This window comes from Callionymus lyra, chromosome 1 (assembly GCF_982586985.1).
Source record: "Callionymus lyra chromosome 1, fCalLyr1.hap1.1, whole genome shotgun sequence".
NCBI classification, from domain to species: domain Eukaryota; kingdom Metazoa; phylum Chordata; class Actinopteri; order Syngnathiformes; family Callionymidae; genus Callionymus; species Callionymus lyra.
The window spans coordinates 34,245,099-34,317,187 of record NC_141818.1 but is presented as its reverse complement, the minus strand read 5'-3'; the positions used below and the strand labels follow the sequence as shown (position 1 = coordinate 34,317,187).

Below are 72,089 nucleotides of genomic sequence, written 5' to 3'. Positions count from 1 at the left end.
ACAGACATTTGGTGGCGATACCCAAATACCGCGGGATGTGAATCCATGGCAACAACTCCAGCAGCCTGTTGGAAGAAAAACAAAAAACATTCACACGTGTAACGTGGATGGTTGGATGGATGGATGGACGGACGGAAAGAAGTACTGATGTATTCATAAATAGAAGGACAGATGGACGAAGTAAGGATGGATGGGTGGATGGATGGATGGATGGATGGATGGATGGATGGATGGATGGATGGATGGATGGATGGATGGATGGATGGATGGATGGATGGATGGATGGATGGATGGATGGATGGATGGATGGATGGGTGGATGGATGATGGACGGACGGATGGATGGAAGGAAGTACTGATGTATTGATGAATAGATGGACAGATGGATTGATGGATGTAATGATTGATAATAGATGGATTGAAGTATTGATGGACATATGGATGGATGGATGTAATGATCGATAATAGATGGATTGAAGTATTGATGGACGGATGGATGGATGGAAGTAATAATCGGTAATAGATGGATTGAAGTATTGATGGACAGATGGATGGATGGATGGATGTAATGATTGATAATAGATGGATTGAAGTATTGATGGACTGACGTATGGATGGATATAATGATCGATAATAGATGGATTGAAGTATTGATGGACAGATGGATGGATGGATGGATGTAATGATCGATAATGGATGGATTGAAGTATTGATGGACATATGGATGGATGGATGTAATGATCGATAATAGATGGCTTGAAGTATTGATGGACAGATGGATGGATGGATGTAATGATCGATAATAGATGGATTGAAGTATTGATGGACAGATGGATGGATGTAAAGATCGATAATAGATGGATTGAAGTATTGATGGATGGATGTAATGATCGATAATATATGGATTGAAGTATTGATGGACAGATGGATGGATGTAAAGATCGATAATAGATGGATTGAAGTATTGATGGACAGATGGATGGATGGATGTAATGATCGATAATAGATGGATTGAAGTATTGATGGACAGATGGATGGATGGAAGTAATGATCGATAATAGATGGATTGAAGTATTGATGGACAGATGGATGGATGGATGGATGGATGTAAAGATCGATAATAGATGGATTGAAGTATTGATGGACTGACGTATGGATGGATATAATGATCGATAATAGATGGATTGAAGTATTGATGGACAGATGGATGGATGGATGGATGTAATGATCGATAATAGATGGATTGAAGTATTGATGGACATATGGATGGATGGATGTAATGATCGATAATAGATGGCTTGAAGTATTGATGGACAGATGGATGGATGGATGTAATGATCGATAATAGATGGATTGAAGTATTGATGGACAGATGGATGGATGTAAAGATCGATAATAGATGGATTGAAGTATTGATGGATGGATGTAATGATCGATAATATATGGATTGAAGTATTGATGGACAGATGGATGGATGTAAAGATCGATAATAGATGGATTGAAGTATTGATGGACAGATGGATGGATGGATGTAATGATCGATAATAGATGGATTGAAGTATTGATGGACAGATGGATGGATGGAAGTAATGATCGATAATAGATGGATTGAAGTATTGATGGACAGATGGATGGATGGATGGATGGATGTAAAGATCGATAATAGATGGATTGAAGTATAGATGGACAGATGGATGGATGGATGTAATGATCGATAATAGATGTATTGAAGTATTGATGGACAGATGGATGGATGGATGTAATGATCGATAATAGATGGATTGAAGTATTGATGGACAGATGGATGGATGGATTTAAAGATCGATAATAGATGGATTGAAGTATTGATGGACAGATGGATGGATGGATGTAAAGGTCGATAATAGATGGATTGAAGTATTGATGGACAGATGGATGGATGGATGTAATGATCGATAATAGATGGCTTGAAGTATTGATGGACAGATGGATGGATGGATGTAAAGATCGATAATAGATGGATTGAAGTATTGATGGATGGATGTAATGATCGATAATATATGGATTGAAGTATTGATGGACAGATGGATGGATGTAAAGATCGATAATAGATGGATTGAAGTATTGATGGACAGATGGATGGATGGAAGTAATGATCGATAATAGATGGATTGAAGTAATGATAGACAGATGGATGGATGGAAGTAATGATCGATAATAGATTGATTGAAGTATTGATGGACAGATGGATGGATGGAAGTAATGATCGATAATAGATGGATTGAAGTATTGATGAACAGATGGATGTAATGATTGATAATTGATGGATTGAAGTATTGATGACAGATGGATGTAATGATTGATAATTGATGGATTGAAGTATTGATGACAGATGGATGGATGGAAGTAATGATCGATAATAGATGGATTGAAGTATTGATGAACAGATGGATGTAATGATTGATAATTGATGGATTGAAGTATTGATGACAGATGGATGGATGGAAGTAATGATCGATAATAGATGGATTGAAGTATTGATAGATATCAATCAATCAATAATACATGGATGAATAGTTAAAGAGATGATTGTGTCGCTTTACGATTTGATGGATGGACAGATAGAGAGACACACAGTGGATGGAAGATGGACTGAGAGAAAACTGCCTGGGAAGTAAATAATGAGGCAGAGATGAAAGAGAAAGAACAAGGAGCAGCTGGAGCCGGAAAAGCAGAAGAATGTGGAAGATGAATAACGATGGACGGACAGAAAGGAAGACTGGAAGAGAAGCAGAGGAGAAATAAAAAAGACAATATTTACCTGGTGATGACGTAGGGAGAGAAGCAGAAGACGAAGGTACCGATGAAGATGCAAATCTTCTTGGTCGCTCGCTGTCTTCTCTTCTTCTGCTGCGCCAAACACCTCTCCTTCACACTGACACACAACCCACACGATTCACATGAGTGCACTTTCTCCAGGAACACCGTCAGTGAAGCATTCAGACTGTCCATAAAGTTTTATGTCCACCATCAAAGTATCGCAGGGACATATAGCTGAAGCTCTCTGGACTGCCTCGAGCTATCAATAAAGATCGTTTAGTCAGTCTTGGATGTTAAACTCCTACTGAGCTCTGTGAAATACTCGTCGCAAATGGCGTCACCAGTGGTGTTATCGACAGGAAGTGTTATTCGGACAATGAATAATTTAATTTAACTCGCCAATCATTTAAAATAGATGTATATTTCTTCTTTCAAGTAGAGGTCGCTAGCTTAAACAAGCTAGCCATAGCTAGAAGGTGTTCCGTGAAAGTTTAAAAGCTAGAAAAGCTGGAATATACAGTTTAACGTGACAATATTCAGAAATATATGTGGAAATTAACACGGAAAGTAAATACATATATACGTTTCGGTTTAAAGAATTGAATTTTCCTTTTATTTACATTATACATGTATTTGAGATTCCTAGCATCGATTTATTTACGTATTAATCTTTAAAAAGTATATTTTGTATAAAATATCCTTCTCATTTGTCTCTTTTATTGTGAAATACTTAAAACTATTCACTATTTTTGTTACTATGTAGTTTTATAAACTGGATTTTTGTATCTGAAATTGTATTTTTATTATTATGTTTGTTGTTGTTGTTTTACAATTTCTATTTTTAAAAGAGAAAAATAAAATAAAATAAGTTCATTTTAGGAACACAATTGACAACCTTTTTTTTTGGTGGACGTGTATTAATTTCCTTTCTTGCCCAGCAACGGTTTGTTGTTATTTATTCTACTTTTAAATTTAAAAATAAATGAAGAAACAACGTTAAAGAACACAATGTTGGGCTCATATGTCCAATAGTAGCCGTATTTCTATTGACAATATACATTTATTTGAGAATCAATCATCTTTAAACATATATTATGTATGAAATAAAAAGTTACATCTCATTTGTCTCTTTTATGGCTAAACATATGCCGCACATAACGTTTTTAAATTTATAAACAGACAACCTTTTGTTTGTTTGTGGATTTTTGTTTGTCGTTTTACACTGTAATTTTTATTTTATTTAATTTTAATTTTTATGGACTACCTTTTTTTTGTTTGTAGATTTGTATTAATTTCCTTTCTTGCCCAGCAACCATTTAAATAAATATTGTGACAAATTCTTACCGTATTTCTACTTCACTTCTACATTTATTTGAGAATCCTGAAACTATATATATATATATATAATTTTAAAGTAGAAAATGATAGTATTAAAATGACAAACCGTTGCTTGGCAAGAAATAAGATACAAAACCAAAGGTTGAAAAAGTATATTTTAATTTTAAAAAAGCAACAAATGAGAAGGAGGTTTTTAATTTCGTACAGATAAACGTTTAAAGATAAATACGTTTCTAAATCAACGCCAGGATTAGTCACGATATTTATTTAAACCGTTGTTGGGCAAGAAAGGAAATGAATACAAATCTATAAGATTTATAATATATATATATATATACTGTATATAAATATATATTTTTAATAATTATTATTATATTATATAAGGGTTTAGGAGCACAATGGTGGGGTCATGTGACAAATACTTTTTTATGTAATATTTAAAGACAAGTTGCAGTTTGAAGTACTTTAAGAATCCATATTGTGAAGCATACCTGGGGTGGATGTCGACCAGCAGCAGCAGCGTCTGCACCGTGATCACGTCGATCCTCTTGCAGTGGGACTTGGCGACCCTCAGAACTTTGAGATACGCCACGCAGAGGACCAGGAGGCTGAAGGCGAAGCTGCTGCCGTGGAAGAGCGCCGTGAAGGTGGCGAAGGCGGGCAGCTGCTCGCGTCTCTCCGCGCTCAGGTGCACCGTGCACGACGCGTAGGTGCGGCTGTACCCGCCCCAGTCCATGGTCAGCTGCGTCAGCGAGAAGGTCAGGGACTGGAGCCAGGAGTACGCCACGATCAGGAGCGCGTCCCTGCAGCGCATCTTGGAGCTGTAGCTGAGCGGGAAGACCACCGCCACCCACCGGTCCACGCTCAGCGCCGCCATGCTCAGCATCGCGTTGCTGGTCAGGAAGGTCTCCGAGAAGCTGACCGCCTGGCAGAAGAGGTCCCCCAGGGGCCGCGGCGGGGAGTCCTCGGCCACCCCGATGAAGGTGGCGGGCATGTTGAGCGCCGCCAGCAGGATGTTGGAGAAGCACAGGTTGAGGATGAAGATGCCGGGCACGTGCGACCTCAGGTCCGCGCTCTGGGTGAAGCACAGCAGGACGGACGAGTTGGTGACCAGGGACACCACCGCGACCACCACGATGGACACCTCCAGGAGGAAGTCCGGGATGCTCATCTTTAGTTTCCTTTTTTCGTTTTTTTTTAGTTTTTTAGAGAAGATGCTGAGGAGAGAGCACCATGGTCGTCCGGCACCTGAACTCTCACAGCTTTCAAACTGTGCAAGTGTGCCACTGTGCGTGATGGATCGCGCATGCGCGCTGAGCAGCGCCTCCTCTTCGTGCGCCCTGCACGTGCGATGGGGAGCAGCCGCGTGTTGAGCAATATTCATACATCAGCTGACATGACGACCCCTCAACTCCCCTCCCAACCCCCCCTAAAATAAATAAAAAATAAAATAAAGCTTGGCGGTGTCAGGACGCGCACATCAAACTTGTCAAGTATCCTCACATTCCATCACACACACACACATACACACACACAAAGAAATCAAAACAGCACGAGGGAGATTCTCAAATCACCATGGCAACACCAAAGTCTCCAGTGTCTTCTTCACTCTTTGAACTTCTGCGGAAAACTGATGCCCACCATCTGATCGCATCGTTGATGTGAAAACAGCTGTGAGGCGACAGAGGAGGAGGGAAAAAAAACGTTTGATTTTAAAAAAGAAACCTGTAAACTAGTGAAAAAAGAGAGAAAAGAATGCTGACAATAAAGCTCTTTAGGCCAAAATAAAAAGGCTGAGACTTGATATTCTTTGTGCATATTAAAAAATATGTTTTCCTAAGTTCAGACCAGAATATTCACACAGTTATTTTAATTGAGAATATTTTAAAACAATGTATTAAAAAGGATTAAACAATAAAGAATCAAATCTCAGAGTCTCATTATAAGAGCATAATCAAAACACACGTTTATGTTCTGATATGTAGGATTTTTCTTCTTTTCTTCAACAATATACCACGTTGTAATGAATCAGTTCCTGAGATTCTTTGCGTATTTTTCACAAGTTAAGTGTTAGTCATTAACCCATAAACTTTAACTTAATATATTTATATAAATAATCATTTGGAAACAAAAAATATCAAACTCTTGCTCTACGATAAATAACCCTCGATTTATTTAATGATGTGTTGTAAACTGAGCGTCTCAGCAGGACTTTAGGTATGTCACGCCAAACCTGTGGCGGGGGAGGGTCTAAAGTGAGTGGAATGTCAGAACGTTCCAGGTTCCCAGTTTCATTCGACTTCTCGTGGGATTTTTGTACAAACTTCAAAATCTGGGCTCTGATGGGTTAAAGCGTGTTGGCTTGTTGGCTAGATTTTTTTGAACTAGGGCTGACTAAACTAAACTCACTAACTAAAGCTCAAATCCTGATGCCAAAAACAGTTGTGCTAAAAAATAGGAGCGCAACCTTACGTAACATAACAGCAAATTAAAGAGATAATTAAACCAAAAGTCACAGATTTTATATACTCACCCTCATGTCAACTAAGGATCTGGAGTAATCTGTTCCTTTTTAGAGTTATAGACACATTTTTTTGTTTATTTTATTGTAGTGACAGGAGCTCAGTTGTCTTCGTCTTGATCTTCATCCAAAAAGACACTTAAGAACATCCAAATACCTCCATACTGCTCGTCTGTAACATCCGGCTCGTACTAACGCCTCGACATGAGGAATTGTTCAAGTACAACTTCAACAGATCTGTTTGTAAATCCTTCACAGACAGGAAGTACTCCAGGTAAATATCGCGCTTCCAGTGTAGACAACATACTACATACTACTCGGGCGTTACAGAGGTGTATTTAAGTACGTTAAAGTCGACATAAGGGTGAGTTGAACATGAGTGAATTTTACATTTTTGGCTGAACTAGGAAGAACTTTATTGATATTTATATTATTGATATTTATTACTATTACTAGTCCAAGAAGCACTTCATGCTAAAGGTAATCCAAACAGGATATAGACAGGAGGTAATACCAGGTGACTTATGTAACCATCTGTGGTTTTTTTCCGTGGTTTCACGACCGCAAAAAGTCCATAAAGAAAAAGCAGAAGCACGTAATACGTAACATTCTGTCGACTGAGGAAGTCATTATGCGTCTTATCACGTTGATGCCCGACGTACAGAGGGGAAGCATGTGTTCCCACTTCCCACTGACATGTGCAGGCGAACATAGAGGTGGGTAGTTGTATTTCTCAGCATGTATGTTCCTCTTTAACAAGATTTTCTTTCGTTAACGCCAGCCCCCGGTCACAGATGTCGTTCATCTCAGCAGTCCCTTTAACGCTACTTCCATTTGCAGTGAAATCTCATGCATAGCAAAAACATTCAAGGTGATGGTTCTATTCTGGCCATTGGCTGCCACTATAGACTAATAACGTGGCGTAAAAGGGAAAAACCCCTGTCTTTATTCGCGAGGCTGTCGTTACAGAGCGAGATCTGAGCCGGAGAGAAATCACCCCCCTGGCTCGTAGGAACCCTCTGAGTGGCCACGTGTTCCCTTCGGGGTCCCGGGCTGAAGCGGTGGTTATGCAAGCAACAAAACGCTGATGGCAGGAGCACTTAAGAAGTCCTGTTAGCGAGCGAGGACGCCGTCCAACTCTCCCTCGCCCCTGGATGTATGACTGTGTGTTTCTCTGCAGGAGAACGTAACGGCACTATTCCCTCAGTCCGCGGCACAATATGGAGCACGTGCATCACTTGAAACCACCCACATTTTCCCCTTTTATCTTCAAGCATCCATCTGTTCTCCCAGCTTTTCCGCCTGCTGAGCCCATCCCGGTCCTCCATCGGTTCAGGGAGGGAGCTATTCTAGCTAAAACTCTACTTACAAGTTGATTTCTACTCATGACAAAGACAGGGGCGCGATATGTGGTTACATAATGTCGATAATAATTAACCCACATTGAACTGAAACGTTATTTTATGGCCATTAATACAAGAAGTCAAACAATCGTTTACGACACTCGGGTCGGCAATTATAAGGAACCACTTTACATAAGTGTTGTAGTTGTAGTGCTCTTGGGCGGTGTTGGGAAAGATCACTTTGTAGGTGAACTACTTCACCAAAAGTTTACTGCTCCAACAATGACCTAGTTCACACATATAGTTATTTTCGATACAAACCGTATTTTCCGCACTATTAGGCGCACTGGATTATAAGGCGCACCTTCAATGAATGGCCTATTTTAGAACTGTTTTCATAAATAGGGCGCACTGGATTATAAGGCGCATAAAATAAAAGATAAAGTCAAACTTTATTAAGCGTTCTGACAACTTCGTTCACTCCCTTGGTAAAGATGTTCAAATTTTGTTTTAAAGGCTTCAAGTAGCTGCGCGTGACTCTTGTGTTGTGAGCAGACAAATGTTGAGAGAGCGGCAGTGAAGTTGAGCGCGTGTATGACAGCTAGAGCACGCGTGTATGACATGTTCAACACACGTGTATGACTGGTTGAGCGCGCAGCAGAGTGATTTTGCGCAAAAAAAAGTTTAGAGTGTATAACAACACACTCGCTTAAAACGGTGGCAGTAATATCACTCCATGGACGTCCGTCATCATGTGACGTGCGTCGTTAATCCCACCCCGTGATGATGTAATCCCGCACACGGCGTGTCGGCTCAGTTTGTGCAGAGTCATGAAAGTGTTTGAAAACAAGCCACCCACCAGGTAATGTTCATATATAAGGCGCTTCGGATTATAAGGCGTACTGTCATTTTTGAGAAATTTAAAGGCTTTTAAGTGCGCTTTATAGTGCGGAAAATACGGTACTTATTTTTCAACAAAGTATGCAGCAGATTTCATTGTGATATCAGAAACAATGAAACATTTATTGTCAGTATTGTAAGTAAAGACTGGAATTTTAGGTGGTGTTGTGGAATATACCGTAGGAAATTACGTGTGACATATACATACAGTATATATATATATATATAAATAAAATGAGTTCAGTGACTCATATATAAAAGTGTACATATATCTGTAATAATTAAATAAATGAAGTTTCCTTGGTCTGAAGGTACATTGGTAACTTACAGAAGATCATAATTATTGTCGAAAGTTGATCTAATGATGATGCTAATGTTCTAACTATTTGTGTATATTATGTTTATACCATTTGGTTTTATTTTGGTCTCAGTATGGAAACCATGGACATCGACATAAAATAGGGAAAGGATGTAATCCAGTATTGTGCTAATATTCTGAAACAAGAATATTAAATTGATTGTTAATGTCTGAAATCTGTTTAGTTTTGAAATAAATATAGTATTTTCTCTGAAGCAACATCAACTTGTGATACATCAAGGCGCTTGTTTCAGACAAGTATACTCAAAAAAAAGATATAAAATAATGAAAAAATGAAAATGTCTCGCCTTGTTTACTAAAGTGATAATCCTCCGATTTAAGCAAGTTTTCCAATCATACACAAGCCAAATTTCTATTATTTTTGCACTATTTGGTTTTATGTTCGGTCTGTCCCATAAAAGTAATTGTCTGGACTTCTCATTGGTCTTTTTCTTGATACTCCAATTGTGTTTTTTTCAATCTACTTTTTCTCGTAACACTATGAGCATTTGCTGCAAATGTAAAAAAAAGATGAATTCTTAATTCAAATGAATGCTGGTCTGATCGTGAAGCAGTGTCATTCATCTCAAAGCCCACTATTTTCTTCACTATTTTCCCTTTGTTTTGAACAACTGTTCTAATGAAACATTATTTTGAAACTGATAGACTAACTACTGACCTCTAAACAACATGGCACTTTTTCATGAAGCTTAATTCATCAGACCAACACTAATTTGGGATTATTTTCAGAGTAATCTGTTCTTTAAAGCGTTAAAGACAAAAATGTTAGTTCATATTAATGTACCAACTGGAGCTCAGTTGTCTTCATCCTCACATTCACCCAAAAAGACATTTAAAAACATCCAAATACCTCCATACTGCTCGTCTGTAACGTCCATCTTGTGTCTAAGCATCGAATTAAAACAATCCAATACCCAATAAAATATATGCTTAAAAGGTCAAGACACCACCGAGACAAACACAGAATCTCAGAGTTGCCCTAGCAACTCACCTAGCAGCTAGCATAGCAGTTAGCCTAGCAGCTCGCCTAGCAGTTAGCCTCGCAGCTTGGCTATCAGTTAGCCTAGCACCTAGCCTAGCAGTTAGCCTAGCAGCTCGTCTAGCAGTTAGCCTAGCAGCTCGGCTAGCACCGAGCCTAGCAGTTGGCCTCGCAGCTCGCCTATCAGTTAGCCTAGCACCTAGCCTAGCAGTTAGCCTAGTAGCTCGGCTAGCACCGAGCCTAGCAGTTGGCCTCGCAGCTCGCCTATCAGTTAGCCTAGCACCTAGCCTAGCACCTTGCCTAGCATTTTGCCTAGCACCTTGCCTAGCACCTAGCCTAGCACCTAGCCTAGTACCTTGCCTAGCATTTTGCTAGCAGCTCGCCTAGCACGTAGTCTTAGCAGTTGGCCTAGCAGCTCGCCTAGCATTTAACCTAGCACCTAGCCTAGCAGTTAGCCTAGCAGCTCACCTAGCCGTTAGCATAGCAGTTTTAATACAGACTTATTTAAGTTTTTCCTGGAACAATTCCTCTTGTTGAAGATATAAATTACAAATGAGAACCACAGAGGTGTTTGGATGTTTTTAAAAGCGTCATTTTGGCAGAAGATAACCCTGAGCTAAAACATTGAACAAAAAAGTATAAATCAAATTTGTATCGATGCATCAGTGACTCACGAGTGTGGCAACAGTTCTACACGAAGGTGTCGTTGGATAAACAGAGACAATGGCATTCATTTTGTTTGTTGGGACATCAGTGAGTCATGATCGGCTCTGGCTGACTCAGGCGAGGGCAAGTGAGGGGAATCACACCTTTCCAGCAGCACTGACCCTCATCCGTCCAGCCCGATCACGATAAATGAAAACCCAAACTTGTGAGGAGGTGAGCGAATCAAAGCCTCGCTGACACTGACGAGAACGGACGCCGGGATGACGAGGCTGGGAGGATGCGAGTAAATGTCACGGGTTGTTTTTTTTTCTGGAGTGTGGGAGTCGGGGTGTTATAAATAGGACTGAAGCCCTTTGAGCTACGGAGCAAGCGAACGCTAACGCTCACAGACGCTCACATGTGCAGACTCGCTTTCATCCATGCCCACTGTCACTCTCTCTCCCCATCTCCTCGCTCGCCCCTCATCGTCTCGCTCTCCGTCACGTGCTGGTAGTAGCAACCAGATGCTAAAAAAAGACACGAGCTCGCCGTCCTCCCCGATGGAGTCTATTTACAGAAATCTCCGTTTTAATGTATATTTTACCAAATTCACGACCATTTTTCCACAATCTCGTCTTTAAAAAATTAGTTTCTTTCTATGTAAATACAACACTTGAGGCTTGGTGAAGAATAAACATGGCTATTGTCATACGCCTAGTCATACCCTTGAGCTTTTCAAGGTCAAAAACAGTACATAAAAATTGAGGCATTAACTTCCATCCAGAAAAACGAAGGTTAAAAAACGGCAGTTCTACGTCAGTTCATGAGCTAATGCTAGATTTCAATGACATGCTATGAAACTAATTCATTCTAGCTAACATTAGCTGTTAAAGTTGACCTTAAAGTTTAAGGTTGATAAAATACAACCCCCGAAAGTTTGACCTTGAAGAAACATGAACGTTACCAAGTACATCCTGTTCTACTGCTGCCAGGGATGGCAGTTGTCTTCATTTCCATAATGACTTGAACCGAATACCGCATTCACTAGTGTTAATTAGCATAAGCTAATAACAAACCAGAAGCTCGCTAAAACATCAACATTTTTACTTCTATATTTTTGTATTGTTAAAAAGTCATACATATTCCAATGGAGCCTAGTAGGGTAATACTACGGTGACTGGAAAAGTAATACTGCGAGAATGGCGGGGTAATACTACAGAGCCCTGCGGCTTTACTCTTGCAAGAGTTAATATGGTGACTCAAAGAGTAATAGTACAATGAAACAGAGTAATACTACAGAGCCTTGCGGAGTAGTACTGAGGTGATTTAAAGAGTAATACTATGGTGATTCAGAGTAATAGTACAATGACACACGTAGTACTACTACAGAGCCTCACGGAGTAATACTATGGTGATTCAAAGAGTAATACTATGGTGTTTCAGAGTAATAGTACAATGACAGACGGAGTAATACTACATAGCCTTGCAGAGTAATACTGTGGTGATTCAAAGAGTAATACTATGGTTATTCAGAGTAATAGTACAATGACACACGGAGTAATACTACAGAGCCCCGCGGAGTAATACTACGGTGATTCAAAGAGTATTACAAGGGTGACTCAGGGAACAGTAGTACAGCAACAGTAGTATTACAGTTACTAGTGGTGCGGAAGTAAACCAACAGTTAAGTGAATATACAGTAAATTAAGTCATGCTATTTATCTGTTATGTATATGTATATGTTTCCTATAATTTAGTACTAATTTGAAGTGTCTCTACAACAATAAATGTTTTTTCTCTGATAACTACTGGAGAGGCTTTACTGTAATGGGATTAGGATGTGTTTAGATGAAGACAGAACCCTCTAGTGGTTATATAACGCAACTCTGTTTAACCGGTTACGCAAAGGTCACAACCTTTGGATACACAAAAAATAAAAATAAAAAATAGTAAACGTTGACACACCTTCTTTTTACTATTCTGAATAAAAACAGTCAAATCAGAGAAATTGTTAGTCACGGATAAGTTGAGTATTTGAAGTAAGATGAAAGGTTACACTGTATTTTCTTAGTGTTTCTAATCTGTCTTCGATGTAATCTGGCCTCGTGTTGGCCGAAGATTTCGCAGTATCTCTGTATTTGTGACACTTCTCCGATGCGATAAGAAGGACAAATGTCAAAGCTAATAAGATTCAGATTGATCTCCTCGCAAACGTGATCTCTAATCTGCCATTCTGTCGTCAAGGGAACGGAGGCTCGCCCAACCTGCCGGGATGCACTGGAAACGCCAGGATGATCCGCTCAGAGCAGGAGCTCCGAAAACATGCCGATAAGAAACGCTTGATCGAAAGTGTTGCCAAGACAACTAAGAGTTTATTGACAGCTCAATTTAAATAAACCTTATAACAATAATTTACACACAAAAATATTTTTCAGTTGTTGTGTCGTTGTGATATTGCATCAAGTTAGTACAACTGTAGCTGATATTTTTGTATGAATCTTACGAAACAAGGACGTGAGGGAGGATAAGGAGATCGTAGAGAGACGAGAAGAAAAAGCTTGAGTCAGCATGTCTGCCAGAGAGAAAAGACAGTTGGGAGGAAGACTCGCAGGATTTAGCTTCAGTGAGACATGTGTGTGTTTCTCTCTCTCTCTTATTATCCTCATTTCTGGTGTGTCATTTTCTCTGGCCCACAGGAAGGCTTCGGTTTGACTCGACAGTTATAAGACATCGTGTACATTATTCTGTATGAAAAATGTTCTTTCAATAGATCATCTCTTTTTATTTAACATTTTTCCTTAAGCTCCAAATGTATCTTGTCCACTATCCAACAAACTGTCATTTAAAAAAAGTAGTAATAATAAAAAAATAAAAAAAATAAATATTATTTAAATAATAAATATTATTTAAATAATAAATAATAAATGACAAGTAGACAATTAAGGGACTATGGAAACATGTATGGAAACTACAAAACAAGGAGAAAAGTAAGAAAACTAGGAAAACAAGCAAGGTACAAGTAAAGAAGGATGGAAACTAGGAAACAAAGAGAGAAGTAAGGGAATGAGGAAACAAGTATGGGAACTACAAAACAAGGAAACAAGCAAGGTAACAAGAAAAGAAGGATGGAAACTAGGAAAAAAAGAGATTAGTAAGGGAATGAGAAAACAAGTATGGAAACTACAAAACAAGGAGAAAAGTAAGAAAAAAAGGAGACCAAAAAGGGAACAAGAAAAGAAGGATGGAAACTAGGAAACAAAGAGATTAGTAAGGGAATGAGAAAACAAGTATGGAAACTACAAAACAAGGAGAAAAGTAAGAAAAAAAGGAGACCAAAAAGGGAACAAGAAAAGAAGGATGGAAACTAGGAAACAAAGAGACAAGTATGGGAATAAGGAAACAAGTATGGAAACTAGGGAACAAAGAGAAAAGTAAAAAAACATGGAGACCAATAAGGGAACAAGGATACAAGGATGGAAACTAGGAAACAAGGCGACAAGTAAGAAAATAAGGAAATGACTACAATCACAAGGAAACAAGGATGGAAACTAGGAAACCAAGAGACGAGTAAGGCAACAAGGAAATAAGGAGACAGGTAAGGGAACAAGGAAACAAGTATGGGAACTAGGAGACGAGTAAGAAAACAAGGAGACGAGTAAGGGATTAAGTAAACAAGTATGGAAACTAGTAAACAAGGAGAAAAGTTAGAAAAAGCGTAGACAGGTTAGGGAACAAGGAAACACTATGGGAACTAGGAGACGAGTAAGAAAACAAGAAAACAAGGAAACAAGGAAACAAGGAGACGAGTAAGGGAATAAGTAAACAAGTATGGAAACTAGGAAACAAGGAGAAAAGTTAGAAAATGGAGGAGACAGGTTAGGGAACAAGGAAACAAGTATGGGAACTAGAAGACGAGTAAGAAAACAAGGAAACAAGGAGACGAGTAAGTGAATAAGTAAACAAGTATGGAAACTAGGAAACAAGGAGAAAAGTTAGAAAAGGAGGAGACAGGTTAGGTAACAAGGAAACAAGGATGGAAACTAGGATATGAGTAAGAAAACAAGGAGACGAGTAAGGGAATAAGTAAACAAGTATGGAAACTAGGAAACAAGGAGAAAAGTAAGAAAAGGAGGAGACATGTTAGGGAACATGGAAACAAGTAAGGGAACTAGGAGACGAGTAAGGAAACAAGGAGACGAGTAAGGGTAAAGGAAAACAAGTATGGAAACTAGGAAACAAGGAGAAAAGTAAGAAAAGGAGGAGACAGGTTAGGGAACAAGGAAACAAGTATGGGAACTAGGAAACAAGGAGGAAAGTAAGAAAAGAAGGAGACAGGTAAGGGAACAAGAAAACAAGGATGGTAACTAGGAGACAAGTAAGAAAACAAGGAAACAAGGAGATGAGTAAGGGTAAAGGAAAACAATTATGGAAACTAGGAAACAAGGAGAAAAGTAAGAAAAGAAGGAGACAGGTTAGGGAACAAAGAAACAAATATGGGAACTAGGAAACAAGGAGGAAAGTAAGAAAAGAAAGAGACAGGTAAGGGGTTAAGGAAACAAGGATGGTAACTAGGAAACAAGGAGGAAAGTAAGAAAAGAAGGAGACAGGTTAGGGAACAAAGAAACAAGTATGGGAACTAGGAAACAAGGAGGAAAGTAAGAAAAGAAGGAGACATGTAAGGGGTCAAGGAAACAAGGATGGTAACTAGGAAAGAAGAAAGAAACCATGGGTGAAGGAAATAATAAAGGGAACTTTGAGACGTTTCAACAACAAGATGTATCAAGTACAGATACTTTGACACAGAAGTTCCTCCCGGGAACAAAAAGTGGAGCAAATGTTGATGCTTCACTTTCTATTCTCACTTCACCACATGAAGAAAAATTCATCTACATTTTGTAAAAGATAACAAAACATTTATCATCGGCCACTCACGCACAATTTAGCCCCCAAATAATACTGACAGAACTTAACATTCCTGGAAATCTTGGAACTGCTGCCCGTAAAACTTAACAATGTGCAGTAAAGTGTAGAAAAAAAATGTTTTCTACAAACATTCCAAAGGAAACATCAGCTGCTGCAGCATCAGATTCACTTGAGTCCATTATCAGTTTTCTTCCCTCCGGTAACTTCTGCTCAGTGACTCAAGCAGCAGGAGTTTGACTGAAGACACATGGAAGTGTTTAAACTACTGCACTGACGTCACACATGCCAAAAGTTTAGCCGACATTTGTTAAGAACCAATGAAATCCCAGTTTGAAAGCCAGAAAAAAACTACTAGAAAGTCAGACTTTTTTTCTGTATATTTAAAAGGGGAACAGCAAAAAGAATATGTATCTGTAAAAAAAAAAGGATGTAAAAGAAACAAGACAAGGTTCTTAAACGTATAGAAATAAATGAGGGTAAAAATATATACATTAAATAAAAATTCATAAAAAAAAAAAAGTTCTCTTTACCAGTGAATTAAACCTGGATAATCCGAGTAAATACGAAATAATTAATTAATCTATCAGAAACATTTTTAGTTACATTACTTATTTATTTTTTGAGCCCGTAAATAAAGCCGACAGTCAGCAGCTTTTATCAAAACCCGGGTTGATGGTGAGAAAACAAGAGTCTCTTTTTATGGCTTCTTCCTGTTTTGTTGGGGGAAGGGGAGCAGTGGGGGGTTCCTGCTCCTTCTCGTCTCTGACTCGTCAGTACTTGCAAGGGGGGAGACGGCAGCTGCATTCATTTCCATAAAGGCTAAAGTACTGAGAGGAAGTGATGAAGTGATGTTGTTTAGAGGTCAGTAGGTGGCGCCGTCAGTTTAAAAATGATGTTTCATTAGAACAGTTGTTCAAAACAAAGGAAAATAGTGCAGAGACCGCCATCTAGTGGACTCTGAAAAAAAATGACACTGTTTCATGAAGCTTCATCAGACCATCACTACTGAATGGAGATGTTGAAGTTTTGAGGGACAAAAACGTCCAAAGATATTTTGAAAGTTCAACGAGTGGACTGTGGAATTTCTACGATATTGCAGTGTCGAAAACAGGGGGAGCCAGAAACAAATATGTTCAATCTACTATTACATTTAGTTTTTATTTTCTTATGGGTTTTTTTAAGTTGTATTTGTTGTGTTCGCTATGGCTCTGTTGCACACAGATAACATTATTTGTTTTTTTTTTAAGTAGACAAAAAACGGACAAATTTTGTATTTAAACAACATTGACTTTAGTCGGAACAAAGTGATAACAGATACACTAAATAAAGTTACCGGGAAAATGGAGGAAAAATAAAGTTTTCACTTTAAAAATAAATAAATTGTGTTTTTAAAAAACGTTTCTGAGATTACACACTTTATTTGGAATAATATGATGTAATTTGTTATAATTCCTGGTTTTGTTTGACTTGAAAACTCATCAACAGAAACACAACTCACTGACACGTCAGAGAACGATCTCCGCACTGCCATCTCTCGGCTCATCGCGGAATTGAAGACTACACTTATAAACAGATAATAAAAGCAAAAAAACAAAAAATAATAGTTTCACTCATCCAGAACGATTAACCAGACAGTCAGATGAGATAAAAAAAAAGGGTGTTAAAATATAAATGGAAATATAGATAACAAAAGGATGGGAGCAGCCAGAAGGTTAAAAGGTCAAATGTGGAGCTGCCAATGTATCCGCAGGAGACACATGTGTCTTCCGATGAAGACGTGTGTCTGACAGACTCACACAAACACACAAACACACACTGTGTCATGTGGCAATGGTTAGTGTTTGTTGGACTCGTCGATTCTCCAGCAGCGCGACTTTATTAGCAGCAAATGATCAGCAGTGTGTTTGTGTGTTTTATCACATCTGTGGTGAATTATTATTTATTCATTCTTGATGGACCTCTTGTGCTTTTAATAAAAGTTTTTATTCAGTGTTAACAACAAAATAAAATAAGGATTTAGAGACCTCTTGGGAGTTTGTTGACTTAGAAAACTGTTCTAATTTTACATATAAAATGATTAAAAACGAATTAACAAGTCAGAGACAAAGTTAAGGAGGTAAAAACAAAATAGATACTAGAAAAAAAGAAGTGAAGGATAAAGAAAAATGTATATTAAATTTTAATACATTTTTGAAATATGCAGGTTTAAATAATTAAATCAAACAAAATGTGATATGAATTCCCCAGTTATATAAAAAAAAGAATTAATAAATGCAAATGTATTATTTATAATTATGAAAAAAAATGCAACACCGTAACTGTTACTAAATAAATATATTAAGTATCTACAATAACTTGTAACTAATATAATGTGCCTTTTTTTCATCGAAGGTCCATCACTCACCGCTTGAGGGCAGCAGACGACTCTTGAGGGTGAGGTCACGTGACGCTGGAGCCGTTCGCAACACGTTTTCTTTTTTTTTCCTTTTTTTTTTCTCTCCATCCTCCTCTCCTGCCTCTCCGGCAGATGCACCTCGACACGTCGGTGTGTGTGCGCGTGGGCGTGTTGGTCCACGTGTTTCCTCGCACGTGGCCGAGGCTGGATCTGGTCACATGACGCATAATTAATGATGAAGAAGCGTTTTTACACTTGGAATAAAAATAAACACATGACAACCTTGTGTCGAGTGTGAGATCTGAACAGCAACCAAAAGAATACATCTAAAATGGATTCGAATAAACCATTATATACATAATTCTATTGATATCTTGTATGAATAAAGATATTTTAAAATAAAATAAAAAAACAGAAGAAAAAAAACAGTTCATCTCTAGAATTATTGTTGATTGAAAAAAAAAGAGAGATATGTTAATTATTCTTAGCAGTTCTAATCCATTATTTATTTTTCTAGAATAATAGTTGATATTTGATCCAAAATATAATAAAATCATGTGAAAAACACAATAAGTCAAATAACATGATTTGCAAAAACGTTGTGTTTGAGCCAGAATATGAAAAAATAACTTCTAACTAACAAATAATCCAGAAAATAAATATGGAGGGAATTACTTGAAATAAGAATATGATTTTTTTTTCTTGATTTAACTTCTTTCTGAACTAATAATAAAATGCTTATTAAACCACTAAAATCCACTACGTTTAAAAGAATACATTTGCCACATAATTCTGTATAAATTGTTCATTTTTATTTCATTTATTTTTCAGTTTATATTTTGAATAAATTAAATCAATACTTTGTTTATTAAAAGATTGAATTCGTTTTTCAAATAATTTAATTGTTTTTAAAAAGGAAGATTTTCTAAATTAATGGTTGTTTTTTTAAAACCCAGTTTGTTATTGTGATTCAAATTTTACACATATTTAATTTACTACATTGATCTTCAAATATAATTTCATCGTGTAAAACAAAACATTCATTATGAAAATATTTGATTTTTTTAAATTTGATTATCCTTTCTTTTTAATCAACGTTTTTTTATACAAATTATTGACTCCTTTAATTATTTATTTAAATATATTACAATATAATTTAATGTATTCGTTTTAGTAACAAACTAACAAAAATCACGAAAGAATGACGTTATTCTATTTTAATCTTTGTATCCTTTACTTTGAACTATAATCTTCACTGCACATTTTAACCTTGTTCTTATATTTGCACTTTGTTCTTGTTTTTATGAAACTATGGTCTGCTGTGGACTGGAAACCCATATTTTTATTAATATATATATAATAATAATATAATTATATATTATATGATTAATAAAGTCCATATAATATAAAAGCTTTAATTTTAATTTGAAATTCAACATTTCAAATGTTGAATTGTACCATCCAATAATCTGTTGGCTCTGAAATATTTCCCATAATTCCCTGCAAAAGAAGAAGTAATCAAAGTTATCTCCCAAATGTATTTTTTTATTTATGGTCTGTTAAATATACAACTATTCCGGTACAATCATCGAGTTGCATGAAAAGTATCAAGATGCATAAATAAGAAAAAAGGCGGCGTCTCCTCCTCCGGGGCGCGCCCGACAACTAATACATTCATCGGAAAGACGTCGTCGCGTTGAAATGTCGGGGAAGTTTAAGAAAGAGTAAACATTTTATTTTTATTTTATTTTTTTTACATTCAGAGTCCGAGCCGGGCGTCTATTCAAGTTTCGTTCCCTCGCATCCTCTGGTCCGCGCGTTTTGGCAGTAGAGAAGGTAGAAGACACTGGTGTGCTCGGAGCAGGTCGAGCAACCTGCGGCGGCGCGTCAACACACTTCCATTTTTACACACACACTTACATACACACACACACACACATTCTCACACACACACAAAAAGGCAAAAGCAAGTCATGAGCTCCGTGTAGAATCTCAAACTGGACTGAAGCTGCTGGTTCTGGTCTTTGGCCTTCAGACTCAGAGAGCGGCTCCTAAATAAAGCGACACATGGAACCATGTCCCGAACAATCAACAACAGTCCGTGTGTAAAGCTCGTCATTCATTCAAGTCACCATGGCAACCGCTAATGGGTGGAATGCCGATTATCTTCATAGATTATAGACCTTGTGTCTCCTTCGTCGCCCCCGAATCTCCGGGAGTTTACTTACTAAGAATCCATACGTGGAGTCTCCTTCACCACGAGGTGAAAAAGGGTCGTTTGCAGTGGAAGGTTTGCGTGAAGGCGTTGCCCAGGGTGACCACGCGGCCGTGGCCGCCCGATCGGCTGCGCTCCACCACCACCCGCGGCATCTGCACCAGCTGGATGGGGCTCTTGCCGTCCTTCAGGGCCTGGGTCAGGTTCAGCACCTGCGGGACAAAAAAAAACGCGGCTCAGGTTTCACTTTCACGGCGCAAACAAAACAGTTCGTCTGGGGGGGGGGGGGTCGGGTTTCGGGCGCGGCGTCGACAACATCGGAGAAGAGAGTTAGCAGCGTTTATGCTAGCATGCTGGTAATGCTAGCGGCAGGAATCGGTCGGTTTAAAACACAATTAAAGGGACAATAAAATAGTTTAAAGTTATAATAGGTTGCTGTTTCATGAACGGTTTTGTTTCTGAATTGAAAAACAGATTTTTAAACAAGAGTCATCGTAACTTAACATTTTTTAAACCAATACATCGCTGACTATCTTCAGTCTAGATACAAATTTAAGTACTCGCTAAACTTACGGTAAATTCCCCTCAGTAGGAGGAAATAAACATTCAGCTTTCAATTTAAAAGCATTTACTCGGCTGCGTCTTCCTTGTAATCCTTTATTATCACGGTCATACTCTATACTGTTTAAATCCATTCATTTTTCTCTATATCTATTGATTGTTTAACACGAATCTAGTTTTTCCAGCCAAAGATCTCAGATCATTAAATATGGTTAAAGATTTTGAATATATCACTTTAAATAAATTGACCATTAAAACATAATATTTCAACTATGACTCTTGTGTCAGTGTCAAAGATGACATTTATGAAGCTATAAATCAATATTCATCCTCAATCGATGACTGCCACTTTAGGATGTAGACTTATATCCCACAACATATCACAACAATTCAATATAGACTTGTTGAGAAATTATTAATACAATTATATTTTTTTAAAACCATCTTCAAATGATATTGTCAAAGATGACAGATTTATGCTATGCCATCAGTCCACTAAAATCATAGAAATCGTCTTTTAATTTTTTTACCCAAGATGCGTGTGTGTGTGTGTGTGTGCATGAGTATGCATGTGTGTGTGTGTGCATGAGTATGCGTGTGTGTGTGTGTGTGTGTGCATGAGTGTGTAAATAATGATGATGAGATATAAAATAACCAGTAGTCAATTAAATAAGTTTCCATTTTGGATTGATATACTTGTAAAACTGACACTAAAGGAGTCAGTGCCTCACCAGCCATGAACCTCACCTCTGAAACCCATTAAATGGGTGAAAATCTAAATTTGTTTAAAACAATCAGTCGGTAGATAAAACTATGAATAATAGCACTAATAAATAACTGAATAAAAAAAATGCATTTTAAACAGTAGTATGACCCGATATCGAAGGATTATATGACAAAGTGCTCAGAAAACTCTATGCTCTTAATTTGAAATCCAGAAGTTCATTTCCTCCTTCTAAGTGGCGTTAGATTCCGAGGGTTAAACTCTGGATTCAAGAGCTCATTGGACTGGAAAGAAAAACTGAACGACAGATTGTTTGAAAGCAGTGCGATGTCGGCGCTGTTGTGTTAAAATCTTGTTGGATGACTCATACATGTTGTCTCCGTGTTGTGTATCGTGCTGCTGTGAACAATAGTTGGAGTCGAGTTATTGCTTCTGATTGGTTTATACGCTGCGGTGCTTTCCATCGTTGACTCCATTTAGGGGCAAGGGAGCAAAGATTCTAGTTGTAAATTCATATATAGAGCAGTGACTGAGTCAATATAGGCGTGAGAAATGTGTGGCGTGATAATGGGTCCAACTGTATGATTGTCAAATTGCGTGACACTTGATAGCTCTGTTGCTAAGAGAGAAAGTGGGTCACTCCAGATAAACAAGGAAAGGAGAACTAAAATAGGAAGTGATGACGACAAGGGCCTAAAATAAATTGACTGAAGAAGAGAAAAGTACAAATCAGGTGCAGTATCTGCTTGAAACACAACATATGCTGCTTGTATCTTTTGTTAGGTTCAGTTCTGAGCAAGTATGGATCACAATGCTCCTAAGCTACGGGGACCCTGAAGATCATTTAAGTAGTGATCATTATTTTCCACTAGATGGCGGTCTCTGCACTATTTTTCCTTTGTTTTGAACAACTGTTTTAACGAAACATCATTTTTAAACTGATGGCGCCACCTACTGACCTCTGAACAACATGACAGCGTTTCATGAAGCTTCATCAGCACATCACTACATTTAAGACACAGAGGCCTCTCCTGTGACGCACAATAATTGATATAATTATAAAGTTTACATTCAAAACTGAATTGATAATACATTTAAATACATTTGTGGATAAATACAAAAATAGATAAATGAACTCTGATTCTATTTTTGTTGAAAGAACGGTGCCATTACTTTTTCTATACACACTTGCTTTACTCTTTCATTTATACATCTTAAATTTGATTTATTTGTCCATAAATTTCAATATTTATCCATATTTTCATCTTTTCTTTCCCTCAACATTTGGTTCAGTGATTGGTTATACTTTTATACATCTACTTATAATTGTCTCATCGATTTAATCATTTCTAAATAAGACTTCTGTCTTGTTTGGTTTAAGTAAATCATTTCCTTTTTTTCCAAGATTTAAATGTTTAAAAAAAACTTGCAATAGAGTAATTTGATTAAAGATTTTTTTACTCGACCTAAAAATGAAAAAAACAAATTCACGATTCATCTAATTAATTTCATATATTTATGCCATTTGCCAATAATCCTTCCAGATGTATATTAAAAAGTTACAACGAAATTGCAATAAAAAAAAGTAATACATAATTAGAAACAAGTTTTTCCTCGTTATATTAGTCGTCGTTGTGACTCTCATCTCCGCCTGACGAACCTTCACATGAACGAACCATCGAGAAGAAACTCACCTGCCCCCTCATGACGGACATCTGCCGCTCAAACATCGTCTTGTCGAAGCCTTTATCCGTCTGAGGGAAGAAAACGAGAAAGAAAAGTCAGTTCGGCTCCTACCGAGCGACGACCAGGCTCTTTGTACCCTGAACATTTCGTAGAGATCTTCGCAGAGGTCCTGGACAAAGTTCATGTCGGAGAGCCGGGTCAGCACCAGGTCTCTGGTCTCCTGTGAGAAGGCCACTTTGGCCTGCGGGAGCCAGGCCCAGTGGAATGGATCTGGAGAGACGAAAGGACAGGGTCTGTTAGCTCATTGGTCGCTGGAAACGCAGAGGCGGGACGTACAGGCTCGCCACTCGTCGGGGTGTTTGAAGGGAAAGGCCAGGCCGTTGTCGATGGCTGCGATCTTGATGCAGGACACTGGAGCGTTCTCTGACCAGTCGCTGTCCTGCAGGGACAGAGCGAGACCATCAGCAGCAACTCAGGATGAACGATTAACGACAAGACGTTATTGATCCCTGGCCAAAAAAGGTGATGGATGACCAAGTCTTCTAATCAATCGATCATTAAGCAATGTTGATTGATGATGTGCGGTCGGCTGGGATGAGCCGTCTTCTGAGGTTAAAGGTCACTGGGAAAAATCTGTGTTCCAGCAACACCTCAGCTTCTGATAACAGGGATCTGACATAACACTCAACTCGTTTTTAACGACATGCCATAAGACGCGCTTTAGTCCGCATCAGTTATTCTCAAGAATTTACAGACCACACGACTCTTGATGAAGTGGTAACTGCTCTTATTTGTTTTTGAAACTAGACTATGTCTAAGCATCAGCTTAAAAAAAACGAATGGATTCAACTGTATCCTCTCATCCTCAGCCACCGCCGGGATCTCGCAGAATTGTACCGTTCCTTTAGCTGCGGAGGACGTAAGGACTGCTGCCATCTAGTGGATGAAAGTTCAGTTGTAACGCAATAATTACCGTCATTTTCAGACTATAAGCTGCTTCTTTTTTCCTCCACGCACATATATTTTTTTAAGTCACCAGGGGTGAGCGCATAAGTAAACGCAATAAGCTGAAGAAGACATTGGTTGTGATTTAGCTTTTTTTGTTGCTCATCATGCAGACCATTTTGGGGGAGGTTGGGGGGGGTTTAGGACCGTTAATCTGCACTAACCATTTGTGTGATATTGCCCAGAAATAGACACTTTCTCGAGAGGGAGAATTCCTAAAAGGCCATATCAATGCATTCATTTACAAAGTCCTTTGATAAGAGATTGAACTGGCGTCACTACTGGTTATTCGTAACAATGAAAACCAACAATCATAGTCAGGTGTGCTTAATAGTCCGGAAATTACGGTAAGAAACGCTGTGAATATTTGGATTTAAATTCTATATAAAAAAATGTTTAGACAATTGATTGAAATTAAAACCAGAAAGAACTACGGTGAACAATAACACATGAATATCAAAAATATCAATATAGTGCTTTTGAATATCAATACAGTATCATAAAAATACTGTTAATATTGGTGCATCGATAATCACACATCTCTACTGGGGGCAGGTCTGAAGATAGTGGACATTTAAAATGAAGGATCAGAGGCAGAATAACCAAACAGAAAAGAGACTTTCAAAATCTGGCTGCACCAAAACTTTTTTGCAAGTTTTATTCTTCGTTTTGAGGAACATTTAGTCTCAGCCTATAGTAAAGCATCTGAGCTCTGATTGGTTACAACAGTCTTCACATCACTGACCAAGTGTTATTAATGTTCACAGGTATGTACCAGGCAAACCCTCACCTTCTGTGCCTCCGTGTCTCCGGGCTTCTCATACTTGATCAACCAGTTATCGTTTCCTCGATCTGAGCGACGACAGAGAGAGAGAGAGAGAGAGAGAGAGAGAGAGAGAGAGAGTGAGTGAGTGAGTGAAGCGTGTTGACATTCAAGTGTGACGCAGGTACCTGTGTTTCTGATGACGTAGTCCAGCACCACCAGCCGCTCAAACTGAGACTGCAGCTGCTTCCTGATGTTCTCGGGCAAGGGGTCGGCCTCGAAGCGCCGCAGCCAGTAGTCTGCCTCCCTGTAGCCCTCCACGAAGAGCTGGAAAGAACCCACCTGATGGTGCAGAGCAAACTTGTGGACCCTTTGTGATAAACAATGGTTTACTGTACAATTTATGCATTTGCCTTTGTCATTTTTGTCTTCCCAAAGAAACTCATTGTGTAGATACGTTATTGTGGGTTAGTTGGAGCCCCAAAAAAAAAAGAATAGCTGAAAAATATAAATTAAATCAATAGTGCATCTCTGGAGCACTTTTTACATCTACATTTATTTCAACTATTTATAGAAATCTAAAAAGATGTGATGTACAAAATAATATTATATATATTTTGGTTTAGTTATTTAGTCATTGTATTGCATATGGATTTTATATTATATTGTACATGCATGTGTTTTTTAAAATGTAATTAAATTGCCTTCATTGCCTGGGCACTACAGAAAACTACCCTAATTCTGCTAATTCTGGCTTTTTTAACAATGTGTAAGTATGTGTCCCCTTTTAATAATCAAATTCTAATTCTAGTCGTTGTTGTTCATTTAAATTTCATTTTATCAATATATATATATATATATATATATATATATATATATATATATATATATATATACAGTATATTCATTTAATGTCATTAGAACACAATCTACTACTAATGTACTGTGAGAAAATAAACATTTATTGTATTTCTGTCCATAATAATAGTTTATTCTTTACCAAAGAAATAATATTTTGGTGGTTTAAAGTTATTATTGATGTTGCAATTGTTTTTTTGGTCTGTGATGTTTTCCAATAATAACTTAGTTTCAGTGTTTTTTGTCGAGGTCGTCATATTGTTATTTACTCTGTATTTATGATGCTGTCAGTTTTGTTATGGTTACAATAGCTGATGGCCTGATTAATGATGAAATATGCACTCAGTGTATCTTAGTTTTAGATCGTCTCATTGTCCCTTGTTTTCCTATTGGGGTGATCTATTTTGTATTCTGTTATAGTCCTTTTTAACAATATACTACGTATAGTAACTCTAAGAGATGTACTACCTTGGGTGGGAGTCCCACTCGGTGGAAACGTCGTCCTACTTTTGGCACTTTTTCTAAGGCGTACTTCTTTCCTCTGGACTTGGCTCGGTCGATGGCACTGTAATGAAACGTCTCGCTGGCCAAATACACCACCTAAGAGAAAGGAGGGGTACACTGGGTTCACATCCCTTCTGCCCGCAGCTGGACGCTTTCCTGAACATGTTTAAATATAGACTCGGACGCCAACCTTGGTTTTCGGGACTATTCCCAGGCCCAGTTTTGTGTCGACGAGCGAAGCGGCGGCCTCAGAGAGGTAACCCTGGTTGGGCAGGAGGCAGCCTCGACCGAAGCAGCAGGGACAGCACAGCTGAAGGAGGTAAAGGCGTTAAATGAGGAAGCAACGCTTCTACAAGAAGAGTTTTTTACTACATATTTTATCAGAAAAATGTTGCTTATGCTGTGGCAGTCATAATTTGTGGTTGAAATTGAGGTGACAAATCATACACATGGAACAAAATCCTTTTTTTTACTTGGCCTCACATTTGAAAGTACTTGATGTATTTTATGATATGTTGGGGTTAAGTCTACATCTTCCAGAAAAACTATGATCCATCTTAGGAGGACTCACAGTTCCCCGATCCTTAAAACACCAGTTTCCTTCAGGATTCATTTAAAAATTCAGATTTTAACTTCCAGAGCTATACAGTATATTGATTCCTTTGAAAACTATCTTAAGACCTATTTATTTGTGCAGGTTTTTTTCTTAATGTTCTAGGGGCTGCTATGTTTGTCACTCTTGAGCCTCTAAAGTTTTTTAATTTGTATGCATTTTAACTGTGTATCATTTTGTTATTTTGGCAAATGTGACCATGGTCTGCAAAAGGCGCTTTACCGATAAAGCTTACTAACTTACTTTGACATGTATGAGTCACAGCTAAAATATTAATTATCAATTTCTCAAAACTTCTACAATCAAATGTTATGACACTTTCTTATTATTGACAATCTAAAACCAAATTTGTTTTAAACAACTGATAGATCTGGCAAATAATCTAATAAATAATTGTTAAGAAAAAAATAAAAAAAGATTCCAAACATGTTTTTTAAACAGTAAAGACTATGATAAATAAAAGGATATCAAGGCGGACGGAATGCTCTGAATTTGAAAAAAGTTTAGTTCCTCCTTCTGAACGACGTTTTTGGGAATATACCGCAAAGTTTAGCAATAACTAACAAAAGTTAGGTGCGGCTCAAGACAGCAGAAAACCCAACAACTGATAGATTGACGGAAGTATGATGTCGTCTCTGTGCGAGTAGTGACGCTGTAATGAAAGAGTCAGAAACACTATTTATAGCCTACAGATTGCGCTTCAACAAAAACATTTTCCAGATGCTATTGTGGGCTGAAACCAGCTCTCACCTGAAGACTGAAGATTTTCTCCTAAAATTTCCCCCCTTAAGAGTTCCCCTAAAGTAAAAAGAGTAAACTAAAAAATAAAGAAAACAGGGTACCTTGTGAAAATATTTGGTCCATTTAGGATTCAAGTGACCGTAGGGTTCTTCCGACTTTGGTTTAAAAACTCCGATTGTTTTCTGTAGATGGAAACAAAAATCCTGGGTCACGGTTCTAGACCTTGTCGATCCATGAAAATAACCAGACTGCCAAATGAATTTACCTTTTTTGAGTCTTTGACAAAGTAACTCCCGCTGGATCCCTGCGATATCCTCTCTGGACAGACACCATTCTCGATGGCCTGTTCAGCCCTTTGGATAATATCTGCAAACTCCGGGTCGGCAGGGAAATGGTTAAACTCGACGCTGTTGGCCCCTGGGAAGAAATAAAGACACATGTTTACATTTGTCAGGTGAGAGTAGATCATGCAAAAAGTGTTTTGTTGTCATTGTTGAAAAGATTTGACGCGAGTGAAGAGGCCTTTGATCTGCTTGTGTATATTAGCCGAGGGCGTAGTTAATTTTAAAAGCAAACTATATACCTGACCTGAACAGTATCAGTTACCTAAACAATACCTAACTGCTACTTTTAATTGTTACCTGCATCTAATAAGACCTGTAAAAACTATCTTTACCTCTTTGTGCATAGCAAAAAGAAAAGGGACTACACTTACATATGACATTGTGAAAACCCTCTACAAATTTGACTGGTAGGGGAAGTGGACAGTTTTTAAGCAACTTCCTCAGCATAAGTCACAGTATGATATAAACCCTTTTTAGCCGACCACAAACAATGGCTTGGCGAGTTAGATTTCGCCCTAAAAAGCGCTCTATAAATATTAATTACTTGTGTACTTACTGGGTCTTGTGTATGATACATGTGATTTAAAGGGCAACTAATGTGTTGATTCAAGTGTCTCTTGACTTGATCTCGAACATACATGCTACTCATCAGTATGTGTCTGTTTGTACAACACTCTCTTTACATTTAAATATTTACATTGGGGAATGTGCTTAAGCCCCGCCCGCTGAAAGCACTTTCTGGTGATTAAATCTTGTTGACCATAACAACACCTACTGCTGTGATTGGTCAAGCATCGAGGTTTGTCACAGCACAATCCAAATAGGGCTTTATCTAAACTGTTGACAGCAGCAATTCAAATTAAAACGTACCCATCTTGTTGAGGCTCCCTCTAGAGCCCCCTACAGGCCATATTTTGTCAAATCTACAGATGAGTTGCATTATTGTATAAACTTAAAGTTTTAGTGCGTTTAAAAAAGTGTTGATTATATTGTAGTTATAACAGCGGTAAAAATGAATCATACTTAATCCGCTGGTTGGTTTGCCTTATATTTATTGATTGTCAAGTATCAGACAAAAAAAATCCATCCAGGTTTTGCACTTCCTTTTCTTCTTTGACTTTTAAAAAGTCAGTTTCCTCCAATTCAACCTATCTTTAGGTCCTTCACTCCAAATGAAAACCAATGCATATCCAACTCTTACTCCTCGAATTCAGTTTCTTGTCTTGTGTAACTGTTAGCTACAGTAAAAATTAATTATAAACTTAATTAATACTTCCCTCCGTTATCTTTGAATTCTATACTGTGCTTTAATGCGTAACAACATGTTGGTATAGTGCCTTCCTAATTCTGTATAGTGACAATAAAGAATATTGAAGCCAAGACATCTAGTATTTATGGGGTTGAGCATGAAAGGGAAGCAAACAAAAGTTCAGATTTCTCTGTGGTAACCATCATGTCAACTGCTGGGCCACAGAATGGCCGTCACACGGCCACATGCATTTTTAACGTCCGCCTCTGAAAGCCCTGTGGGTCGGTTAATGGGATCACGGGAGGTTTCACAGCAGGACTGCCTCTGCTCTATTTACCCCTTTACGACACTAAAGTTGACAGATGATAGAAGTTCTGGATTTTTTGAAAGCAATCTCATGACGTTATTGTGAACAAAGAGAAGACATTCTATTGGGATAGAGATACGATTATTTGTTTTATATATCGTGACAGAAATGCGGTCAGGGACTAAATTCAAGTCTTTGGTTTCTACCAACTAGTGCTAAAGTTTTAAAGAAAAAAAAAAGCTACCGATCTCGACATGGAAAGGGTGTCAACCAATCCAAGTGAGTGAGTGAGTGAGTGAGTGAGTGAGTGAGTGAGTGAGTGAGTGAGTGAGTGAGTGAGTGAGTGAGTGAGTGAGTGAGTGAGTGAGTGAGTGAGTGAGTGAGTGAGTGAGTGAGTGAGTGAGTGAGTGAGGGAGGGATGGATGGATGACTCTAACCATCATTTAAACTATCCACGTGTAGCAAGAACGCATTTTCCATTCATAAACCTGTGACGTACAACTATTGCGTCCAAGGCAAGAGTACTTGGAGCACAGCTTGATAATCAAAATAGAAAATTCTGTTTCCATGACAACTAAAACATCCATTCCATTCCATCTCCTTCAAAAGCTTTCAGTTTGCTTTGAGAGACGGACGACTGAACAAAGTAGCATAAAGTCCGTACAGGATATGTCTTATCTGTGGTTTAAGTGAGAAATTTTGCTTCCACGTCACGTTTAACTCTGAATGTAGCCATAAAAGAAAGCTTTGACAGCTCTACCTTTTTCCTTATCATTACTTAAACCTCTGTCGGATCAGATTTAAGACAAGGTCTCATGTGAACCCACGGTCAATTGCTGGAGATAAAGAATGTAGATCGTCATGCTGTTTTTTGAAATCGACTATGAACGGTTGTGACCACATGACCGAGCCAATCAAACGGTTTATAAAAAGGGGTTTAGATGGTTGTTGTTATGTCCTGCTGTGTTTCGATAGTTGTTAGAGTTGACTCACTTTATTTGTAATGTAAACTTCTCATGCGAGACCACTGCTGAACTGTAACGTAAGATATTAGGCGACAATTATGAAGAGACAAAATGTATTATTCAACCAGACATATTGTTTTTTTAAAAAGCTATACAATATGTTTATATAGAAGCAACACTTGATGTAAAACGTGTTATTTTCATAATCATAAAATGCCATTTATTTGGTACTGGTTCCCATTTTGAGTTTACGTTTCAAATTATATTTGACAAATCTTTATTTAAATCTTTGAGTTGCACGTTATCAATTTGTGTAGTAGTTGCATACGTTTTCAATATTTTCCTTTGAGCAAATTCTAAATTGGAATCACATTCTCACTAGTAACCTTTGTTGTTGTTTTTAAATCCAATAAAGAGTATACTCCTTCCTCATTACCAACAACACCTTATATTGATGTTCAGTTTTTAACCCTTGTGAAAAAGCTGGGGCAACTCCTTATGGGAATTGTTGAAGAAGAAGATGCAACACAAACATTTTAAATCGTCTCCCTCCTGCGTCAACGCAGAAAATCTATATGCAACGGAGGATATCTAAAGGACGGGGGTTGTTACAACATTGCCATTTATTCAGGTGGAAGTCCAGTTTTGACTTAGTTTAGTTCCTTGAGTTTGGTATTGTATCATGTAGGCCAGGGTTGGGCAATTAAAATTTCAACATTCAATTCTTTGAATGTTGTTAGGGGCCGTCGAGCAAAAAGAAAGACGAGAAAATCCCTAAAAAATAAGGACATTCGTCATTAAGCCGTGACGGATTGTTATGTATGTTTTTTCAAAACAGTTCTTCAACTAACATAAAAAATATTTTTAGAGGGATTAATATATACTCAAAAAATGACACACAAAATGGAGAGAAAAAGTGACATTAGTGTTATTATTATTAACAATAAGTGTTATGTGAAAATGTAGATGAATACTTAATACAAAATACACTTTTTAAATGCATTAGAACCATTTATACATGATCATACTTTGACATTACGAGGGCCACATAAATACAGTCAAAGGGCCGCATTTCGCCCAGGTCTGATATAAGTAAGTAAGTAAGTAAATACATTTTATTTATTATAGCGCTTTTTCCAGACCACGGTCACAAAGCGCTTAAACACTCAAAACAATATAAATAATAATAAATTATAAATAAATAAATTATATACTTTAAAGGGCAAGATAAAACTGATAACACAACAGGAGTTCCAGAAAATCAAGGAAAAGCCTGAACAAATAAAAACGTCTTAAGATGTTTCTTAAAGGATATAGTCAGTGCAGAATCGCTGCCTTGATTCCGTTTTTTTACTTCTTATTATTTGATTATTGTATTCATCTGTGCGACCACACACACACACACACACACACACACACACACACACACACACACACACACACACACACACACACACACACACACACACACACACACACACACACACACACACACACACACACACACACACACAAGTCTATATTGTATTTACAACACTGACAAGAAAAGTTTCTGATCCTGACATTTGTTGAGATTCTGCTCACTCAGCAATATCGACTTCATGACGTCATTGGTAAACAAACTACCTGGTTTCCACGTCGGACATTTTTTAAGGCGCAATGACATTAATAAATATTATATTTAATGGATTATAGGTTTGATGGAGAGAAGCCACACTGACCCCACGGCTCGAGAACAGGTTCCCTGACCCTCACCTCTCGACTCAGAGACTCACCTGGGGAGGCCGCGGTGTCCTTGTCCGACGACGAGCTCCGTCTGTTCCGCCGCTTCTCTCCCCGCGGGGACGTCGAGCCTCCGGCCAGGCACGGCAGCAGCAGCGTCTCCTCGCTGGAACCGTCCGTCTCCAGCTCGGCGAGGACGCTCTCGCAGGACTCGGAGAAGCGCACGGCGCCTCCGGGCTTCGCCAGGATCCCTCGCTCGTCTCCGGCAGCGGCGGCGGCGTACGGGTCCCCCGGAGGGTCAATCGGCGGGAAGAAGCCGATCGAGTCCGGCGGCGGCGTCGCGGTGGAAACCACCGGCTCGCAGCTCTCCGTGGGCTCGCACTCGGACATCATCTTTCGATCTCTCGTCAAAAGGACATCGGATAAAAGGCGAAACCTACGACGACATTGTGTCTACTTTTGAAGGGAGATTGTTCCGGTAAAGAGGTGTTTATTCTCCGGCAGCTGCTTCCTCCCCTGAACCGTCCACATATGCGCTTCTGGTGACATCCGCTTAGCTTCCTTGTCGCCTCAACGCGCCTGCGCGGCCCCAGCAAACCGCTGGCCGAGGATGCCTTCAGGTGAACTCTGTGAATTCCAGATGCGATCTCCGATTTCCATTTGACGTTTTAAAAAATCCATTTCTTTTCTTATTTTTTGGGTGGGAGGCGTTAAATGAAGTATGAAACTCTCCTTTTATTTTATTTATTTTATTTATTTTATTTATTTTATTTATTTTATTTATTTTATTTATTTTATTTATTTTATTTATTTTATTTATTTTATTTATTCATTCAGATATTGGCTTTATCCCAGGGTGGGGTCAATAATCATAGGGCGAAGTTCTTAATTAACATCTGTATGTTTTTGAACTGTGGGAGGAAACCGGAGTGCCCGGAGTAAACCCACGCAACACGAGGAGAACATACACACTCCCTATTTATTTTATTAATTCATTCAGTCGTTGACAACCGCTTTATCCCAGGGTTGGGGTCAATAATCATAGGGCGAAAGGCAGGGGACACCCTGGACAGGGCGCCAGTCTATCGCAGGGCACACACAAAGACAGACAACCATTCACACACACACTCATACCTATGGACAATTTCCCAAAGTTCTCAATTAACCCCTGTATGTTTTTGAAATGTGGGAGGAAACCGGAGTGCCCCGAGTAAACCCAGGCAACACGAGGAGAAGATTCACACTCCCTATTTATTTTATTTATTTTATTCATTCATTCAGTCATTGGCTTCATCCCAGGGTTGGGGTCAATAATCATAGGGCGAAAGGCAGGGGACACCCTGGACAGGGCGCCAGTCTATCGCAGGACACACAAAGACAGACAACCATTCACACACACACTCATACCTATGGACAATTTCCCAAAGTTCTCAATTAACCTCTGTATGTTTTTGAACTGTGGGAGGAAACCGGAGTGCCCGGAGTAAACCCAGGCAACACGGGGAGAACATACCATCTCCCTATTTATTTTATTTATTTTATTTATTTTATTTATTTTATTTATTTTATTCATTCATTCAGTCATTGGCTTCATCCCAGGTCTGGGGTCAATAATCATAGGGCGGAAGGCAGGGGACACCCTGGACAGGGCGCCAGTCTGTCGCAGGGCACACAAAGACAGACAACCATTCACACACACTCATACCTAGGGACAATTTCCCAAAGTTCTCAATTAACATCTGTATGTTTTTGAACTGTGGGAGGAAACCGGAGTGCCCGGAGTAAACCCAGGCAACACGGGGAGAACATACCATCTCCCTATTTATTTAATTTATTTTATATGAATAACTAATATTTTGAATCCTGTATGTATTATTTCAATTCCTTTAGATATTCAGTGTTTTTGTAGATGGTACAAAATACGCTTAATGTATTTTTTTTCATTGTCATTCCTCTACAGTACTGTGGTTGGACATATATGACAACATACTAGTGTGCGCCTGGAACCATTTCTTTATTGTTCTGTTTTAGAGAGCAGTTTTATTTCAAGGTTAATAACGTTTTCACGCTTTGTTATTTGCAATCTTTTTATTCACTAGAACAAGTATAAAGCGGCCAACCCTGTATTTTATGAATGTTGTCCAAACGTTTTCAAAAATCCTTTAATAAGATGCAAGCTTGAATTGAGACTGTTAATTTTAATTTAAAGGTATAATAAAATAGAAAGCCATAGTTTTCATTCTATTAGTACATTTTAATGTTGTGGGTTTGACCTTTTTTGAATCATTTTCGTATTCCTGAAAATACATTTACATATCTATTATAACTATAGTTTTATTAATCTATCCTTGATTCTATATATAAATATATTTCATCAGCTCGTGAGCTATGAAGACGCCTAAAGACTTGTTTTAATAGGGTAAAAGGGAACGGAAAAAATACGCCCCTAAATTAAACAAATAGTTTTGCGGTTTAACTTACTCTTTTTTAAACGAGGTAGTGTGCTATAAACACTTTATAGCAGAATTGAGAAAAAAAAGATTCAGTAACAGAGTCTGCCGCTAGATGGTAGCAGATATTCAGAATGTAAGTTGCAAATCCCTTCACCTCTTGGAAGCAACGGAACACGCTTGTAAAAAGAAAGAAATAAACTTAACTAAAAAACAATATTCCATCCATCGTCTGTTTTTAAGATAGAAAGAGAATTAGCATCCTACAATCTCAACAACAGTCGTATTCGTAACACTTTTTACTTTCGGTTTTTATCTATCTATCTATCTATCTATCTATCTATCTATCTATCTATCTATCTATCTATCTATCTATCTATCTATCTATCTATCTATCTATCTATCTATCTATCTATCTATCTATCTATCTATCTATCTATCTATCTATCTATCTATCTATCTATCTATCTATCTATCTATCTATCTATCTATCTATCTATCTATCTATCTATCTATCTATCTATCTATCTATCTATCTATCTATCTATCTATCTATCTATCTATCTATCTATCTATCTATCTATCTATCTATCTATCTATCTATCCATCCATCCATCCATCCATCCATCCATCCATCCATCCATCCATCCATCCATCCATCCATCCATCCATCCATCCATCCATCCATCCATCCATCCATCCATCCATCCATCCATCCATCCATCCATCCATCCATCCATCCAACCAACCAACCAACCAACCAACCATCCATCCATCCATCCATCCATCCATCCATCCATCCATCCATCCATCCATCCATCCATCCATCCATCCATCCATCCATCCATCTATCCATCTATCCATCTAATTATTTCCAAGTGTACTTCATCTCCACTCCACCTCCTCCTCTGAGAAAACCAAGCGTCATGAAAACCAACCAGTCAGCCAGCTGGTATCAAAGCAGTCATGTGATCTGTCAAGGTAGAGGGTTAGAGGGTGAAGGAGACACGTGGAGAGGAGGGGTGGATCTGGAGGATGAGAGAGAGTAAATCCCAGGTTCAAAGGCATCAAGAAAAAGAGCGAGGCTTCCCTCTGCCTCCTCTTTGCAGGATGCTCCAATAATCCCATCAGTTCATTCTCCCTCGGTCTTTGTCCGTCGCTTTCTCCCGCGTTATGAAGCATTCAAGGACAAACCCTGAAATGTTTGCCTCAGCGTTTTGTCCGACGTGTGACGGTTTAGTGTGTTTCATCCATCAGTGGGTGACAAGGCCGTGAAGCGGGCTTCAACTTAAGTGTGTGCTTCAAGTCTTCTGGCAAACGCTCGGGTTTATTACTCTGCCAACGCTCGCCTAAGTCTCTGCACTCAACCTTAAATGGACTATTTGCTTATGCTAAACTGTATTTAAATGTATTTCTTCAAAAGGCATCATTAGATACTGTTCAGTAAACTGTTTTAAAACTGGAAATATTTTTGATTTCAATGATTTAGTGGTTGAAGCTTACCTTTTAACTTCATGACCATAAAGCAAGTCCTTTTGCATAATCCACAATTGAGACCAGAGTATTTGAAAAACAGATTTATTAATATCAACTAAACTCTCTCTATGCAGAACCAGCGAAGGGTAGGAAAATCCAGTGGGCGATTTTGTCGAGGTGGAGGTCTCTGTGCCTGTCAATCACGTCTTTGTTGTCTTTGTTGGATAGATGCTTCATCTTTTACCTGTCAGAAGAAGAAATAAAACCTTCTTTTTTTTCATTGTTTTTATTGTGCAAAGGAACATATTTCGTTAGAGTGACTTTTACCAAAGACGTCAAATGAAAATGGAATATTGGCAATAATAATGTCATAAATAATGTAAATAAATATCTAAAAAACATATTAAAGAAAATATTTATAGTTAATGCTTGATAACTGGTTAAACATTAATAAAAACGTTTAAAAAAAAACAACCACTAATAAAATATACATTTAAAGTACTTACTCCGTGGTCCAAACATCCGTATGTAGCAATGTGAGCAATAAGGCTTCTCGTCGTACTAAAAAATAGACAAGTTATTCACTTTTTTTTTTCACAGTTTATACAGGTTTCGAGCTATCTTATGGGCTTCATGGTTGGTTGTTAGTCATGCTTTGATCACTAGAAAAGGAAAATGGACTCCACATCCAGCAGGTGGCAGAATTTCAGTGGATCATCGCACACTATAGAACCTAACCTGCAGGAAACTCCAACTTCTCGTGGTCTTGGGCTCATCCCTGTTCAGATTCTATTCTATTGTTTGTTTGTGGGTCAGGTAACTGGGCTGGACATGAACCAACCCACGTTGCCTCATCTACAGGCACCTTTTGGCCCTTGTTACCTCGGGGTTGTGCAGGAAAATTAATTTTTTTCTTCCTATGAGTTGCGTCTATACGACCTCCCTGGCTGCCAGAAATACATATGCAGTGACAGGGTCTGTGTGGTCCCTTTTGACCCGATGCAAAGAAACTGGGGTGTATGTTTAAAAAAGGAGGTCTGGCTTGAGACTACCTTTGTCAGTGGTCTGTGGCCACAAGCGTTGGAAGAATTTTCGTTGAGGCCCTTCTAGGAGAGCATTCATTCATTCTCTGTGTTATCTTTACCTTTTAAGTATATATTTTATTGTGTATTGTTTTGATTGATTAAGCGCTTTGTGACCCTGGTCTGGAAAAGCGCTCTATAAATATAAATTACTTACTTACTTACTTGCAATGGTGTTAACCAATAGCGAAGCACGTCCAACATACAAAAAGGTTACTGTAGTGTAACCCAGGTTCTATGAATCCATGCATCCCCCTTAACTCAGTTATTCTAAGAGGATAAATCAATAGCAAAGTCGCTCAGAGGTCAGAGAACTTCCAACATAGAAATAGATAACCTGGTTGAAACCCCAGTTCTATGAGTGAAAGCATTGTCCTCTATCTGCAATGCCTAATCGGCTTGACTCGACTGAGTTCTCCTAGGAGTATGAGCCAGGGAAGCTAGCCCTTTTAAACAGGGGAGGCCTAGATACAAGGCCATTGTTCTGTATCAGTGGCCGAAAGCAGGACCACGGTTCGTGGGTTAAATCATTGGTTGAAGCGGGTTAGAGGGCGTTACACGAGCTCATAAAACATCGGATACACCCCAGGTTACCCTCTATTACCTCAGCATGCTGCCCTGCCGTGAGTTGTCGGTTGCATTTCTGACACTTGAGACAAAGCGGATGATAGTCTCTCCCCAGGGATCGCTTCTTCTCACCTGCGACGCCAAGAGATTAAAACGTGAGCTGATGTATGGATGATAATTATATCCAAAAACATTCTCCTGAGCGCGGCGTCCTCGCCACCCCCACTCATTTTGTGCCACAGCCTCTCGGGGAATTTTCTTTGGAGGATTGTAGGCATTAAAATTATATGGATTGTTTCCCACAGTCAACACAATAATTTGACTGAGATGCTGCTATACATAATTGAATACACACATCAGAATTAGAATCAGAAGACCTTTGTTGCCAGTGTTGTAAATGATGCTATACTAGCTATGCTAAAGGAATCATATATATATATATATATATATATATATATATATATATATATATATAAACATAGATAAAAAGGCTTACAGTTCAGTTTGCTTTAAGATTGACTTTAAAACGCAATTGTAATGGTATTTTTCTTGTATCCTTTCAGGTTGTAGATCTAGATATGAAAGTTTTTTGTTTTTTTTACAAAGTTAAGAAGGTTAATGTCTTTTGAATTCATTGATTTTATGTTGTTCCAACACATGTCCATACCTGGTCCTGTACTGACAGTTACCGTAGCAGAGTGACGCTAGCTAGCTAAACGTACCAAAAAAAATAAAATTGTACCAAACCTTAGCTAATGCTAAATCTAAATGGAAAATATAGGTGTTTAAAGAATTTAAGACACATGAGATTTTTTTATATGTATATTATGAATTCAACTCTTTTCTTTAAGCATCTGTAAATATAATTATGTGAGTAAATGAACTACAACATGAAACAGATTCTAACTGAAACTCTTTGCGCCACTATAGTTTGGGGTTCTTGAGAAAAAAAAAGTGCCCAAATGATGAAATTCACAAAGCATTTTGCAAGACGTGTTTGCTAAAACCCACTTCCTATCGATGCTTGCAATCAATGACAAAAGACTTTTGTTCTGAAACTGCTTCCTAAAAGTGAACCCATACATCAGTATACTTGCTTAAGTCTTTGAAAACCATGCCAATCCAACCAAACAATCATCAATGCGTTTCTTTTCGATGGCACACGTGAAACTACTCACCGAAGTAGACAGGTTTCCCACAGATTGGACAGTAACCTACCATGTTGTTGACTTTATAATTGCACGGCGAGAACTCAACCCCCTGAGAGAGTTTGCGTTTATGTGCGTGAGATGGCGTCAAGCGGGAACTCGCATGAAACCCGTTAAACTGTAAATATGCCGACGTCCTCTGAAGTCAGCACCAGGATGTGGTGAGAGAGACGTCAGAGGAGTAAAAAGAGGAGAGTGAATTTGAGAAATAAAAACAGCTCGTCTGTGAAGAGGGTTTGAGATCTTTTATCGCATCTTTTTTAAATAAGACGCTTAAATTAGGTTGACTGAGTTCAACATCAATCGACACAAACTAGTTTGTTTATTATATATATTTTGCAATTCATTTATTTTATTAAAGCAGACAAAAAGTGAATTGATTAAAAAAATAAAAGTGTGAGTCATGTTTCGTACTAAGTTAATAACTCATACTATAAAGGTAGATTTGTTTCTTTATTATTCAACCAAAAAGAAAAGTTACTTCAATCAAGAACAAAATAAAGACTTTTTGAACTTTGATTTACAAAAAACAACGTATTTTGTGATTTAATAATGAAGAGAAAAAGGCCTACCCATAATATGTCACAAAAAGATAACCTTAATCAAAGAAAAGGTCTACCTTAATACAAAACTAAACTATATATAAACTGTCATCATTGAGCAGAGAAGCAGATTGAGTGCATGAATGCTCCTTCCCAGGTGCAAAACAAATAGACTCAAGGACTCATTCATTCCTCGGGCTATTAAATTGTACAATTCTGAAAAGACTATCGTTACCGTTTTTTATTTCACTCTCCTTTAAAAAAGTGTTTATTTCTCAGTCTTTCTTAAAATTTAAATCCTGCAAAAAACAAAATAGCAATAGTAACAGAACATAACATGACATAAATAAATGTTAAGTAACATTTGATCGTTAAAATGAAAGTTCAGATAGCTGCCTTCAATATATAAAACAATAATAATGGGCACCTACAATGATAATGTCTCCAATACAGGGGTCTCAAACTTAGATGATTTCTGTGGCACTGCAATTGAAATAGAATTTCTCTGTGAGATTTCTATCTGGAAATCAATAAAGTATATTGATTGATTGATTGAATTGAAGTTTTGTAGTATTTAGATAGAGTCCATCTTTGTACAAGTTCAGCTGGTTAAGGATAAAGGATCATCACATATTAATGTTATCATTTATCAAGCATTGATGGTATACTTAAGGTTTAACACATTACAATATTTACATGACATTATAGAACATTTTTTACCAAAAATGAAAAAGTCTCTTCTCCCTTTAGTACTTTTATTTGATAACCGTAGTACAACATAAAAAGTAGTGATGGGTTGATGAAGCTTCATGAAACAGTTTCATGATGTTTGGAGGTCAGTAGGTGGCGACACAAATATGTTTCATTCATACAGTTGTTCAAAACAAAGGAAAATAGTGCAGAGACCGCCATCTAGTGGACTCATAAAACAATGACACTGCTTCATGAAGCTTCTCCAGACCATCACTAATAAACAGAAACAAAAAGATTTCAAATATTCACTTATCAAATTTGGTTCTAAAAGATTAAATTGGCCAAGAAGAAAATTCCTTTTAGTACATTGAGCAACTTAAAATACCCAGACTGGGTACATTTTTGGGGCCAACAAAGGGAAAGCTTGAGAAGAGAAGGACTAGAAGGAGGAAACAAAAAACGACAGCTGTCCAAGGCTCGAATTCCCTGATATCTTCTCTCCTTTCCGTCTCTATTCACCCTCTTTTCTGGATTAAAAACCAGAGGTTTTTGGGCTCTGAATTGAAAACGAAACCTGACACCTCACTCACTCCACCTGAACACAGGTAGAAGAGTCTCTGTGACATCATGAAGCCCGAAGGGAAAAAAAAGAAAAAGAAGGTAAAGACAGTTGGGACGGACAGAGGGGGGATGTGTGTGCTGAGCCAGCGATCCCCTCGGGATACGTGAACGAGGGGTCTGGGGTGAGGAGACAAGGAAGGAGACAGTAGCTGGCCTCGGTTCAGGAGAGATGAACTCTGCTGAACTTCCTCCAACAGAATGAGGCCACTGGAGTCACTTCGGAGAATGGTCAAAACCCGGGTGACTCTGCGGCCTGGTTGGTTTCGAATTCACGTTCCATCCTTTTGAAGTTTCAATATTAAGCTGTACTTTAAGTTGGAATACCTCACAGATCGTGACAAAACTAGTTGTACAGTGAGGATTTGAGGTTCTCTCCATTAAGACGCGGTAAATAAGTCTAACTTATATTTGTTTTTAATGACAATCCAGCACCCAAAATTCTTCACGCTAATACAATGAAGTATTATGCCTCCGAAGGAAATACTTTTGTCAGAGAAGAAGGAATCCAGTTATAGCTAAACCATTAACCTACCATTTTTTTTCTCGTACAGTAAAATATTGTAGTTTCGTGATCTAAATTAGATTTGGGCAAAGTGTGGCCCATTGTGTGGATTTATTTGGCCCTCGTGAGATCAACTAAAAGTGATCATGTAGATTAATAACCATATTCATCACACATTCTACTCTCAAATGTACTCCTTTCTCCCTTTATTTTGTCTATACTGTAATGTATTTTTCTTTTCTACAGGTATCTACAACATATTTACACAACTGTTGTTATATCCTTATTAACAACATTTGATTTTGTCACTTATTTCCATCATATTAAGTCTTTCTTTTGGAATAAATAGTCCCTCACAACACCATATAATTTTGCTCCTTCTAGACATTCAAATTGCCCATCCCCTGATATAAAACATCATTTGTTTGATTGAAAAAAATGGTGAAAAATGAGTGGTGACCAGAATCTCAAGCAATACTGTGATAGTCAATCACTGAAACAACCCTAGGTTGTATTATTTAGGGTTTTTTCAATAATAATACTAATTCTTTCGCACATGTGGGCTCATTCTACGAAATCTTTGGCCCCAAAAATTATATAAATGTGTCAAGACGTTTAAAAGCTGTGATTCTAGCCATTTGGTTCTATTTCCTATATCTGGAAAATACAACATAGAATTTACCACTGTGTTATGACAGGGTCAAGGTGACCCGGAACCTGAAAACAGATGTGTTTGTGGTATCCCTTGTGAACGACCTCCCTGGCTTTTTAGAAATACATATACATTGGTGGAGGTCGTTCACCTTGACCCAGAGCCTTCGGATCACCTCGATCCTGAAACAACAATGTACATTTAAAATGATATTTTCAGCCAAATTGTAATTCTTTATTATAAGCATGTTATAAGAAAACAAATGAGTCAGATGAGTCAAACACAAGGAGCCAATGTCTCAAAGCAAGCAAGTTCCTACTCAAGTTAATATGATTATCCTGGTAAGATAATGTCCGTCTAACTTAACTTAACTTAACTTGAACTCCCAGTGACTTAGGGAATCTCTTCAACTGTAACATAAAGTGAGACATGTTGAACTAAATTGTATACTTGCTAGCTCAGTTAGTGGCTAACTAGTCATTCTAGGGTGTAATTTAGCACCCCGTAACACATTTTTGTGTATTTAATTATGGCCTTTGGAATATGGAAATACAAGGGGGGCCCATGGCATCGGGGGATTTAGGCTAAGCTGTCCACAGGGTCCACATTTGTTGTCTTTGTTTTCAGGCGTACTGGAATTAAACAGGTATAACCAGACACTATCATGGAGGCTCCTCGGGTGAGGGGCCATTCAAGGATCCTCAGTCATGTCGCACTACAACTGGAGGCTAATGCTAGCTCCCTACATGCAATGAGACTGTTCCAAGCCAAACATGGCTAAATATGTTGACCATTCCTGTTGCTGAGCTGAAACATATGAAGTCTTTCATCATTTGCATACTTGCCATCCCCATGTGTGTCACGGTTCGGAATTGAATGGAATACCAAGTGCCTGTTTCATCTGACCGCGCTTTCTCTAGCTTACCGTCACTCTCCAACGGCGTCCATTGTTTGTATATATGGAGCCACGTCAGAACATGAAGCCTACACGTTTACAATAGGCTCTGATACAAATGATAACGCCTGCGAGAATGTGCTCGGAAAAGTTTTTGAGTAAAAAATTGACCTAATCAGAGGCCATTCAGCGTCAGTGAACAATGAGCCAAGAGTCGCGCAGGTTCAATTAGAGAGAGAAAATGAAAAGTAATTCAGAATAAAGGAGGAAATTAAAAGCACAGGAGAAGAGCTGGAGAAAAGAGGGCTAATTGTAAAAGAGTGTGAGAGGAAACCGGTGGAGAGTGGGGGCGTTAAACCTCATTTCCCACTGGGTCCTTTGGTAAAAGCTGAGAAAACTCTAACACATTTTTTGCACTGGCACTGAAATACACGTGTTTTTTTCCCTGCCAAGTTGCTTGTGATACACCAAAACACAGACGAAAGAGTGTGTGCTTGTGTATGCGCAGGATTCATAATAACAGAAGACAGAGGGAGCAGCGTTGGCTCGTCTCCTTCCCCTCCTCTCGTGGGTTGGATCATGTGAAGACCAAACCCAACCACGCCGGCTCAAAGAATTTGTATGCCGGGACACACAAACACACACAGGAAGAGGCTGTGGAAAGGGAAAAAAAAAAAAAGAAAAAGCTGGATGGATTCCTTTTTCCCACATGTAAATGGGCTTCTAATTACATGTGTGTACACTGTGAGTGCACACTCTCACATCATCTTGGAAAGGTTTTTTCTTTCCCGACTCACTCACACACCCCCTCATCATCACGTTTCAGGTCTTGGCATCCTCCACTCTCCTCCAAGCCCAGGATATGACACGGCTGTGAGGTTGCCTCTCTGCTGCGTACACACACTCTCTCAGACATATGGCCAAAGAAACAAAAGCGGATTTTTTTTGGGATGAGAATAACCAAAGAAACCCATTTGTTTCGACAGTGAGTGGATTAAACAAACCCTTCTTTGTGTTACTAGTTGGATTGTAATACGTTAAATAAAGTCGATTTTGATAACAATGAGTCAAATCACTTGTTATGACTCAATACTCCCTTTTGCCTTACTGAAAACTCTCTATATTTGCATCATCTTGTTGGTGTTCTTGGTCTTGGGACCACTTATTCCTGGTCCTGGTCATTTTCCCAAATGGCCACAAAAAGATATTGTGAGTGTTTTTGAGCAGTCAAAGCAAAAGAAAGACGTGAAGTAGAAAAATGGCCCGAAATGAAGAGAATAATATCCTAAGAATATTGCAAACTTAAATTGTGTGTTCATGTTATTTTGTAAATGATTTGTGTACTATTTAGATCAAGAATTGTCTTTTTAAGAAGATTTGTCTTGGATTAGGGTTGGGTAAGGTCAGGGTTAGGGTTAGGGATAGGGTTAGGGTTAGGGTTAGGGTTAGGGTTAGGGTTAGGGTTAGGGTTAGGGTTAGGGTTAGGGTTAGGGTTAGGGTTAGGGTTAGGGTTAGGGTTTGGGTTAGGGCCACAGTTAGGGTTAGGGTTAGGGCTACAATTAGGGTTAGGGTTAAGGGATGTCGTCTTGACATACCTTAAACATTTAATACAAAATGTCTAACAAGGCCATGTTTTGGCAAAAATAAAACATTTTATTTTAGTTCACCCAATGGTTTATGGAACTTATACTGAATTTGTGTTAACATTTGTGATAAAGCGTAATTGCATATACAATATAAATGAAAACAATTTACATAGAATATTATATAGAGATATATAATATAAGATGATGTGTTTACGACTCAACATAGGAAAATAAATGGAATCAGGTAGAATAAAGTTTTGTCATTTAAGCGTAAAAAAGGAATTTGATTAAAATCAATGTATGTGATGTAACTAAACTACGTTATTATGTGTGTTGTGACCAAAATGAAATCCATGGAGATGTTTTTAACACATACCTCCCACTGTGATGGATCTATACAATCCAAATGCTATAATCCTTCACTTAAGCTATCAGTAGACGTGGAAGTTCAGAAAATAAGTCCTTGTTTTTCCCATCGTTAATCTGAAAAATCCCCTGAACAGTTGAGTGTATACAGTAGATGACGAAATGGTGACCATATCTCTGCGTGATGCGGGTAGCTGGCTCGTTTAGATTTGTATTATCGGCTGCTTTTGTTTGTCCAAGCAAAGCGAGCCATCTGCTCCGTGTGGGGAATATGAAGATGAGTTTTGATTGTTTGTTTTTCTGAGGATATTTTTGTAATTTTGACTAAGAGCGCCAATAATATACGGCGAAGCTACCTGAATTGATGGTTGACCAGCTTGAACCTTGATCAAACTGCTGATTTATGAATGAAACCGTTATTTCATTCATCTAATGCACCTAAGCACCTAATACTATCCCTCAAGGCAGATAGCATGGCTTTAGCATTAGCTAGTGAGCCTGGGTTCAGCACATATTTGTATTGAACTTAATGATAAGATTCATAATTTTTCATTTTAAAATATGTGCATTCTATTATTTATTGAGGTTGATTTAAACCTGAAAACAACAACCCCTTTTACAGAATCATCTGTTTGCATAATGCGACTTAATTTGCCAGAACAAAGCTCAGATTTTAAACTAGTCCTAAAAATTAATGTATGTAAAGTATGGCTGTATCTTATTCTAATTCCTTTCAGAATTATCTTTAAACCCAATGACTTTTTTTTAATTAACTACTAGTATATTTTTGACCAACTTGGCTTTTTTAATTGGGATAAAGGGGGTTTGTGACTAATTGGCTTCATCGTATGTTTCGGACTGAAACCAAGGAAACGTAGACCCAGGGGACTTCCTGCTTTAAGGGTGGAAAACCTCATCTAACAAGCTCAGTAAGTGCGAGTATTTAAGTGTTGTTGTTTTTTCAAAGAAAATTCAGATTTCGTTTTATGGAATTTACGCACGACTCTTTGAAAACCAGTGCCAAGCTGCCAGAGCAGAGTCCATTGCTAGTTGCCTGGTTCACTCGATCCCACCTATTGTTTGAATGTGTTTGAGAAAACACAAGCAGAAGGAACAATCCTAATGTGTTGCTTCTTGCCTGAGCATTCTTGGCATAGCTCTTTGCCCTCTTCATTTTTTTTTTTTTGACTGTGATTTTTTTTTTTCTTTCTTCAATACTTTAATAGTGAAGCCAAGGGTCCAAAGCCAGCCAAGTCCCACCGCTCCAGTCTGGCTAAGCCACAGAAAGCTTGGCTTCCTCCACTCTTTCTCTCGCCCTCTAATTCTGTATGACTCTACACGCCCCCTCTCTCTTTGTACCCGCTTCTTCTACTTTTGTCTCTTTAATTTTGTCTACTTTTTTTTTAAAGGGGTCTACGTTGAGTACCCTTTTTAAAATTAGTCTGTTTTTTTTCCCTTTGCATAATACCTTCACACAACCTTCTATATGTTCCTGCCTGTCAGTCTGGCACAGCCGGTGGACTGGTTTAGCAAGCAGGGTTAAACTTGGCTCCACAAACACATGGCTCCCAATTTGCCTTCTTGAATATGTTGGAATGTTCTTGTACCGTTCCATCAAATCCTCACGAGACTGTGTCGTGACACACTAGGTCGTGGATCCATTTTGTTTGTGTGTAGCGAGAAACTTTGCAATTTCTTCCTAATATTAGGGTCACGAGTCAAGCTATGAAAAATGTTTTTGTCATGAATCCCGGATGTTCATTCATTTTCTGGTCGGCTTGTTCCCTTATGGGGGTCGTGGGGGGGCTTAATCTCAGTTTAGTCGGGCGAGAGGCGGGGGACACCCTGGACAGGACACCAGTCTGTTGTCGGGCACACAAAGATAACCATTCAAACACTCATTCCTAAGGACAATATCCCCAAGTTCCCAATCAAACTCGGAGTAAACCCAACACGGGGAGAACATACAAATCCACACAGAAATGTGTCTTCATTCCGACCGGGAAGCGAACCGACAACCTCCCGACCTATCTAATATGTTAAAACAGATTTTTGTTCTCAAAAAGAATCCTTGCAGTGAGACCTTGTCTTTCCAACCACGATACAACATTAAGGCTATTTACCTGATTATATGCTATGGATGTTATAAGGGGCCGTCAGGCAGAAAAAAAGAACTAAGAAAAAAAGGACTAAGAAAAAGAGCTGTAAAATAATGGGAAAAGTTAAGCAACAAGAACATTTCAAAGAACAGAAAAGAACAAAAAGGAGAAAGGAAACTCACAAATAGGAGGAACAAATAGACGGAAACAGACCAAATGTGAAGATCATAACAAGAGTTATGTCACCACTTCAACTAGTTTAACCTGAAATCATCACTTCTCTCATGGACACAGAGGAAACACTTTTCGTCAGTTTTTAGGAATTCAATTCGTTGTGTTTAAAATTAACTCGTTTATAAAAACGTATTAATAATTTTAAACCTTTTTATTTTGAAGTTAAAATTAGTGTTTTTATGTATTTTCCATTCTGTACAAAAATAGAAAAGTTTATAAGGAGACGATGGGCCACGTTAATTGTATAGTTGTTGAAAATAATGTCTGATCAGTGATCAGTTTCATGCTTTTACTTTGACCCAATGAACACAGTCTAATGGTCGCTTTTGGCCCCCAAGCCTCACTTTTTCGAGATGTACTACAATCAACAACAAAAAAAAATCACTTATCTGCTTTTATATGGAGTCTTGTATTAGATCAATGACAACATTTAATCCATTGAAAAAAAGTGAGGTTCAGGTTTGACTTTTTATTTACTTTTGTTCACATTTAATTTCCAGCAAACATTTTTTACAGATCTTTGAATGGGCAGTTTAGGATTACTGCGACAAATAATTTCCTCTCTTAAAACATTGTATTTCTCAACTTACGAATGAAAGATGGTAGACTTCATTGTAGTCTCTTTTCTGGATCCGTTTATGCTTTTGAAATCAAATATTGGGCCTTTTCGTCGTGATCTAGGAAATAAACTTTATTGAAATGCAACACAACAACATGGTTCTTCCTTGCAAGGGCCGCGACAAATCTCCAGGAATGAGCATCGGCATTGATGAGTTGCGGCCTTTCTTTTCTCAATTTGAATGCCAGATCAAGAGCATCGCATGTGCAGAACAACCCTACTCAAACAAAGACTGCCGGCTGGTCCACAATGCCTGTTTCTATCAGATCAGCACCGTTCATTCCGCCACTTAGACAGGAATCTAATTAAACCACAATATCAACATCAAAACGCATAGCTGCCCCCCTCTCTCTCCTCCTTTGTTTCTCTGCTCTTCCCTACAGCTGGTGGGAGTATGGTTCTGGGCTGCCCCTCCCCCAGTTTGAACCAACCAATGACAGAGCATGTCAGCAAAATAACACCCCCCACTTCAACACACACCGTCTCTCCATTTCCCTCTCCACCCCATCCATTCTCAATCCCATCCCCCAGAGCCCCCTCTACACCCCCATCCCCCCTTTTTTTCTACCACCCCTAACCCACTTACTCATCCTGCCTCCACCCTTCCAACACACCCACGAGACTTCCCCACCTTCTCCACTTTCTCACCCCAGTCTACACACTTCCCAGTCTCTATTCATTCCAGTCTCTGTTTACCTTACACCCTTTTTTTTTTCTTTTTTTTTGTTCCAACACACCCATTTGATGTTACACCCTCTCGCCTCACCCCCAACTTTTCTCCCTCCCCCCCTTATCTCTGTCCTTATCTGACCATTATTGAGAGGCAAAAAAGAAACCCTTGTTCTTCTCAGTGGCCACTTCCTCACTGTATGGGCCCGTGTGATGTGTGTGCATGACTATGAACTGATGCTAGAGACAGAGAAGGGAGGAGTCAGTTATTTGCATATCATCAAAGTAGTATCACACTCGGTAATAAGGAGAGGACGAGTGTGTGTGGAAGGAACAAAGGCAGGACGTACAATTTGGACGAACGCAAGCATCACACGTTTTAGTCGCGACCTTTGACTTTTGAGTCATTTTCTTCTACCTGTAAATGAGTTTCCTTTGCTGAAAAGGGAGATACTTCTAGTGTTATTCAGGATATTTATGCTGGATGATATAATTGAGCTTCAGAGTATTAACTTTTAAGATCAAATAGGATCAGAAAATGTGTATTCTTTTTTATAAAACCTCATCAAATTAAAACGGAATGGATGGCATATGTGGAACATTTTTCTGACAACTTAAATTTTATTTTATCTCAACTATTCAAACGACTTTGTTAAGTTCATTGTTTAAGACCCCCACCCTGTTTTTATCTTTGTAATTTTGGGGGAATTTTCCCCATACAATCTTTTTTTAATAAATATTAATTGATATTTAAGGTATTCCCTATCAGTTTACTTTATACAAACGGTTTATGTTTATTTTACTGGTATATTAGAGTTTATTTTATGTTAATCTTTTTGTTTTGTTTTCTTTATCCCCCCACATTATATCTTTCTTGACAGAAACATAGTATACGATCTGGAAATGTAACCCCCATCCCTGTATTTAATAGAAATTCCATCATTTAAAAATACATTAAAAAACAATACTGCAGTAATGCATACATAACTCTACTGCCACTTTAGTTGTCAAGAGCAAAGTTACCGCATAATTGCGTTAAAGGCGAACTTTTAGCTCTGGAGAAGACAGCTGCAATGCAAAGGGCTTTGGTATTTGTAAATAAATAATTTAAAGCCCCTTGCAGCCTGCCTCCCTGCTACTCACAGTGGCTGATAGAACAGGTCAAACCAGTCGAGCGCCGATTCGTCGAACGATCCACAACGACCCAAAAAACGTATACTTGAGGATTTAAAAATGAATAGCAACGTGTTTCTCCCACTGAATGGCGATATCGCGTGTTAACAATTCTCTTCCCTGGGGGGGTTTAGGGCTGCGAAAGAGCGGGAGAACGTAGTTTGGGGTTGTGGATTCATCTGCGATCGTTTGCTCGGGTCTGGCAAAATCCAGCTTGACGGTCTGTCACATTTCACGCTGACACAGTGGAGCTCACTCACACACACACACACACACACATATACACAGGATCGCTGTTATCGACACAATCGCACCGTGAAAGCGCTCCTAAGGTAAGCCTTTTTTTTTTTAAACCACCCGGGTTTCGGTCGAGTCTAAAAGGATCTCGAATGTCCGCCCGGTTTACCGTGTTTTAAATTTAGATTTACCACTTTTTTTCCCCGAAAAAAAAATCTTTGTGCGCTTCCCGAGACTGTCTTCGCCACATGACCGGCTAAAGCCTCGCTCTTGGATTAAAAACAAGCCCCAAGTTTCCCCAGAGTGTGTCCCCATGTTTGCTTCATACGACCCGTGGGTATTTAACTGGCTTTGAAGGCGTGGGTGGAGATTTTTCTCCCTGTTTGGTCGGCGGTGGCGGTGAAGGAGGAGGAGGGGTTGTTGGCTGCGCAAGCTAGCAAAAAAAGCTCCACACAGTCTCGCTAAAAACAAGTAAAAAAAATGTCCTAAACTACGTAAAGTGGCGGAAACTCGTGTCGCGTTACACCCTCGGGGTCCCGGGACCCCCCCGGTGTACTTCAAACACCCCCACTTTGAATTTCTATAGGCGTAAATTCGGTGTGTAGTTCCGTTAGCATGTCTCCCTGCCATGAGCTAATACAACCAGACGTCGTTATAGCCGCTGAAAACATACGCGTGTATTTCCTGTTTTTAAAAGATAAGAGTCGAAAATGGTTGATGGGTTAGTTAAGAAAACTGTACTGTTTTTTTTTTTTTTTTTTTAATTTTATTTGTGGGCTACGGAGTGTGTTACTGGTTTGAGATCAATATATTGAATTTATATATATTTTTATATTTTTAGTTGAATCGGCGTGAGAGGAAACGAGGAAACAAGGGAAGGAAAATAAAAAAAAAAAGAAGAGGAAACTGAGGAAATCCCCCGAAAGGAAATGCCAATCGCAGCCACCGGACAGCCCACGACTCAGGAGCCTAGAGTTTGCCCCCGGCTGCCCTCCACCCCGGAGCCCGGTCCTAAAGGGGTTGATTTATTCGACGAGGCAGGGGCGGCTGAGTCGGCCGAGCGGACAGAGTACGGGGGCGCAGAGGGGGGCCGAAGACTTGGGGGTTATAGTTACAGCCTCAGCGGCGCTAGGGGCTTTACGCAGCTCGGGTCCACCAACGCCTCCCCGCCGCAGTCCCCGGCAGCAGCGGCGGCGTCCTCCTCCTTCTACTTCCACCCGCTCCACGGCGGCCAAATGGCCATGGAGCCCCCCAGGACTCGATCACGCTCCCGCTCGGGATATTTCCAGCAGTTCGGTGCGAGCAATGGGAATGGATTAACTGCCAATGGAGTCGTGGGATCGAACCATCACCACCACCATCACCTCCATCACCACCATCAGCACCAACAGCAACTTCACCCACAGCATCATCAGCCCGGTGGACGCTTCCTGCTCGGGGCTCAGAGTCACCAGCAGCCGGAGAACCAGCTGCAAGCCCCGGGAAGCAACACTTCTCCCGGGTTGCAAAGACTGGCTTCCGTCCCTGGAGCGCAACGCATTCCGGCAGCAGGTAAATTCAAGAGATTTTTTTTATTGAAACGAGACATTGTTTATTTCAGTTAAAAAAAAAGGTAAATCCCACTGTTGTAGTCACAACACTGGCAATAAAAGTTTTCTTAAATGAATTATAATATGGGTGGAGTAGACATTTAAAAGGTCCATTATTTGTTGTTCCACAATAGTAGTATTATATATAGTGATAATAGTGCCAAAGTTCTACCTAAGCTAATGCAAATCCAGGTGTTTTACTCGGGCCGCTCTTTATAAAAGGTTATACTTAGCTTTTTCTTTTTTTTTAAAATTCTGGGCAGATACATTGACGTGCACTAAATGTGAAGAGTTAAATTTCTTCTTGCTAGAAAATGACAATTTGTACAACCGAGGTAAAAACACTGGGCACCCCTTGTGTCTAGTTTTCATAAATTTGCCTTTTTAAGATCAATCCTAGGAAAGTCCAAACCAGTAGTCAAAGTTCTGGGGGCCATTTGCCTCCAAGATGACTTTAACAAAATGACTTTTTGAGTCCCTGTGGCTGCTTACTGGAGAACTTGCCACACTTGTGTTGAATCTCAGACTGTCCTGCCTAGTCCATCGTCTCTGCTCGAGGTCCCTTTTGATTAAAATGGCTTCACATCATCCCTGTTTTCTCCGCTTCTTTAGTGTCTTGGCTCAACATGTGTATGGTTGTGTCATTCTCCTTTTAAGTTGGCTTATAACTTGGCTAGTCAAACAGAATATTTCACATTTAATTGTCATTTGGTACAATTTACCAACATAACTGCTGGTCTTTGAAGACAAAATATTCTTTTTTTTTTTGCAGTTACTTGAGAGGATATTCGGTCATTCATATATAATCCCCCCCACCCCCTTACCATCCCAACTGCCTGTTGCACTCAATGGGGGAAATGTCTTTGGCTAAAGTTGCAACTGTATCCAGCAGAGTTCCCGAGATAACTCTGCTATTCTCTCATTGAAATGTCTCACTAAGCTTTTTATTAACGGTTTTGGTCACCACCACCACCCGGGGACTTTAATTACATTTTTAAAAAATAAAATTCGTCTTTGTTAAATGGTTCCTAGTGACAGTCAGTTTAACATTTTTACTAGTAGGAGTAGGAAAACTGTTGCTAAAATTAAGAACAAACGGTTCACACCTTTAAGTCAGAAGTTCCTTAAATGGGACTTGTATCCATAGCATTCAGCTTTTTTTTTTGTTTCACAGAACGCAGAATGTGTATTTACTTCATATATGTGACTTAGACTTTACCCAAAAGCCTTTGAAAAAGCATTTACATTGACGGCACATTTGGTTGATCAGTTGATTTCCTTTCCCTCTGATTTTTTTTTTTTAAGCTAAAATATTAATCATTGAAGGAAAGGGCAATTTCAAAACTCCCCTTGGTTCTGAGCTAATCAAACCAAAAAAATGAAACTAAAAAAAAACCCAAAACTTGATTGCAATCTCACTTTCAAAGCTCCTGCCATAATATTTATTCTGATTTTTAAAGACCCAGGACGAAGGGTTCATCTAGCTAAATGCCAGGGTGGCCTCCTGTAGTTCAACCACTAGTTTATTGCAATAAATGTTTGATATTCATATTTAAGTAATGAATCATCGTGCCCAAAACTGTTCGTGGTTCATTGATAAGAATACAAAGCTGGTGGCTCATGCCGATCCACTGTCCCAACACTCTCCCAGCCATATCTTCTTTCTCCATACATCAGTGAACCCACTCCGAACCCCCCCCCCCCTGCCCTCGTCCCTCTTGTCTAATGGACGGATCGTTTTAATGGATTGCCCAAAGCAGCAGAGGGGACACACACCAGGGCCACTCTACATTTGCCCCTCCACTTTGCTACAGTCCACTACTTCTGTGTCCACAACAGAAGTGGCCGCATGCATTCTCTTTTTATGGCTGTGGCGATACACTCGGCTCACGATGCATGTCCAAACACAACGTACTTCCATGCACTTGCATCTTTTTGCGAAATTGAATTGAGGAAACGATGAGGCCAAAACATGTCCATAAGATGTCCATAACATAAGATTTAAAAGAAGCTGGAGTAAAATGCATCCTCTCGTCCTCAGTCACCGCCACCGTCGCAGGATTTAATTGTTTTTTTTCTTTAGTTGCGCACTATAATAACAACGATAATGAGAATAAATGTCAAAGGTGAAGTTAAAGATCATCACCCTGTTTATCTGCTGTATGTGTGGTCAACATCTTTTTACTTTCACCTGCCTTTTTTGCACCCACACGTTTGATTCCCACTTGTGGGCACAAACTTCCAGGTACAATAGATGTTTTTTAGTCCAACAACCACCCCTTCCCCCCACACAATGTGGATGTCAAGAGAATGCTTTTAAATTCATGAAAGCTTCTGTAGCCATTTCATAAAAGCTGATAAGACGCTGTTAATTGCTCCGTCAGAATTTGAACCATATGACAGATGTCATCCATATAAGCCACCCTTTAAAAGCTTCCATCTCAACATTTTGCTCGACATAAATTTGGGCCAAGGTGCGAGGTGTGTGTGCGGGAAGCTGTTGGAGCCAAACCGAGTTAATGTACACCTTTAGATTACTGTGGGAGGAGGCGGCTCACGTCAGACTTTCAAAAGTAACTCTTGCTCGCTTTGTCAAGCATGCCTGCCACTCTCGTAACTGTCAGCTGGGCAATAACTGTCGTCCACATAGTTTTGAGCAAGAAAATGTCTGTTTAAAAGAGTTTTTTTGAGAGATGATGTGATGGAGAAAGTGAGGAAACGTGGATGCAGGAAGATAAAGCAGAAAGATCTATAGTAGGGTGGGTGGCTGGGAGTGGGGGGGTGGGGGGGCAGGCCGGCAGATAGGGAAATGGATTTCTGGCAGGGAAGGAGGGGAGATGAAGCAATGGTGAGTGTGAGGAGGGAAGGAAGAATGTGCAACTAGGGTGTCTTGACTAGGGTGGAGAGGTAGAGGAAATGGATAGAAATAGCTGATGCTCTTGGAGGCTTGCATTAAATCAATAATGGTCAAGAGGGTGAAGCCACAACCCACTCCACTCACACTCCCCCTTTCCATCTTACCCTTGGTCTCTTACTCACCCATGCTGTTCGCCTGCAATCACAACCCCCCCCCCCCCCCCCCGCCTTCCACCCTCCTATTATAATTTACAAAATTCACTTAAACGAATCTACCATATCATCTACATCAGAAGTTACTCATCTTAGATTAGACTAATGGTGCTTTTCCACTACACATGTCTGTACTGTATTCAACATTATTCTGTTGTGCTCACCTACTGGTGGTGGGGGGGGAGGCATCATAATTTAGCGTTGGGAAAATTAAATTAAATTTATCAATGGCTTACTTATCAAACACAAGCATTCATGTATTGTTTAAAACAAATAAGTGGTGGGTTTCTTTCTTACTTTCCTTTTTGTTACTGAAAATAGTATATGGTTTGACGTATCATGCTAGTGAAAACTCGACACAGAGTCCGGTCGAGTAGGGTCAAGACAAGCCGGTGGAAAAGGGTCATAAATGCATGAACAAAAATATATAAATTAGATTTCTGACTGAGCCAATTGCATAATAGGGTTAATGGCCTACTCAACGTTGCCTGTAGCTCCTTTCGTCGCCCAAGAACAAACTGGATATCGGATACTTCTGTCATTGTCATGACGACAAGCATTCTCTCTGGTTCAATTAACTTTACGCTTCACGCAGATCAAGACCACAGACGGCATTCTGAGTGTTTGATCGAGCTACTACCTTATTTTGTGCATGGGTACATGGACGTTGGAGTGTCTAGGCAAGACCTACTTTCTAGTTCTAGATTTGATCGAAATAAACTGCTCCGAAGACCGTATTTCTCCTTGGATTGTTATATTACACACAATTGGCCGACATTGATGTTAATAGAATTCCTTTAATGGAGATTTGCACTATCCAACACATTGCACTTCTCTCCGAGCCGTCCGCAACTTTTCCCATGGCCCTCAGAGGAGGCGAATTTTATGTTCGGTCTGCTGCTCCCAACAGCCGGCATGATGTCATTGAATCATTTAAAACCTGTTCAGTAGCTCCTGAGAGATGAGCTCCAGTGAGCGACTCCGTCGCTGTGACTCGGCCCTGACTCGGTTCACTGGATGTGGACGATGTGAAAAAGGAGACTGTTCAGCAGGAAAGGTTACCTTTTGAGCCTATTGTGATTATTATTATTTTTTGTGTTGTTCAGATGAGGACTCTGCAGTATGTCTCATAAATACTAGTGCTCTTTACCTACACTAGTATGCTTAAACTTTTCACCCGGTTAGCTGAGCTGGTGTGAAGGTATCCTACTTAATCCCTTTGTTTTAAGAACCCATTTGAAGTAGCAAAGGTGTCGAGATTGATGGGAGTACTTCAATCACATCAAAGCAGAATGATTGGCGCAGCAGAAAACTGCAAACAAACAAAGTTGACAAAGCTCCTTTTATCATGTATCCCTTTTTAGTCAAGCTTTTGGTATCTCTGTCATGAAGGTAGACGTGGCTGCTGTGCCCTTGGGAGCACTTCCCCTTTGCAGCGTTACATTGCTGACACCATCTGTGTTGTGGACGCCCCCGCTGAATCCAAGCCCATGACAGAGGGGGGGCGAACGACACTTAAATAGTACAGTATAGAAATGAAAAGGCGAAAACAAGTACAAATCTCGAGTGGAGATACGAGCAGGCTGCGTGATCGGGTTTCTTCTCTGATCCCTGATTACTGTATTTGTTTTGATGGTCCGTGTGAACACGTAGTAGCATCACACACCAGATGATACCATGTGTTTCGCTTTAGCGGTGAACACATGGTCAGTATGTGTCTTGCGAAAACATGTTTGTCATTCCAAAGGGATATTGTATCGATGATCGGATTAGATTTCTCAAGATAATCTGGGATCTCTTGGTGTGATCCGTTTCATCTCATAAGTATAATTGCCGTATCTGTATTTTAGAGATCAGTGCTAATCCAGATATATTGTGTATGTATTGCTAGTGACTATGATGAAATAAATACATCAAACATGATCATTTTTACTTCCTTTTTTTGTAGTATTCTCAAAGGAAAATGGCAGATCTTTGTATTTGATGTTTGAGCACATCTTGTTCTCCCATTTACGTTGAATTTTTGTTCTTATTTATATAGTTAATAAACATTTTTTGGTCCTTTAAAATCCCAATTAAACGCTTTACACATTTTTCGCTGTCCTGTTGCCATAGAAAAGCATTGTTTGCTAATTCACCCTGACATATTCCCAATTTATTCGCACACAAATGAAGTCCCTTGATGTTCTGTATAATCTTTGTTTGCATATGTTAATCTCATTACATTTGTTTGTAGGAGCTTCTGGTGGGTTGTTCCACTGCCATCCAGAACATGCGTATGGAGACGAAAGCGATAAGGTAAATATTATTATTATTTTTTTAATATTTGAAAGTGTACTTATTTCTGTGGTTCATGAGCAAAGCCGAAAATGTATTAAAAGATTTCAAATGATCACTTCCGGTATAGTACCGGAGACACATTGAAAAGGTACAACCAAACGTGCGTCAAAGACGCAAATGACAAAATTGAGTGTTCCGCTTGAGCATGGGTGTCGGATTTAATCGCAAAAGGGGCCATATCTTGTTTGCAGTCGAGGTCGCCGGCTGAACATGATGTGTATTACGTCTGTTTGTTCTCCTTTACCAAACATTACCATCAAATTTCTTGTTTCCAACATCAGTTTCACTCGTTGGCAAGAATAATCTATGTTCTTTATCTTTTCTTCAATTGATAGTTCACCCAACATTCCAACTTCACTCCTTTTCTACTCATCCTAATGTCGACTAAGGTTTGGGATTATTTTCAGTAAGTAAGGAGTAAGCCTTTTTAGAGTTATAGGGAAAAATGTATCTTAATTTTAATTGAAGCTTCTGGAGCTCATGTTGATCTTTCTCCAAAAAGATGCTTAAATACACCCATATGCATTCGTTCTGCTTATTTGTAAGCTTTGACGAGAATAATTGTTTTGGAAAACCCTTAAAAAGTACTCTGAAAATATAAGCTTATGTAATTTTTTTAAGGAACAATTCTCAATGCTTCGATACAATATTGACATTTCATACAAGCATTATTGAAGGCATAAATGGATGCTTTTAAGCATCTTTTTAGTGGCTTCCTCCCTGGGCCCTCGGTTGCTTCATTTAAATGGATGTACTCTTTGCCTATAACTCTAAAAAGGAACGTATTACTTAACATGATTTATAATTAATAATCCCAACCCTTAGTCAAACTGAGGGTGAGTAGAAAAAGAAGAAGTTTTGGGGTAAACTAACCCACTAATCCTCTTAGAATTTGAGCATACCGTTCTTTCTGCAGGCAATAAAATGACTTGGTTCTCCGTGCTTTGTGTCGGACATGTTTTCTCTAGAACTAGTTTGGTGTTTTTAATTTGAATACTTCCGGTGACAATTCCTATTCCTTGTTTCTATTCCAGTTCCATTTTTTTTTTTTTTAATTTTAGGTTTATTTTTTAGATTTTATGAATGAAACGGTCTGACCTTCTCCACCGATTCTGCTTCTATTAATAAAAACCCGTCCTCTGCACTCGTCTTCTTTGGTGTTCAGTGGCTTTTCTTCCATTTCGTCGACTAAAAATGTAAACCTTTGCATTCTGGGCGTTTCCAAAAGCTATCCCGGTTGCAATAGATTCTAATTTCTCGATAGCCAACCGTATCTAGAGCGTCACAAACGAGAAACTCTTTTATATTTATTTGAATACTATGAGTCCAGACATGTTTCTTTCACGCTTTTTACCTCTGTAAAAATGGACCAGTCGATTGTATAGATATATATACTCTCTGAGAAAATGCTTGCTTAGGCTCTCAGAACCAAGTTTGTCCTCTGCACGTGATGGGCTTCTCACCATCGCTCTCACTTCTGTGTCAGCAAAGGGGATGAGAAAGGTGTTGCAGGAAGCTGGAACGGAGGGAGGTGTTTGTTCACCTCCAGCTGTGGGACTTGGTGGGAGTGAGAAAAGAAGGGAGTGGAAGGGAAAGGGAGAACGGTGGTGAAGAAAGCGAAATGTGCTTTGAAATCTTGTTGATGGAAAGGAAACACGCGGGGGAGGAGGAGGAGGAGCTGCTTCTTACTAATATTAATGAAGGCGATGTGTTGACGCCCCGGCGTAGAAAGACAGACAGAGAGAGAGGGAGAAAAGAAAGGCGGCAAACCTTCAATAGGCCGGAGCCGCTCTTTATTATTTTGCTTCCCTCGATTGACGGCACAACAGCTGATGGCCAGTGAACGCCTCTGTGTTTCAAGTAGGGACTCGGAGGGATAAAAGAAGATGGGCGTGTCCTTTTATCTGTGTGTGTGCATGATGCGTTCCCTCCTTCAATGTGAAGTGTGTGTGTGTGTGGTCTTCACACCGTGAGCAGAGCAGAGTGTGCTGTAATATCAGCCACAGTTCACAATGTTTCCAGGGCCACTGGAAGTCACGGTGTGTGCCGACCGAGCCTGTGTCGGCAGGCAGTTCCTTCAGACTTTGGTCAAAACATTTTCCGGACCAGGCGTTTCTTTTTTCGCTCTGGTTTCAAGCTCTTGTTTCTCTGTGACTGAGTTCCTCTTACTCGTCCCCACGTTTAATGTTTTCATGGATGCAAATGTCTGGTGCATTCTCATTGAAGCGAGTGTTCAAGAACGCTTGATATTTGTTCAAAAATTGGACGCCAAACACTATTACTGAACGCAATCCCATTGTCATTGAATGTATCATTCGTGGATGAGAAAGAGGTAAAGGTTGACAGTCTACCTCATCAACATATTATTTAAAAGGAGTAATAATGTAAAGTGCTATCTATTTATCACCGTGTATCAATATAAATGGCATCTTGTAAAAAGAAATAAACGGGTTTCGACACGACGATGACCGTGTATTACAATAGCATGATATACTGCGATATTCTACAGTCGATTGTGTAGTGCTACTTTTTTTTCACACCTTCAACCAAACTGTGGTCGGCAAGAGAAATGCGTCGACCTGGTAATTTGCTTAAAAGGGTTGTCCTGCAATCTGGACACGGGTCAAACGACCTCCATTGGACTTGGGAATTGATCGACAGTGCTCTGCTCCCCCGCCCTGTCCAAGCACATCCCTCTCTCACAAATGAATTCCTGCGTCTATGCATGGTGGTACCTGTCCTGTGCTGTTAGGCGTGGGTTCACAGAGACGTTTGATGGCAAGTTGTTTGAGAGGAAATGCACACACATCTCGCCACACAAGCTTCTTCCTTCTAACATCGGTGGACAGGCCTATTAAACTTTCATACTAATGGTCAGTCTTCATGTGTGTGTGATGGTTTGCAATGCAATGGCTGGCTTAGGAATTGTAAGGGACAGGGTGGCTGTCCCAAGGGTATTGGGGTGTTGGGTGGGACGCTGAAGGGTTGTTGGGGAGATGTGCATGTCGCTCGTGTCCCCTGGGCAAGGCCCCCCCCCATTGTGTTCTCTATGGTCCCTGCTAGCATTCAACTGTATTCGTCGTTGCTTTGCCTCTGCCTAGATTCTGGTTCCATTTTTCAGGGACATTATTTCTTGGCCGGTTTGTATTTCCACTTGGTCGGATGATAAATGTGTAAAAAGCCAAATTATCTCAAACCTCTTTTTTTTAATTGGTGTTCTTAATGCTTTATCTTTCAGGGTCAATATGACCCAGAGGCCCAAAAACAAATGTTTGTGGTATCCCTTGTGTGAGACCACAGGCCTCAGGGTCACCTTGACCCTAAGATGACACAAGGGTTAATTTCCTAAAATTGTATGTATAAAGTTGTACACACCACCGCTATCTTTGAGTGTCAACGGCAACATGGCAGAAAGGGAAGTCGATCTTCTGCTCATTAGTAGTTCTTTCTAAATGTTCATTGTTGTTCTGGTCACATGATGGATCTGGTTTTACAGACGCATAGGTTTGAAATGTAAGATGGCGATTTTATTTTTAGTAGAATTAAAAAAAATCTTCATTTTAATTCCCAAAAATGGGCCTTTTCTCATCCTACATGGGTATTAATGTGTGTGTTTGATTATACTGTGACCGTGTGTTTAAAATGTGTTTATATATTAGTTGTTAAGCATCTTGTAGTTTAAGATAATTACAAGAGGATGGTGTTTGTTTCTGCATGAATGTTTAAGCTTTCTTTTATTACTTGTGTACCATAAGTAATTTCCAAAATGGCATCTTTAATTAAATGAAAAGGTTCTTCTATTGTTAATGGATGATATTTAGTTTTTCACATGAGAAGTTGATCCTTGTTATTCATAGCTCAAAGATGGATTCAATGTATAATCGATCCCAGCCCTAAATTCTGTTCTCCAACATGTAGCCACCCAAAAAAAGCGCCGATCTGAGGTCGAACATTAAGCACATTAGTTGAACCGACCTGACTTAAGGGCTTAAGCCAGCGTGTACTTCTTGGTGTTGGTTCTTCTTTTCACGGACGCATGATATTTATTTTGGTGGTGTTGTGTCTTATCAAAGGGCACCATGAGTCATTGATGTGTTAAAGAACTATTATTGAAATAGTGTTGTTTCCCTAAGGAGCATTATATTGTTCTCTCTTTGCTTCCAAAAGTCAAACAGTGGCAGCTGCCTGTGTGTGTGTGTGTGTGTGTGTGAGTGTGGCTGTGAATTGGTGCATATCTGCAGGCAGTTTCCATAACTGTGTGTTTCTCGGCCACTTGCTTGCCAGCTGTTTCCTGTAAGCTATCGTCGTTGTGAGTCGTACGTGTGGAGTCACAGCAACTGAGTCACGTTTTTTTTCTCTCTCAAATCCAACTTGAAATGTAATTGTTGAAAGTTAAAGGGACGAGCTTCGCGTCTCTGAAGCAACCAGTAAGTTCCTGATAGCACGGCAACGTTTTTTCTTTTCGCGCTCTGGCGGGAGTGACTAATAAGTGACACATGGGTGTGTGTTTGTGCGCTTTTTCAGGCACACGGAGTGCCAAAAGTCAGAGTCACCGCTTGACGGTAAGTCAGGTGAGTCACAGATGAGACGATAGCGTTGCAACATAGACCATGATTCATCTAGAACCTGGACGAAGTCGGGTGTTGTCACCATCAATGACGGATATTTGGGAAATTGGTAATGCAATACTCTTTTTCTAGTCTTGAAGAAAAAGCACGCATTGGATATTTAGACAATTACTTGTATTGATTTATATTAAAAAGGTCATTTTTTACTTTTAATTATAGTTTCATCCTTGTTATTTATTGGTTGATATTTTATAATATAATTTTATTAAATATTTAGAATAATGGTAACTTTTTTATTAATTTATTATTATTGTTATTGTTATTTTCTTTACAATTTTTGAGTTTCCGTTTAAATTCCGACCACTAAAACAGGACACAGTTGTTGTTGTTGACACGTTTTTGTTTGTTCAGGCTTTTCCTTGATTTTCTGGAACTCCTGTGTGTTATCAGTTTTATCTTGACCTTTAAAGTATATACTTTATTGAATATTGTTTTGATTGTTTAAGCGCTTTGTGACCCTGGTCTAGAAAAGCGTTATACAAATAAAACTTACTTACTTACTTACTTACAGTTGGCTCCAGCAGCTTTTAAAGCTGATCATGTCTTGGCTTCAAAAAGGTTTCAACACACCCCTATTAAAAAAAAAAAAAGAAAAAAAAAAGAAGAAAAACCGGTCCTTGTATTTTCTATGGATTTATTTATTTTTAATTTATTTAAATGTGATTAAATGAACAACAACTTAAAGGATTTTCCTGTGTGTCTGAATGTAAAAGGACTTGTACACATGTGCTGTGGAGGGTGTGACTGATACATGGGCCTGTAAGTGCTTGTCTTGCGTTCACATTTCCTCAATCTGGGAGGAAGTGGTTGTGAACCCTGAGGGCCTCTGAGTTCTGCCAGTATAACACGGCCTCGCTCGCACAAACACTCGTTCACATAAGCACACACATGCAGGAAATGCCACAAGTCACAAAGGAGGCGAGTGTCTTCGGCAGAGTGTTTGCCGGCGGGACAGTGAATTGGATGTGTTTTGAATCCAGCGCTATGGGTCAGTAACCGCAATGCCATCCCCTCTCTCTCTCTCCCCCTCTCCTTCCCTCCCCTCCTTTATCTCAGAGCGAGGAAAGTCCCAGTCCAAAGCGCCAGAGGCTCTCCAGCCAGTCCATGCTGGAGCAGATAACCTCATCCGTTCCCCCTCCATCCACCCCGTCTCCCCCCATCCGGCCGTGGGAGTCAGGACCTCCGAGTCGAAGGCAGCTCCACCCCCACGCACATTATCACCAGGAGAGATGCCTCACCCCGGCCCGGCACAGACGCAGGTAAATGTCTAGATCTGGATGTACACAAAGAAAAGTACTGATTAGGATCATAAATAAAATGCAACCAAACTAAAAAGGAATATGGTTTACAATCATAACAATAACATGTTTTCTAACCACTTGGGTAAATGATTAATGCACATGTTTTATTATTAGTTTAGAACCTGCTATTTCTGTACTAGAGTGTGCATGTTTACTAGTTTTATTGTTTATATATTTATCATTTCATTATTTAAAAATGTATTATTGCGTTAATTTATTGTTTTTATTTTCATAATTTTCATTTTCCTTCAGAAACATTGTCGTTTTTGACTTAAAGACACTTTTTTTCCAAATCTTCCCTAGCCCTCCTGCAAGGCGCCAGCGAGGTCGCCTCTCCCGGCCCTCCCGAAACATTCCGCCGCACCACCACCACCACCACATCGCCAGCCACGTCTCGGCGCCACGACTCTCCCCCACCGACCTCCAGGATGAGAACCTCCGCCAGAACCCTCATCCCTCAGCCGCACACCAGGCGTACGCCATGCACGCGTCCACCACATACAGCCAGCCCCTCGCTCACGGGGGCGCCGCTCCCGAAGAGCCCAGGGCCTTCCATCCGCCGGCCCTGTCCCCGCGGCTGCTGCACCCGGCTGCTCATCACCACCACCAGCATCTTCATCATCATCATCAACAGCAGCAGCAGCAGCAACACCAGGCGACGTCGCAGCAGCAGGGGGCCATCGTCATGGACCTGCACGAACAGGTAATACTGCAATAAAGTCATTGTTAATTGGCTATTTAACTGTATTTAAGTGGCCCTGTTGAGCACGTAGTGAATCATGTCAATAAGTTTCTACAATATTCTTGACCTCATGGGACAAGTTTATAGTAAGAATTAATAAAAAGGAAATATCACCAAACACAACATGCATTAAATAAAAATGTCATTGTAGCTTTGTGACACCAAGGCAAGATCAAACCCTTTTTAATATCATTTACAACATTCTGACACTTTTAATTAAATGATTATTTAAACGTTTCCTAACATAATAATACTCTTATACTACACTTTCTTCAACTCTTTCTTTTTTTTCTCCTTAAACTCTGCACTGAATCAGCCATTTTTGTTTTTGTTAACCTGAAAAATCTACCTCTTTTATGTTTTAGATTCAAATAAAAAAAACACAATAAACATTAATTTAATGAACCAAACAATATTAATTTAAATGATAATTTCTGCTGCTCCATAATTTCGAGGCATGATGAAACATTTGTTGATATCATTTTTTTAAAAAACATTTTTCCAATATTAATGACATTTTCTTTAAAATGACAGATCATAATTAGACCATCTTTCTTTCTTAAGTTTACTTCATTTTCTATTCCTTTATTCTTTTCAATTTTAGTATTTCTTGAACTGAAAGAGTTACTACTTCGATTGTTAAGATTGAGATTTAAAAAACTAAATTAATGTATACATTTACAATTCCAGCTCAGCTTCATAAATAACACCAAGGCATGATTATGCTTTTTTTTTACATAAACTTATTTACAACATTTTGTCACTTTTAAGTTAATTTTTGAAACTTTGCCCATCATAGACTATTTTTCAGGTCTTTGGCTTGAAATATTATTTATTTTCTTGTTTCCTTTTTTAACCCAACACATTTTTATGTTTTCCAAAGTGATTTAAGAGCAAAAGACTGATTTCTCCACTGCATGTTCTCTAGACAGTCAGGTACCTACTCAAATAGGTTATTTATAATAATAATTGGACTGACGTCTCTCCAGCTCCAGCAGACCACGGTGCCAGTCTCCTACTCCCATGGCCTCACAGCACCCTTGTGCAGCAGTCAGCACCTTCCCCCAAACTGCTCGTCCCAGCACGTCGCCCCCTGCAGCGTGGTCTTCAGCACAGGACAACACTACCACCCGGTGAGACGCTGATATAACGTTCTTTCTGCTGTCAATGGAAAGTACAGGTCGTGCTGCCCTCCCAGGGAAACGTGTCGCCCCCTTAAAAAGCGGCTGGTCGGGGGGGCCCCCCTCTAAGTCTCTGCTTCCACCTGGTGGACGAAAGTGAACTCGCATGCGCTGGAAGTAACGTTTATGTTCCCTTTTCTATAGATGCTCCAAGCGTGTTCCATGCAGCACTTGCCGGTGCCGTACGCCTTCCCGTCGCTGCTGTCCAGCGAGCCGCAGTTCCTGCTCCCGCCTCCCCCGCACATCGCTCACCACCCGCCACACCTCCCCGCCCACGGACAGTTCCTTCCCTTCCAGACGCAACAGCCCAGATCGGTGTGTAGACGTTGACGAATAATGAAGTGGTCATCAAGTCATCCGATGAGTCTGTGACGAGTTGACGGGAACACGAGCAGAGTTGAACATTAGTTTGAGGCAGAAACGATGCTTTTTCTTAACACTGTTTAAAATTAAATATAAATGCTCACGTTCTTATACTTCAGAATGTCAGCAAAGTGCAGCCCGGGGGCCACACGCGGCCCCATGACGTTGAATTCTCTGTACTACTAGGTTCTTGATTCAGGATTTTTTTTCTCCGTTTTTTTCTTTTTCATGAAAAGTTGAATATTTTATTGGCATAGTCGTTAGTGTTTTCCATCAATTTTTGGCTCCTCTCTTTTGGCTTGACGGCCCATCACAACAGCGACGTACAAATGTGGCCCCCAAGGAAATTGAATTGCCCACCATTGTTCATTGTTTCATTGCTGAGGCGGCTGAAGCGTACACGTCACCACTTGTGTTTTGCTGCCCTCTACTGGTTACACAAGGATCGTACGATGACACGTTGCCATTTACTTTTGGCAATTTCTTGTAAAATTAGGTGTTTTTATGTACATTTAAAAAATAGTTCTCCTTGAAAACAGGCAGGGTTAAGTGAGTTACGGGATTTATTATTTAAAAACTGGTGCCATCATGGTAATGACAAATGTTTGTTTTTTTTCTTCTCAGCCGTTACAGAGGATTGAGAACGAGGTGGAGCTTTTGGGCGAACAGCTCTCGGTGGGCGGAGGCTTCGGCTACGGCCACCATCACCAACACCACCAACCTCCGTCCACGCTGCCTCCTTCCAACCCGCTCCAGTTCCTGTCCCACCACGACCCGCTGTCCCAGGAGCTCTTCACCGTGGTCAGTGTGCGCAACAAACTTGCAACACATGTACACACGGCTTTCTGAACACGTTGTCAAGTAATGAACCTCTCGCCCTCAGCCGTACCCACACTTCATGCCTCGACGCTTCACCAGCAGGCGCTACAGATCCCAACAGGCCGTGCCTCCGTCACCGTACCATCCCAGCTTCCTGCCCTACTTCCTGTAAGTGCCACGTGGATTGACGTGTCTCTGTAGACTAGCGGGAAGTTGAGTTCACTGACAATCCTCCCGTTTCCACCAGCAGGTCCATGCTCCCCGTGCCCAATGTGACCCCGACCATCAGCCTGGAGCTGGACGTGGACGACGGGGAGGTGGAGAACTATGAGGTGAGACTTCCTGTGAGAGCTCCCTCTTGTGGTCAGATTGATTCGAGAAAAAAAATGGCAACTTGATTTACTCTTATTTAAAACCCGCCAGGCTCTGCTGAACTTGGCCGAACGCCTCGGAGAAGCCAAACCTCGAGGACTTACCAAAGCGGACATAGAGCAACTTCCGTCCTACAGGTTCAACCCCAACAACCATCAGTCGGAGCAGACCATGTGAGTCCCGGAGCCTCTTGACGTGATTGTCTACGATTTGGCCGTGTTTGTTGATGTCGTTGTCTTTGCCCCGCAGGTGTGTGGTGTGTATGTGTGACTTTGAGTCTCGCCAGCTCCTCAGAGTGTTGCCCTGCAGTCACGAGTTCCACGCCAAGTGTGTCGACAAGTGGCTGAAGGTGAGTTTTGCATCACCAAGTTTTTTGTTTAAAAAAAACCTGAAACTATTCGACTATCAAATCGACCTTTTGCTGTATACATTTGGGATGACGGATGGAATAACTTCTGCTTTAGCTGCTAAGCTAACGGCTACGAATGATATTCAGCTGCTAATGCTACAAAAAAGTCGATTGTACCAAAATAGCACTATAGTCACCAATAGCATAACATAGTTGGCTAACTCTTACTCAAACTGCTACGACAGCTAACTTAACAGCAGCAGGAATAATAGCTGCTTATGCGAAAGCTACAATACAACGGCAGCTAACGACACAACAGCCGCTAGAGCCACGACACGACAGCCGCTAGAACCACGACACGACAGCTGCTAGAGCCACGTAACGACAGCCGCTAGAACCACGACACGACAGCTGCTAGAGCCACGTAACGACAGCCGCTAGAGCCACGACACGACAGCCGCTAGAACCACGACACGACAGCTGCTAGAGCCACGTAACGACAGCCGCTAGAGCCACGACACGACAGCCGCTAGAGCCACGTAACGACAGCCGCTAGAGACACGACACGACAGCCGCTAGAGCCACGACACGACAGCCGCTAGAGCCACGACACGACAGCCGCTAGCGCCACGACACGACCGCCGCTACCTCCACGACACAACCGCCGCTAGAGCCACGACAGCCGCTAGCGCCACGACACGACACGACAGCCGCTAGCGCCACGACACGACAGCCGCTAGCGCCACGACACGACAGCCGCTAGCGCCACGACACGACAGCCGCTAAATCCACGACAGCCGCTACATTAGCCAAGATTGTCTTATATATGCCTTATATATATATATCTTATTGTTTTGTCTTTTTCAGTCAAACCGCACGTGTCCAATCTGTCGAGCAGATGCTTCCGAGGTCCAGCGGGATTCTGAGTGACCTCATCACGACCCCACCATTTGTGAACGCACCAAACGCACAACTCTCTCTCGGCCTGCCGCACACTCTCACACAAACGGGACCAGGACATTTTTTTTCCCCTCAGACACACATTTCCAACTTTAAAAAATGTGGTTCCTCCTGATCTTTAAATGGCCTTGGTATCACTTGATGGCATCTTCTAATAATATCCTCTACAATTGTAAGCAGAGAAGCACATTTGAGCTCATCCCGACTCAAGATTGATGCAACAAACCACAACAACGATGCGACTAGACATCCTAAGAGTGGCTTCACTTCAACTTCACTGGTCTGTCCTTCTATGTTTGACTCATTTGTTTATATTCGGCTCTCGTCCGAGTTCTTCTAGCTCGTTCTTCAAGTAGGTGCCAAATGTTCCCGTTACATTTACTGACCAAATTCCCCCGTTTACCATTGTTTATCTTTATTTTTATTTTTTAAATGTTTTCGGTGTGTGTCTGATTCACTAGGACAATCTAACAAAACCTGAAATGTCTTACGTCATTCGTGTCCTTTTCATTCCTGCTAAATAGTCCGATTTTTGATTGTCGATGATTCAAGAACAGCGTATTTTTGTGTGAATGAACCTGTGTTTAATCACCTGTTTAAGAGGGAAGTTTTGTTTTCGTTGGGCAGTTTTCTGTTGCTTGTTACTCTAGCAAATACCTCAGTCCCACTATTTATATTTTTATTTCTTTTGGTTTCGCTTTTTACCTTTGAAAGAAACTGTGTGGTTTCAGGTCCATGTAATATATCTGTAACCAAAACGATCGGAAGGCCAGTGATGACGGTGTTTTTAAAAGACATTTGTACATTTTTGTATGAGAGTTATTACTAGTTAAACTTTATTATGTAGTGCAATGTTTTTTTTAAACATCCCTTGTCCTGTCTTTTGGATTTCAAAAGCTGGTTCAACAATAAATGTATAAAGTCTTCTGAAGTGAGTTTTTTTTTTTTTTTCTTTCACGTTAAGATTTAAAACCCATGTTCATGTAGCACTGGCGTTCAGGGCCCACTAGTCGGCGCTGTGTTCTCAAGGTTTATTATTTACATTTAATGTTGTCAAAGAACATGAGGGACAGTTTGAGTGACACATTATCAAATGTTGTGGTAAGGTTAAGATGGCGAAAATGATCTATAAGTTATTTTAAAAAAACATAGCAGGGTGCTTAGTTAAAAACTCAAATTAGATTTGTGTTAACCAAATACTATGAAAACAAGAAAATCCTTCAAATTAATCTTATCTTTATAGGAAAAAGAAAATGTATCCATTTTAGTACATTTAAGTGGCTTCTTCACGAGAACATTCTCTTTGGCGCCATCTCCTGGAGAAAATCTTTTTCTTTTTTTTTCATTAGGGAATTCACATTTTATCCTGAGTTTTCTTAACTGGACATAGAGCGCCGCCTTAAGGCATCCTAGCACAGCAATTTAAAACTCGCAACTAGTATTGGAAAAAAGACGACGAAGATAAATTAAACATTGAATTAAATTCAGTTAAAATGTTGAATTCGTTTAAATGTCATTCTGCCAACTACCAGCAGAGGGCAGCAGAGCAAACGCTTACTGGAACGTTTCGGTCTAAAAACAATCCGAATATTTAACTTTAAAGAAATAAAAATAAACACTTTTTTATTTTTTCTCAGTTTGTTTTATGATCCTGACTGTGTAACTATTGTATTTTCAGTGTATGAAAATATGGTGATTGGCATATTTATTAGTTTATTTTCCTTTTTTTAACCCTTATGTTATCTCAGGGTCAATGTGACCCAAAGGCCAGAAAACAAATGTGTTTGTGGTATCCCTTGTGCTATGTCTGGCTCTTCGGGTAAAATTGACCCTGAGATAACACAAGGGTTCAGTTATGAAGAAATGTAGATTTTATCAGGTATTATACAGATTCTTACTTATTTGGTTTTAACTAGGTTATCATTACTTATATATTTAATTTCAACACATGATACGACACAGCAACGTTGAAACCTTTAATCCGATCACAGGGTTTGAGGAAAATTTTAAGAGAAATGATTCAATTTTGGCCTGAAGTCTGTGGCCGGAACAAGACGGGAAAATAAGTGAAAATCAACTTATTAAAAATGTATTTTCTGCCACGTGTTTACTCAAAATGGAGTTAGCCAGTCAACTATCCAAAACCAAGGCAATGCAGGCAGAAGATTCTCCCTAATTTTTTTGGGAGGGTAATCATTTTTCAGGCATCTTTTGGTCTCTAAAATACTCCATAGCTCCGCCCACTTTGGGCTCTAAAAACCTACGTCTAGAGAGAAGAAGTTGTAGCACAAAAGTAATTCAACCGAATGCTCGAAATAAATGAATGATGAATTTCCACAAAATCTAACACCCGGAAAATTAAAACAAGAGGTATTTGTTTTTAATTTGGGTCACTGAACAAACAAGTGTTCAGAGAAATAGAGAGGATTTTCAAATTAACTTTTTTATGAGGCTTTTTTTTTGTATACCAGTGTGGGAGTTTTATTTATCACATTTCTATGATGCTACTTTGCTTATATATCCATCCTAACTGTGGCGCCATTCCAAAACATCCTTCAGCTTCAATTCAAGGATGGATAGAAATGTTTTCACCTCCAAATTAATATATTCTTTTTACAGCTCGTAGGAGTCTAGAACAAAAAAAAGCGTTCACCCAAGGAATGCTGGGATTTTATCCAGTAATTCTCTCTTTCTCAATGCTGCGATGCGTTCAGGATCGGCTTTAATTGTGGGAACTTGTTTAAATGAGGAGTCATTTAATAGCCCTTCAGAAACTAAACAAGTAAATGTATTTAAAAAAAAAAAAGTTTTGAAAAAACCAACATACACAAATAAAAATGATTATTATTTTTCTCAGAATTGTTTCCCCACAAATTATAAAAGGATGAAATTGCTAGTGATGGTTTGATGAAGCTTCATGAAACAGTGTCATTATTTTCAGAGTCCACTAGATGGCGGCCTCTATACTATTTTCCCTTGTTTTCAACAACTGTTCTATTGAACCATCACATCATTTTTTGCGCCACCTACTGACCTCTAAACAACATGACACTGCTTTCATGAAGCTTCACCAGCACATTACTAGAAATTCCGTCAACCTATTTGGGACACCCTGTTTATCTCAAAACAAAATGGCTTATTTGGTCAATAAATGGTAATTGTTTTCTGTGTTTTTTCCTTTTTTTGTCCTGTCTGTTTTTTGTTTCATACATAGTGTGAAACAAAATAGTGCAGAAGCTGCCATCTAGTGGACTCTGAAAATAATGACCATCACTAATCTTTTGTACTTTTGTGGATTGAGCTATTGACCCTATTTTCTCATCTTTTTTTGTTAACTACATTAAAAACTCTACTGACTGAAGGAGCCGTAGAACTTTGTTCTTCTCTTAACATCTACATTCGTGCTCCCCTTCAATTCCGTTCCCTCAAATTTTTACAATTCTGTTTGTGTGCAATTGCATGGGAAATGCATCCTGGGAAACCAGCCTTTGAAAAAAAAAAAAGTTTATTTACCCGTTCATTTCAACGTCGCAAAACGTGAAAAAAATGTCACGTTAGCCCAGTTCTGTTAGCATGAAGCTAATGTTAACAGCAGTGCTGTGCCATGCACACTAAATTGGCGTACTAACACGCCCACAAAACTGAGCATGGTTCGATGGACACTAAACACACTAAACAGCCGCCATCTTAGTGACGTTTTAAACGGAAGTTACGTCATATATAAATGCATATATATGCATATACTTTAAAGGTGCATTTTCCGCAGCAGTAGGAGGATAAACACCAGCTTAAATATCTCGTGATTATTTAGATTCTCATATTTTTTCTTTATTTCTTTTTCCAAAGTTGCAAAACGTGCTGCCAGCAGGTGTCCGCGATAGCGTTCAAACAGCTGCTTGAAACATTGTTAAATAAAGTAGAAGAAGAAGCTGTCATGTGATCTCCGGTTAGTGTGTAGCGCCAGTGTTTGATTTGAGACATACTATCTGTGGAGAATTTGCATACTAGTTAGTACGTACACTAAACTGATGCATACTAACTTCTAGCATACTAAGAGTAGTATGCGATTTGAGACGCAGCACTGGACAAAATGAAGCAATATTTCTGTAATATTTCTACACCACTGCACTTCAAAATTTTCACAGCGCCAATAAGTCACTGCGAGTTATGTTCTATCAGTTTTATTTGTGGGTGAAATTATGTGTTACGCAGTCCATCAGACGAGAC

At 39.4% G+C, this 72,089-nt stretch overlaps 4 protein-coding genes across 5 annotated transcripts in view; 1 reads left to right on the top strand and 3 right to left on the bottom strand.

The window, feature by feature from the left end:
• Positions 1–5,720, bottom strand: part of gpr78a (G protein-coupled receptor 78a) — a 6,387-nt gene extending 667 nt beyond the window's left edge. Inside the window, exons 1-3 of the mRNA XM_087783217.1 lie at positions 4,628–5,720; positions 2,800–2,913; positions 1–65 (exon numbers count right to left, since the gene is read on the bottom strand). The exon at positions 1–65 is cut by the window's left edge and continues 667 nt beyond it. Coding sequence (XP_087639343.1) covers positions 1–65; positions 2,800–2,913; positions 4,628–5,520 — 1,072 coding nt within the window. The 5' untranslated portion in view covers positions 5,521–5,720. The remainder of the gene's footprint in view (positions 66–2,799; positions 2,914–4,627) is intronic.
• A 14,025-nt stretch (positions 5,721–19,745) lies between these two features.
• pi4k2b (phosphatidylinositol 4-kinase type 2 beta) lies at positions 19,746–33,027 on the bottom strand. The gene is made up of 11 exons (XM_087803981.1): positions 32,532–33,027; positions 28,157–28,308; positions 27,993–28,073; positions 26,728–26,847; positions 26,502–26,633; positions 25,364–25,517; positions 25,203–25,264; positions 23,744–23,846; positions 23,544–23,677; positions 23,416–23,475; positions 19,746–20,648 (listed from the first exon to the last, which is right to left on the bottom strand). The coding sequence occupies exons 1-11, from the start codon at positions 32,869–32,871 to the stop codon at positions 20,475–20,477; spliced, it is 1,512 nt and encodes a 503-aa protein (XP_087660107.1). The 5' UTR covers positions 32,872–33,027; the 3' UTR covers positions 19,746–20,474.
• A 3,462-nt stretch (positions 33,028–36,489) lies between these two features.
• LOC148089177 (cysteine-rich protein 1) lies at positions 36,490–39,368 on the bottom strand. The gene is made up of 4 exons (XM_087783204.1): positions 39,232–39,368; positions 38,091–38,185; positions 36,911–36,965; positions 36,490–36,648 (listed from the first exon to the last, which is right to left on the bottom strand). The coding sequence occupies exons 1-4, from the start codon at positions 39,272–39,274 to the stop codon at positions 36,638–36,640; spliced, it is 204 nt and encodes a 67-aa protein (XP_087639330.1). The 5' UTR covers positions 39,275–39,368; the 3' UTR covers positions 36,490–36,637.
• A 10,773-nt stretch (positions 39,369–50,141) lies between these two features.
• rnf38 (ring finger protein 38) lies at positions 50,142–68,793 on the top strand. 2 transcript variants are annotated; one of them, XM_087803970.1, is made up of 13 exons: positions 50,142–50,244; positions 50,991–51,700; positions 57,044–57,105; positions 62,832–63,034; positions 63,380–63,779; positions 64,808–64,951; positions 65,144–65,314; positions 65,987–66,163; positions 66,246–66,349; positions 66,432–66,513; positions 66,605–66,726; positions 66,803–66,902; positions 67,770–68,793. In XM_087803970.1, the coding sequence occupies exons 2-13, from the start codon at positions 51,079–51,081 to the stop codon at positions 67,830–67,832; spliced, it is 2,250 nt and encodes a 749-aa protein (XP_087660096.1). In that variant the 5' UTR covers positions 50,142–50,244; positions 50,991–51,078; the 3' UTR covers positions 67,833–68,793. The 2 variants fall into 2 exon arrangements, with proteins under 2 accessions (XP_087660096.1, XP_087660086.1); XM_087803960.1 differs by having other exon boundaries at positions 66,429–66,513.
• Positions 68,794–72,089: the final 3,296 nt, after the last annotated feature.

Excerpts from the sequence above, each read along its gene's own strand:
- pi4k2b (XM_087803981.1), bottom strand. The coding sequence starts at position 32,871 with ATGATGTCCGAGTGCGAGCCCACGGAGAGCTGCGAGCCGGTGGTTTCC. Across the intron at positions 25,265-25,363 it reads CTACGTCATCAGAAACACAG|ATCGAGGAAACGATAACTGG; the intron begins GTACCTGCGTCA and ends GTCGTCGCTCAG. Across the intron at positions 23,847-25,202 it reads GAGACACGGAGGCACAGAAG|GACAGCGACTGGTCAGAGAA; the intron begins GTGAGGGTTTGC and ends CTGTCCCTGCAG.
- LOC148089177 (XM_087783204.1), bottom strand. The coding sequence starts at position 39,274 with ATGGTAGGTTACTGTCCAATCTGTGGGAAACCTGTCTACTTCG. Across the intron at positions 38,186-39,231 it reads TGGGAAACCTGTCTACTTCG|GTGAGAAGAAGCGATCCCTG; the intron begins GTGAGTAGTTTC and ends TTGGCGTCGCAG. Across the intron at positions 36,966-38,090 it reads CGGCAGGGCAGCATGCTGAG|TACGACGAGAAGCCTTATTG; the intron begins GTAATAGAGGGT and ends TCTATTTTTTAG.
- rnf38 (XM_087803960.1), top strand. The coding sequence starts at position 51,079 with ATGCCAATCGCAGCCACCGGACAGCCCACGACTCAGGAGCCTAGAGTT. Across the intron at positions 51,701-57,043 it reads GCAACGCATTCCGGCAGCAG|GAGCTTCTGGTGGGTTGTTC; the intron begins GTAAATTCAAGA and ends ATTTGTTTGTAG. Across the intron at positions 66,350-66,428 it reads AGCTTCCTGCCCTACTTCCT|CAGGTCCATGCTCCCCGTGC; the intron begins GTAAGTGCCACG and ends CGTTTCCACCAG.